The following is a 72,089-nucleotide window of genomic DNA, read 5'->3' as shown; positions in this document are numbered from 1 at the left end:
CAGTATGCATGATATATAATATGTCTAATATGTAATATACAGACTATTGCATGACTTTCTTGAGTGCTTGGAATCAGAATGTGAATGACAGATGAATTCAATCTACAGAAAAAGAACACTCTCTGCCACAATAATCCTTCAACAGTGTTTTCAGCCCTCTGAATGAATATGCCCGTGCGATTTTCAGAGTCAAATCAATGGTCTTTGTAACAGTATGTCATGTGTGATAGCCTTGAGGGTGATCTTCTTGAAAAAAATTAGAGAACTCAAAAGAGACAAAGAGGAAAAGAGACAGGAAAGAAAAACCTGTAACATTTCAGCTGTTTAACTAATTTGGGAGGAAAATAAACAAAAGTGTTTCAAGAGCCAAGTTGAACATTTGGTGTCCATGAAGAAATGAAAACACTCTGAATTGAGATCGTAGATACAAGACAAACGATGTTACTTACCAAATGGAAAATTGGGACTGTGAGTTGTCATATTGCATGTTTTGTGAGTGCTCTCACTTGATGAACTCACAGACCATATGTTTAATAAAAGTATTTATGTCAAGTGATTCCATAAACACAGAGTATATAAAGAACCGTGCTTGAGGAGACAGTGTCTGCACAGTAACAGATACCTGATTGGAAAGTTTAAATGATAATCAATGTTGATGTTTTAGAACATCTGGACTGCTGGTCCTTTGCATCCATTCAACACGTATTTATTAGATCCTGACTATGCTCCAGGCACTGTTTTGGGAGCTAGAAAAACAGAAACAAACTAAGCAAAGTTTTTGCCCTCCTGGAGCCAAGTATAATTTTGGACAAACTGTAAAATGTCTGACTGAAGATGTCTAGAAAGAAGTACTAACCATCACTTCTTTCTATGAAAATAAAAAAAATAAAAGCACCTGGGTAGTCAGATTTTGTGCTTTCTTTTAGTTCATATTCTGATTTTATGCTAGGAGGCAAAAATATCTCATATTTCTAATATCTATTCCTACCTAGATTATGCAAGGCCTGAGAAAAGACACAGTATATGAGAATCCACTACACAATGTGTTCCTGGGTTCACAGCTCTTTCCCCGATATGCCTGGTATAGAGTACAGGCCCAATGAGTATTTGTTGAGTGAACGAATTGCTCTAGAAAAGTAAGGTGAGGGCGCCTGGGTGGCTCAGTCGGTTAAGCGGCTGCCTTCGGCTCAGGTCATGATCCCAGGGTCCTGGAATCGAGTCCCGCACCGGCCTTCCCGCTCCGTGGGAGGCCTCCTTCTCCCTCTCCCACTCCCCCTGCTTGTGTTCCCTCTCTCGCTGCCTTTCACTCTCTGTCAAATAAATAAATAAAAATCTTAAAAAAAAAAAAAGAAAAGTAAGGTGAGTACTGCTTATCGTATTTCCAACTCTCCAATAAGAAGTCCTATCTACCTGAAGGTAGCAATATAGCTAGATTTCAGGGGGCGGGGTGGGAGGGGCTCCTGGGTCAGAAATTGTCCTAAATCCCGCCCCTCCCTCCTCCTCTCTCGGCCTCCAGCAGTCTCTTGCTCTCTGTCTCCTTGGTTACATTGTCTTAGTCTTTTGAGGTCTTTTAACAGGTTGCCTGATGTGGTATTTTACATTCATTTTCTTTTTCAGAAAACAAAAAAGGCTGGCTTTTGAAAAGAATGAGAAATTAACACTATTTGGGGCTCATTCGTGTTTCTTCCCAACAGTTTGATAGAATTTGCCTCAGAACACTCAGATCTTTGATTGTTCTCAGGAAAGCCTGTCCTGGGGCCTCATACTGGGAACAAAGAGATGATCACACCCCCTGATGGATAGATAGTCTCCCCCCCCCGAAAAAAAATTGATGCATGTGAAGGAAAATAAGAGCTGTAACTTCCTTTCAGGCGTCTTCATTCTCTCCGGGGAAATAACGCTGACGAATTCATAGTGTTGCGATCCTGAAACAAATCAGGAAAAGGTCATCCCAGAACGTCACTACAATAAACAGTAAATGGTCTTCAAGTCTGGCTGGCAAGCAATGATCCGGTCTGTGATGTACAGTAGTTTAGAACTTAGGAACTGCCATGATGGGTTTCTTTTATTCTGTAGCTATTTCATGATGTATAATGACTGTCAGCTCCATCTTGATGGAGAGAACCCACTACAGTTCACATTTCCCATCCTGTGAGGTCTGAAGCATCCCGAAACTGCCCTAAGGAGATTAACCTGTGGGGGATTGATAAGTCCATGGTGAAATACAGATTTCTAGAATGCTATAGACATAAAAAACAATAGATAGTGTTGTTAACTTAGTAGGAGATTCTGGATTGTTTGAGTTGATTTATCAGCAGTTTAGGCAATAATATCAAACAGACAATTTTTAAGAAATAATTTATAATTTGTTTTATGAATGTGGCCAATAGACTTCTAGATCTTAAAAGACCTTGGAGTCAGCTACCTCATAATACCCATGAGAAAACTCAGGTGTGGGTTTTGGGGTAAATGATTTGGCCAAGGTGACTAAACTAATTAGAAGCTAAGCCATGGAAGAAAATAGAAGTCTTTTGACTTTTCTTGGAAAGTCAGGTATCCCGATTTTAGGTTTGGCTTTATAATATGAATATTCCTTATTGGAATTATAAATATTTATTCTACTTTATTAAAATGAACGTGTGCATTATTTAATATAGAAGAAAACGTAACAAAAATGCTAACATTTTCTGAAAGAAAACATTCTCATTGAATAGCAGTAAAGTCCTGCAATACTGCATGGAGACACTGAAGCCTCATGACTATTAAAACCGGAAGGAATATAATTTGCATTTCCAGCTCTCACTGTCTCCAGAATAGTGTTCTCCTGAACACTGAACACCTGAAAAGTTGCCGTAGAAGGACAGCTCATGGCTTTGTGATCTGTTGGGGTAACTAGTCTGAAGTCTGTGCACATGCCCTCTCTAGCATGGTTCTGGATCGGGCCGGCTGCAAGGGTACTCCCCATGAGAGCTGGAAGGAGCAAGGAGACAGGGGCCGTTTTGAAGCGTGCACACATCATCCTCCAATTGTTCAATCAAGCACTAATCTAAGTTCTGCCACTGAGGGATTATGCAGACATAATTAAAGTCCCAAGTCAGTTGATTTTGAGTTAATCAAAAAGGGCCATCATCGATGCTGGGTCTGACTGAGACAAGGAGAAGCCCTTTCAAGAGGGAGCTGGCCCTTCTTGAAGCTCAGAGACTCCCAGCTTCAGCTCAAGCTCAAGTTCATGGATTTCCAGCTGGCTCCTGACCTTCTCTTTACCCCTGCCCGTCTGACGGGCATGGGGCTTGCCTGACCAGCCCCTGCAATTGTGAAAACCAATTCTCTTTGTACATACACACAGATCCCAGTCTCTGCCTCTCTGGCTGAACCCTGAGCCAGGGAGGCAGTTCCCATAATGTATGTCTTAATCACAATACTCTTGCTCCCTTCTCCATTTAAGGTTCTAGTCACTCAAATACTTTTTTGCTTTCTTCTTTGCAATTTCTGGAGTAAATTAACACCTAACTGTCTCATGACCCTCAGTGTTCTAAACTGTACAATAGATAGCATAGCACTAAGTCTGAAAATCATGGGAACTTAGCCCATGAGTTGTCCCAAGCGTTCTCATAACTAATATTTCCTGGCAAATGGGATTTCTGGCCATTCTTTAAAGATTTTTTTTAAAAGGTTTTATTTATTTATTTGAGAGAGAGAGAGAATGAGAGATAGAGAGCACGAGAGGGAAGAGGGTCAGAGGGAGAAGCAGACTCCCTGCTGAGCAGGGAGCCCAACGTGGGACTCGATCCCAGGACTCCAGGATGATGACCTGAGCCGAAAGAAGTTGCTTAACCAACTGAGCCACTCAGGCGCCCTGGACGTTCTTTAAATAATCCCCCTCTAGGCAGTGGTCTCGCTTATAACATCTCCTCCTCTTCAATCTGCCATCCTTACCACTGCCAGTTGGGTTTTTCTTTTCTTTCTTTCTTTTTTTTTTTAACTAAAGATTTTAGATTCTGGAGACAGAGCACAAGCACATGAGCAGGGGTAGGGGCAGGGGAAGAGAGAGAATCCCAAGCAGACTCCCTGCTGAGCAAGGATCTCGGCACGGGGCTCCATCCCAGGACCCTGAGATCATGACCTGAGCCAAAGGTAGATGCTTAACCAACGGAGCCACCCAGGTGCCCCAGGTTTTTCTAACACGTACATTCGACCATGTCATTCCCTGGCGTGAAAAAGCATCACTGATTCCTCAGTACTCATTCAGTAACACTAAACCTCCTGACATTGGTATATACACTCACTCTGTGTTAACCTCTCTGCTTTCCCAGTTTCATCTACGTTCTGCCCCTCGTGCCCTCGTATTGCAGTCCTTACAATTCTCCAAGTGTGCCGTCCCAGGGCCCAGGACTTGATTCTCTGGAAGAAACCAACTGCTAAAAGACATATTTGTGGGCCAGACCACCATGAGTCAACACCCAAATAAACGATCTCCCGAGAAGTCTTTTACATAATCCACATAGAATTTAAACATGGTCTCTGAACATCAGCAACCGGATTCATGCACCACAACTTTCTGCCAACTTTTACCTCTCCGAAGGTTATCATATGTCATGTTCTACATGCAGAGATCATTCCTTACTGCAGCAACCCTCTGCCTTCCCACTTCTTCCCTTGTTGTCAGTGGGGTTACTTCTCTCTCATTTTCCCGACTTGTTACCCTGGGCTTCCCTTCAACCAAAATATTTCTCTGCCTTATCTCTAATCCTGAAGTTGCTCTCTCACACTGGTTCTTACCCCACATACGGTGCTTTGAACCCTTCCCTTGTTACCCCCTGACCCAGGTCATGATCCATTGTCCCCCACTGTAGACTCCTCAAGCTCCTCTGGACTCCTTTCATCCAGATGTTAGAGACTAAGAAGGATCTTTCTCATGTCCTCTTTAATGACATCATTCCTCACTCAAAAACTTACCGACAGCTACCACTGAATCATTCCACAGATTCAAGTTGCAAGTTTTCCACTGGTTTAAATTAGAGCCTTTCATCATGAGTTTAAGGCTCATTACCAAACGCCACTTCCACGAATAACATCCCTTTGCCTTGCTGCATAGACAAGATGTCTCTGTTGCAGCCAGTAAATTCCACTTACCCTCCCCGTCACTTGACACCTCTTCTTGCAATGCCTAGCCTTCTGCTCTCCTCCAAACTTCCCTCTGGCCTCCTGTCTGTCCTTTTCCTTCATTGAACACTTCTCATAAATCATCTTTCTTATAAAGCTTTCCCAGGGTACAACCATTTCAGCAATCTCCTCAGCCCTTGTGTAAATATGAACCATTTGCAGACATCAGAAATTGGCCCTGCTCAATTTCAGAAAACCGTGTATAACCAGTGCAAGTTTAGGGGAAATGGGCCAGAATTTCAGTTCCCATGCACCATCATGCAATCAAACATGTACGCCAAAATGACATTCCAGAACCTTGTTTTCTTTTTTTTAAGACGCAGGTACCAGCATAATAATAATGCATATCAGTAGATACAAGGCAAGTTGAGTACTTTAATTACATAATAAAAAATGTTTTTATGCACTTTACATTCCCCTACATAAGATAAGGACTCTATATGCTTTCCTTAAGTCGGTGTTCAACGCTCTCCTGTGTTCCGTCTGAGGTGAGGCCAGGTGTTGGGAGATTTACTTCATTAGGGGCCAAGGGGTACACATGGAGAGAGGAAGAAGAGGGAGAGATGGTGTTATTTTTTATTATTACCACCGTAGATTCAATCACAAGAAGAAGGACGTTTATTATTTCAATTAGTTTCTTTAAATCTGAGAAACCAGGAAATAAGCCTGCAGTCAAAAAACATAAATTCAATCATAGCACTTCAGTCAGGAAAAGCATCAGGCCTTGGGAGCCAAATAAGCTTAGCCCCAGTCTCTGCTCAAACATACCCCCCACAGAAGGACTGATCACATCTCCAATTTAAAGCCAAACTGAGCTGAGTCCCTTACTTAGCTCTTGGAGAGCAGAAGTGAAGAAGAATTATTGGTGACTGTGGAGAGTTTCAGCTGATAATAAAAACCGCTTCTCAGATATGAATCCCAGCAAGATGGCTGCAGAGGACCTTCGTTTTCCGACAAATTTTCTACTTGAAATAAGAGAGCAAAAATACATTTTGGTTTCTAATAAAATTGATTGATTTTCATAATAAAACCCCGAGTTTAGATTCTTCCACAATAATATGAGACTCTCAGGGTAACTGACTTCAATTTCCTATATGTTAATACTCCTCGGTACAATTGCCTGGGTCAGAGCGTCAGGAACAAGGCAACATGGAGAAGAAAGTGATGGCGAGAGTTTCCTGTGGTTTCCTGTCTTCATCAGTCTCCCCTGGCCCACAACCCCATAGCGCCCCTGTCGGCCTCCTGTCCACTGGCCAGCACATAGCTTGGCACACCATGCTCCTTCAGGCCTCCCGCTGCCCGCGGCAGGGGGACGGCTGTGCCGGGGCCCATCCCTGACCCCTGCTCTGCCGCCTTGTGGCTGTCAGTGAGGTGGTCACCCTGTTGCCCCTAACCACCTGGGTCATCCTTTACCTGCCCTTGGGATTGGTCACTGCCACCCTGACCTCAGGTCCCAGGAACTTCTTTCTTGATAAACTCATTATAAGCTCACAGATTTAAGTGTAGTTGATGTGCTTCAGCTTACTGCAAGTATTATTTTTATGGATAATCCAATGGAAGGCCCTGCATATTGGCTCCTGACTCCTTTTGACACAATCATAGTAGTTGTCAGGAGTGTTTTCAGGCGTGATCAGAAGTTAGAGGTTCACCTTGAGAATTTCTTGACCCAGACCAGGAGCCACATATTTGTCTGAGGAGCCCCAGCTCTGAGGAGATCACACTCTGTGCGTTAGGGATGCTCATTCCTCATGGGTTACTTGTTTCCAGGCCTCTTCAGGGAACAAAGCTAGAGGGTTAGAGACAGATGGATGACAGATGATAGGTAGGTAGATAGATAGGCAGGTAGATAGATGGATGTAGAGAAAGCAGCACGCATTTATACTCTTGTTTCCACTGCAAATTCTAGCTCATGACTGCATGGCTTTTCTTTGATTTTGTCAATCTTTTATCTACATCTCCTTTCATACTCTAAATCCTGGTTCTCAACGACACCTACATAATTACTCATTTGTTTTACCCCACAAAACACATACAACAGTCTCAGAATAACAATAGCAAGAATATAATTACTGGAAATATTTGAAGGTTTTTTTTTTTTTTTGCCAGTTCCTTTTGTTCTAAGGATATATCCTAGTTGGGATCTACAGTCAATTCCCATGTTTTAAAGTCACTTGAAAGATTTCCTCCCTGGGGCACCTGGGTGGCTCAGTCGGTTAAGCATCTGCCTTCAGCTCATGTCATGAACTCTGGGTCCTGGGATCAGGCCCTCCGTTGGGCTCCCTGCTCGGCGGGGAGTCTTTCTCCATCTCCCTCTGCCTGCCTCCCCTCTTGCTTGTGCTGTCTCTCTCTCTCTCTCTCAAACAAATAAATAAAATCTTAAAAAATATATATATTTCCTCTCTGAAGGGATGTGCCATCAACTCGATCCATAGTTAGGTTCAATTTTTCATTTTGTTCTTTTAGTGATTGTGTCTTCATATTTAGTTCATTAACGACCTATCCTGTAGATCTTCTCATAAAAGTATATAGGGATGTTATTTTTTATTTCTTTTTACATCTGTGTATTATATGGGTATGTTACCATAGCTGATACTCCCCTTTTGACTGACATGTAAGTTGTTTCTAATAAACAGACAGTACTCCAATGAATAGCCTTGTGCAGTGCATACATCTTTCTGTATTTGTCAATGCATCTTTGTGGTAGATTAGAAACTGGAATACTGAGTCAAAAATAGTCAACAGAATATCCTTTGACCTGAAAAATCACCGCAGGACTCCTATGCTTTAAAGGTAGCATGAGGCTACCTCCTCCCATTCTGGGTTTTCACTTTCAGTTTAGTATTCAATACATTACATGTGATATTCAATACTTATTATAAAAGCATCGTGTTAGATGATTTTGCCTAATAGTAGGCAAATGTAAGTGTTCTGAGCACATTTAAGGTCAGCTAGACTAAGCTATGATGTTCAGTATGTTCGGTATATTAAAAGCATTTTCGACTTAAGGATATTTTTGACTTACTCTGGGTTTATCAGAACGAACCCCATATTAAGTTGAGGAAGATCTGTATTAGGAAATGCCAATGAAGTAAAAAATCGGCCTTTAAAAAAGGGAATGCAGTCACAAAAAAAATAGATAAATAAAAAAATAAAAAAAACCTGTGTCTCTCTTATGCAACTGTCTTAAACAGGTATGCATACATATCCATTTTATAAGTGATAGATTTTAAATTCTCTTAAATTTCCTTTGTAACTTTTACCACTTTGAAAAAGCAGACCTTGACCAAAAACTATGCAACAAAGTCTTCTACCACAAATAGTGCACTGAATTCCCCATGAATCATTTCAGGATACTCCATTTAAAAGACATATTTCTACCACTGTAGGAACCCAGCTGTGTCAAGTGACTCCCCAGTGATATCTAGGACTAATCCTTGCCAGGTGATTATTTCCAGAAAAGAAATTTAAGTTAGAATATCAAGCGGGGAAAGAAATGTGTAAAGGAAAATGTCAAGACAGGCTGGCCTTCTCTGTGGAATGTACAGGGACTCTATAGAGAAATCATTGTGTTGCATCCTATTTAGACCCAGAAGCAGCCTGTAAATTCCCTAGGTACAAGATTGGCTGTTTAATTTGCCCAGCTGCCCCTTCTCTTTGCTCCCCCATCCCAGGCTCTTCATTGCATAGAGGTGTTCCCAGTTTCCCTCCTAAGGCCACAGAGGCGACACCTGAACTGAAATGGGACGGTGTGTCTTGTCTGTCATAGCCCACAGGGTAGAAAGTACCAGAGAAGGTGGTAGTTAGCTGAGATAGAACAGCTGAATCCACCTAAAAAGTCCTTAGGTGAGACTATTTTTTTTTTTTTAAGATTTTATTTTTAAGTTATCTCTACACTCAGCTTTGGGCTCAAACTCACGACCCCGAGATCAAGAATTGCATGCTCCTCTGACTGAGCCAGCCAGGAGTCCTAGAGGTATTTTTTTAATCAGTGCATTTGACACCCCCACCCCCAAAACACACATACACACGCACGCCGTTTTTGGTTAATGAATTCTGCCTTACACTGGAGTCTGGAAAGAATGAACAGAATGAGTGAAGTCAAAAGAAAGGTACTGCTTTTCATGAAACAATGGGAAATACCACCCAAGAGCAAAAAAGTCCCCATTTCTTGAAGAACTGTGAGCTATGTAACTTTGGATTCTTGATCCATGCTACTTTTTCTTCTTTCTAATACCTAAGCTTGTTAATCTTGTAGCACTGGATACCATGTAGTGAGACCATGCTAATATTCTTTCACACCTAAAGCTCCTCAAATTATCTCTAGAAAAGTCAAGTGTTGAGCAAAACAGTCCCTGAGAAAGTTCTGGTTATCCATTGTTCAGCCAAAATACCACACACAGAAAGTTGGCTCTTGAAGTTCATGAAGTAGAAAGGCACTGAAAAGGGTGCTCTGAAAAATCAGTACAATCTGGTCAGGGAATGGCATTTTCATAAAAAGGAAACTTACTGAATACATTTACGAATTTGCAAGAACAAAAAGAAAGAATTTGCAAGAATATTCTGAGCAGATCACCAAGGGTCTCTCAGGAATCCACACTCGCCCCTCCCCTGGGGCAGCTCCCCAGGAAGTGACCCTTGATGTGCATCTTGCAATTGGAGGGATAGTGATTTTGTAATCACCCTGACGGAATTCAAGGAGGGCTGTAGGACCCTCGCGCTTTGCGCGCAGGGAGGGTTGTTTGCAGTGCGCGGCAGGCAGGACGTGCCAGGGATGGGAGAAGCCTCCCACACGGTTCTGCACATTCCCACTGCCGCCCGCCCCTCCCTCCGCCTCCCTCTCTCGCCTCCCAAACAAATGACCTCGCTCAGATCCTGTTTGCGCTTTACTTACTTCCTGTGCGGAAGCAGTTTGCCCGTGAGCTTAGCCACAGAAGCCTTTGGAGTTTCCTAGCTGGCGTTTCCTCCTTCTAGTCCTTTTCTCTTCTGCATGTGTTTTCTCAGAGTGAGGCCTGCCGGGGCCCTGGCTCCCTGACTGAATTACAGGAAACTGGCCAGAGCATTCTTTTGCTGACTCTCTGTTCCTAGAGAGTCAGAAAGCCTGGGAATGGGTTTGGCAAGAAGGTCTCTGTACCCCCGACCTCAATGACTTCCAGTACCGACTTCCTTGCAGTTGCAAGTGCAAAACCTGCATCCTCTGCTCTCTGGGATGCTTCAGCTTCACCCACATCCCCTAGGCATCCTCCTTGGGCCTTGTTTCAGAAAAGGGGGCCCAAAAGTTGTTGGAGGAGAGAACTAGGGATCCTCCCCGGGCTTTCTCGTCCAGTTGCCCTTGCTTTAGCTGCGCTCTGTCAGTCTGTCCACTGGTGTGTGGTTGTCCTTCCTGCCAGCACCTTTGTTCATCCCAGGCGCCAGGTCCCCACTGGGATGGCTGAAAGAGTGCCCGGCTGTGCCCCTCCCTCTAACTGTCCTTTCTCTCAATGTCCTCTTCTTTCCTTCTCAAGGACAACTGGGTGTTGTTGCTGATTCCCTTGGAATGAAGTCAGTGGATGTTGTTTCTCCCTAAGAATGTTCTACTGTGCTACACAGACACAACTAGCAAGGCAGAAAGGCAGGAGGAATCCATGCGTGTACCCTGGTACTTAACGGCCCTCCAACCTTAGCTTTACCTAACCCTGCCAGTGCTATTTCCTCCCAGGCTTTTCACACGCATATGGCCTATCTCAGCTCTTTAACTTTTAAGTGAGCTTTGGGGGGAAAAAAAAAGCTTCAAAGGCTGAACTAAAAAAAAGAACGGGGCACTGAGCACGTAGCCTCCGATGGAAGGGAAAAGCAGAATGTCTGCCATTATGGGATGGATGCCTACAACTTTGTACTTGCCTGTTCCAAGCCTTAAGCAGCCTTCAATCTCGTTTTGCAAGGGTCATTAGGGACCCCCAATGCCTCCCAAACAACTCCTGTGGCCTTGTTAAGCATCTGAGAATTTAGACATCTCTCCAGAGTGAGTAAATGGGAATCCCCATCCCCCACTCTGTATGACATCCACGGATGACAGTACATTCAGTGTCCCTCATAGACTAATCCGGGCTTCTTGGAAGCACGGTGGCCTGATGAAGTCACACTGCTTATGAAGGCTTTAGGAGCAAGGATTTCAGCAAGCACGATGGAAATCTCACTGTCATCTTTTTTTGACCTTGCCTTGGACGTTACACAGCATCACTTCGGCTGTACTCGGTTAGACCAAACGGTCAGGAAAGCCTGCCCAGTTTCAGGGGGAGGCAACATGGATGCTCCTCCTGATGAGAAGAGTGTAAAAGGATTCGTGGACGTATTAAACAATATTGACTGACCACCTCTTTGTCGTGCAATTTTTGTTTTCACCCCAAACTTTTCCAGTTCTTTTGAGTGGTCTCATCTTCAAACTTCTACCTTCCACACCTCAAATAAAGGCTTTTTCCACACTGGAAATGTTAGCAGGTGAGGTAGCTAGGCTTCAAAGATGGCTGCCTGAGGAACCAAGCCAGTATTGTGCTCTCATGCAGTCCCTTCCAACACTGACTCTGGGCTGCCCCTGTGGAGGAAATGATCCTGTGTGATTTTCAGGGTTAGGTCACTAGAAGCCTTGCTGCTTCCACCAAGACTAAAAAATGAGTCTTTTGAAATGCTCATTCCGAGGAAAGTAAGTCACAGGATAAGGTATCTAAAGTGAGGCCACCATTCTTTGAGGAAGGGAGTCACATGGAGGAACCACAGGAAGAGAGCAAATGTGTGGCCAGCCCCCAGTGATTTTGGCCATTCTAGTCTAGGTGGCCAGACATGTAAACGAGGAAGCCATCTTAGATGTCTAGCCTGGCTGAACATTCAGATGACCCTAGCCCGGTTCCCTTCTGACTGCAATTGCATTTGAGACTCCAAGTAAAAACCACCCAGGTGGGCCTAGGCACCCGCAGAATCTTGGGTGATAATAATAAATTATTAAAGCCACTACATCTTGAGGTAGCAATAGACAACCAGAATACCAGGTTCTATCAATTCCACCTCAGAATGTCTCCCAAATCTGGTTCTCTTGGCAGACCTTCAACACCATTTACTTGTTAAGGCAAAGCTTGCTTTCTAGTTTCTGAGCAAGGACTCATGCCTTTAAGGGAGTTGGCTTACAGGTAAGATATGCTCACAAGCAACTATAAAATAAAGATTAGTACAGAAAAAAGGTGCCATGAGAACCCAAAAAAAGAGAGGGAAAGAATTATTGCAGCCTGGAGCTGGTGGGTGTGAGGAGGTAATATTGAATTGGATCTGGAATGCCATTTGTGGCTTTGTTTTGTAGAACTAGGGAGCAGAAAGGTGATGTGATCAAAAATACATCTCATGAAAATGAGTCTGAAAGTGATGTACAAAGTCAGTTGCATTTGGGGGACATGAGGCAGGGTTGGTCAGTGGAGGTGGGGAGACCAATAAAGAAACTATCATGAAAGGGCGCCTGGGTGGCTCAGTCCGTTAAGCGTCTGCCTTCGGCTCAGGTCATGATCCCAGGGTCCTGAGGTGGAGCCCCGAGTCGGGCTCCCTGCTCAGCGGGGAGTCTGCTTCTCCCTCTACCCCTCCCTCCTTGTGATCTCATTCTCTCTCTCTCTCACTGTCTCTCTCTCTCAAATAAATAAAATCTTAAAAATAAATAAAAGAAGTTAAAAAAAAAACTATCATGAAAATCCAGGGGAGAACAAAGAATCCTTAAGCCAAGGCTGTAGTAGTGAGAACAAGGTAAAGAGAATAGATTTAAGAGGCATTCCAAAGATTGATATGACCCTGAAACATTACTTGTTTCACATACATGTAATGATAAAATTAACACAAATTCCCCCATGCCTTGAATAAGTGAAAACAAATTAAATAATTCCACAGCTTTCGCTTCTGAAAGAAATGTGTGGTTTTTTTTTTTTCTTAAAGAAAGTATCTTTAAAAAATACTTTACGTTCTGGAAGAAAAAAGTATATTGAATCCATAAGTTAATGTATGTATGATCACAGATATTTCTTCTGAACATTTTTCGCTCAGTTCTAATATATTTACATTGATATACAATTTTTGTCACTTATTCATCCCTCTGAAACGTTAGTAGTGTAAGACACCTCCCCCTACCCGCCCCCTCCGAAAAATCAGGGCAATAGCTTTACTGATTTCAAAACCCACAGTGGCCCCTGTTGGGACAATGGCGTTGCTCCAAACATTTTTTAAAGTATGAGCTCCCTCTAGTGGTCAAAATAGTCTTTACACTTGATCAAATCTGCCCCATGCATTTATATTTAAATAATTTCTGTGAGTAAAGTTTAACTTCATCTGGAACTGAATTTGCACTTTAAAATTTTTCTTTGCTTTGTATTGAAGAGGATCCATAATATTCATGGTTAATCTCAACATCTACTATTATTGTGGTAATTTGTAATTATCAGTTTTCAATAGTGTGTTTATCGAGTTTCAGACCACACCAAAACACAATTATCACCTAATTAATGTAGAGCTCATTTACTCTAAATTTTCCAAGAAAGTGAGGTCATCATTTATCACTCTATACAATGTCCTCTCACAATGAGCTCAAGTTGCAACGATTCCTAAAATAAACATTTCCCATCTGAATCCCACCTGAATTCCTTCCGAAAGGGATCTCGCTCAGCAGATTCCACTGAAATCACCTCTCACACCAAGGAGGAGGGTCGGGCAAAGCCCCTGAGAAGAAGGCATTGGCAAGGCTGTGGGGAGAGAAAGGAAAGCCTGAGCAGCGACTCTTGACATGTAGTAGGTTTCACATTTTACATTTGCTATTTCATTTAAAGCCCTGGAGAGATATCATTCTATTTCTCTTGTATTCAACATATTATTTTCAAACTCTTACGAGTCGTAATAAGGCACCAAAGTAAAGGAGACGCCATCTCTGCCTTTCGAGGTGCTCAGAGCCCTGGAAGAACCCCAGGTGTGGCTCTCCATCCCAACTACGGGGTGGGGGGGAGGGGGAGCAACAGGGAAGACTTGCCTTTTTGGAGGAGGGTATCCTAAGTGCAATCCTGAAGGATGCTGAGGAGCTGGACAGGTAGAGGGACAGTAAGTCCAAAGGCCCGGAGTCAGGACCGGGCATTAGTTCAGGTTGGCCGACACGCAGGGAGTGGGTGAACGATTAATCTCCCATTTTCCACACGACCTATTTGACTCTGAGATGGTAATTAAGAATCCCGCCGAGACAAAAGTGGGGCCCCAGTGATTGCATCGCTGCCTGCTGTTCACCTCAACCTTTTTTACTGAGGGAAATGACAGCCCCAATCAAGGCGAATGCCAGGAGGAGTTAATGCCGCAGTAAGGAATTATGGCCCACCTCTGAAAATGCCTCCATTTTTGAAGCTAAAAATGGCCAGAGTTGTTTGTTTTCAGCAAAAGTAGACACCAGAAGGGGTTTGGTAGCCAGTTATGATGAAAATATACAGCTAGCTTTAGGAGTGCAAAGAGGGGGTGGCTTTTCCACTCGAAGGCTGTCCAACCTTGGGTCGGGACCGTAAGTTCAGCTACAGCTGCCTCGTTCTGGCACCGTGACCCCCGCAGCCGCGTCATCTAGTAGCCGGCTAAGACTTAAAGGGAGCACTGTGTAGTCAAAATTACCCTCGAAACATCCATAAAATGATCCATATAAACACAGATTTGTACATACCTCCAGTACCGTGAATCCTACAAACCCTGACATGTGAAGACGACTCAGCTATACTATGAGGAACACAAAATTAGAGCCTTGATGCACATGTGCGGGTATTCGATCTATTCCGCCTTTAAGATAGCTGTCAAATCCCAGTGAATGGGATAATCAGGGGAAAATTCTAAATATTCCTGCTTGCCTGCATAGCTTATTTCATTCTGTATTAACACAAATCCTCTTCAACTTTGTATATTACTTTATTCAGTGTTCTAATTCAATTCTTTCCATTTAGGACAGATGCACTGTTCCTGTTGTTAAGGATCAAACCAGAGGTTATAGAGGACTGTAACTTGCACATTAACTATCACATAATAGATGCTCAATAATGTTTGCTGGATTTAAGTCTGAATTTTGTTCCCTTAGGCCCATATTCACATATTCTTTATGAAGTTGTAGAAAAGAATTTGGCCACCTTCTTCCTGTCTTCCTGGTTGGCATTTCACAGATGGTTCCCCTGCATATCAATCAACTTCATAAACTAGGGCATTAATTGTCTAGCTTCCTGAGTGTAGTTGGACCTACTTGCCATTGCTAAAGTCAGCTTCAAGTTACATGGACATGTGTAGACTTTAATTATAGCTCCCTTTCTTTGAATTTAGAGGACAATTATTTAGTTATATATGTATATTGATCAATGTCAATAAGCATTATCCGACACTGTAAGAGAAAGGCAGGGAGTTTAACTCTCTAATCAAGCCTTTGCCCTGCCTTTTCTAAAGTAACTATAAATACCACGGTACATCAAAATTCTATCCAACAAACTTTCTGTGTCCCAAGCACTCCCAGAAGCACAACAGGGGACAAAGAAATTAATAATAGATGGTTCTCTAACCCTAAAGAGAATATGTCTTTCTTTTTCTCCTTTTCAAGCATAAAAGCAGTTATTTTTGGTAAGATGCACTCACCACAGTCTGCTTCTCTCTGCTCATTAAATTAAATTAATAATTGATCATAATTTTATGAATTATTGAATTAATTAATCAACATTTCTATAACAATTCTTTTTAATGTAATGACTAGATTAAGGATATTTTTTCAATATTCTAGCTTCATGATTGCTAACATTATTAATAAAAGTTAATATAATTTAATTTATCCAATGTTCTAGTTCATCTGTTCTAATTAAGAACATCTCACAGCTCACTAATAAGGAAATCAGTTTATAGACATTTTTATGTAAACACTTCTATCATCTCAAACATTGTTATCACTTTATCGGGGGAAAAATAAGAATCTATTTTTATTGAATAGAAAAGTATTAAAAATATTTTTTTTCTCTTTACACAAATCAGAAATAGAATGATAAACTATGGACTTTTAAATTTTTCTCCAACCAGATAGGTGTTTAATGATATGGTTGTAATTTGTAATTCTCAGGCTACTTATAGATTTTGATATCTTTCATATATTTATCAGCCATTTGATTTCTCCTTTTGTAAAGAGCCTATTCAGTTCTTCTGGCCGTTTTGCTTATCGATTTATACTAGTATTTAACATTCTGGATACCAGAATTTTTGTTATTTTTGTATGTATTCTAAATACTTTCTCCTTTCTGTTTCTGTCTGTTTAGTTTTTAAAGAAATAAACTTTTTTTTTTAATAAATTTAACATCTGAAAAAAGTACTTAGCTTTTGTTTTAAAAGGTATCTTTGCTGGGTATAGAATTCTAGCTGGACAGTTTTTCTTTCCATGTTTTAAAGATGCTGCTTCATTCTCTCCTGCCTTGCGTTGTTTCTAGCGAGATGTCTACTGTCATTCTCATTTTTGTTTCTCTGTAAATAATGTGCCTTCTTTCTGTAGCTGCTTTTAAGATTTTTATCTTTATCACTGGTTGTAATCAATCTGTTTATTATATTCCTTGGTGACCTTTTCCCCATGTTTCTTGGGCTAGAGGTTTATTGAACTTCTTGGATGGTTAGTTTTTGTCAAATTTAAAATTATTTTCATCATTATTTTATTAATTATTGTTTCTACTCTCACTCTTCTCCTTCAGAAACTAGAAATACCGGTCTATTAGACCACTTAATGCAGTCCTACAGTACAGTAAAATTCTCATTTTTTCCCCACTCTTCCTCTATATTTCGTTTCATTTTGAATAGTTTCTATTGCTTATCTGCAAGTTTACTAATGTTTTCATCTGCAGTGTTTAATTTGCTCTTACTCCCAGCCAGTATTTTTTCATCTAAGACATTGTATTTTTTCATCTCTAGAAGTTCTACTTGCATCTTTTCCATATCTTTGATGTCCTCACAGAACATGTTCAATCCTGTTTCTACCACCTTAGACATGTGGAACATAGTTATAATAATGGTTTTAATTCCTTGTTTACATATCTAATTTTCTCATCTGTATAGTTTATGGGTCTGTCTCCAATGATTAATTTTTCTTTTCATTTTGTGTCTATATTTTTTTATTTCATTTTTTTGCTTGCCAGACATTATGAACTATACCTTGTTAGAGACTAGATTTTTGTGTTCTGATAAACAATCTTAAGCTTTGTTCTGAGATGTATTTTGTGGAAAAAAACTTGATCTTTCAAGGCTTGTTTTTCAATTTAGTTAGATGACATTGAGCAACCATTAGTCTGGAGTTGATTTTGGCCCATTACTGAGGTGATGCCCTTCTGAGAACTTTACCTGATGCTGAATTGTGTGGTTTTCTTGTCTGGCTAAAAGAAACACAAACTTTCCGCCCTGTCTGAGCTCCAAGTATTATGCTCTCTGCTTCTTTTGGAAGGTTCTTTTCTCTTTGGAAGGTATTTTCTCACAAGCATACGCTGATAAGTGCTTAGCTGAAAACCTGGTGCAGATCTCTGAGGTTCTCTCTTTATACACATATATGTGTGTATATATGCTCTGTCCTGTGAACTCTAGTCATCTTACCTCCTGTCACTGCCAGCTCCATCTTTTCAACTCAGGGAGACTGCTGAACTCCGCTTGTGTTTTCCCTTCCCTGGGCTGTAGCCTAAAAACTCTCTCTAGGAAGTAAATAGGGGCAATTATGGTTATATTAATTTGCTAGGGTGCCTTAACAAAATACCACACATTGGGTGGTTTGAACAGCAGAAATTTATTTTCTCATAGTTCAGGGGGCTACAAGTCCAAATAGAGGTGCTGATAGGTTTCTCTTCAGGCATCTTTCCTTGGCTTACAGATGGCTGCCTTCTTGCTGCATCCTCACCTAGTCTTTTCTCTCTGTTGTGTGTGTATGCATGATCCTGGTGTCTCTCAGTTTGTCCCAATTTTCTCTTCTTATAAGGACAAGTCAGATTAAATTAGGGCCCACTTGCATTAATTGCAATAAAGGCCCTAACTTCAAATACAGTCACATTCAGAGACTCCTAGAGGTTCAGACTTCAACATATGAATTTGTGGGGGCAGGGGACACCATTTAGCCAGAGCAACATTTGTTTTCTGTCTCTCATGGATCACTCTTCTGTCTGATATCTGATATCTGAAAACTATTATTTCCTATGTTTCATCCAATTTTTAACTTGTTTCAGGAGAGAGGTTAAATCTGGTACCTGTCACGTCATCTTGGCTAGAAGTAAAATTCTGAAACTATTAATTTTATTTATTTTTTATTTCTTTAAGAAACTCTTAATTTTTTTTTAAAAGATTCTATTTATTTTTTTGAGAAGGAGAGAGAGAGAACAAGAGCAGAGGGAGAAGCAGGCTCCCCGCTGAACAGGGAGCCCGATGCGGGGCTTGATCCCAGGACGCTGGGATCATAAACTGAGCCTAAGGCAGACACTTAACTGACTGAACCACCCAGACGCCCCAAGAAACTATTAATTTTAAAGTAATAAAATTTGTTATTTTTTTTCTTGCTTACCCCAAGTTGTGAAGATATTCTTTTATATAATTTTCCAAAAGGTTTATATTGTGGCCTCCCCTGTTTAAGTCTTTAATCTACCTGGAATTGATTTTTGTTTATGGTGTGAAATTGGAGTCCAATTTCCCCCATAAGGATTTCTAATTGTGTCAGCATTATTTACCAAAAAGCCCATTCTATTTCCCCCCTAGCTATGAAGTATATTCTCATAATAAATAAAGTGTTTATAAATGTGAGAATCTGTTTCTGAGCCCTCTTCTCTGTTCCACTGGTATAATTTTTATTCTTGTACCAATCCTATATGCTCTTAATTACAACAAGCAAAAGTTTGATAATATCAATTGTTGATGAGGATGCACAGGGAAAGAAATACTCATAAATGCTATTGAGAATAGAATCAATACGATCACTGTTTTTGTCTCCTAGAGCTGCTGTAACAAATTACCACATCTGAGTGGCTTAAAACAACATTATTATCTCATAGTTCTGGAGGCTAGAAGTCCAACATCAAGGTGTCAGCAAGGCCAAGCTCCTCCTAAAGGCTCTAGAGGGGACTCCTTCTATGTCTTTGCTAATTTCTTGTGGTTGACAGCAGTGTAGCTGCATCACTCCAATTTCTGCCTGTCTTCACTTGGCTGACTTCCCTCTGGGTATGTCTGCTTGTCTCCCTGTCACTCTCTCCTTATAAGGACCCCAGTCAATGGATTTAGTATCCACCCTAATCCAGTATGACCTTATCTTAACTTGATTACATCTGCAAAGACCCAGTTTTCAAATAAGGTTACATTGACAGGTACCAGGGCTTAGCACTTCAACACAATTCACCCACAGAAGTTACTTTGAAAAATAATGTGACATTTATTAATATAGTTGAATACATATATATCTATGACTAGCAGCAATTCCATTCCTAAATATATATCCCAAAGACATGATCACTATGTGCACCAGACTATAAGAATATGTTTAGCGATATCATTTATACATTCCATAAAGGTGATAAGGATAAACACATTGTGGCTATTTGTGTAGTGGAATACTATAATGCAATGAAAATGAACAAACGACACATCTATTCACCAACTTGAATGAATCTTATAAACATACTACCAGGCAAAAAAAACTAGTCACAGATGAATACATATAGTGTAATCCTACCAAAATATTTCGGGCCTCAAGCTTCTACACGTAAATTAAAGAAACTCGTACAAGAATTTCGACAAGAAGATACAAGTATAAATTCTCTGCTAATTCAAGCTGTTTTGAGGAAAAAAAAGAGTTTTTCACTTTCCAAAGAGTTTGACAGGTTGGTTCATCCAAAGTAGAGCAGAGGTCAGCAAACTTTTTCTGTAAAAACCAGTCAGAACCCACAGTCATCGACATTACATAAGAGAATGAGCATGGCTTACTCCAATATAACTTCACTGGTGAGAACAGGCGGTGGGCTGCATGTGGTCCACAGACCGGAATTAGTTGCCTCCTGATCAAAAGCACAAATCACATTATGTTGCCAACAACCCATGGCACCCTTTGTGCTGCTGCTCAAAAACCTTTATTTTATGTATTTATATCCTTTTTGCCAAATTAAGTCCAATCTCCTTCCGTTCCATTCACAGCACTGCAGGATTTGGGGCCCCAACCTATGTCTCCAATCTCAGCTTTCTCCTCTACTCCTCAGGCACACAACTTGAATTTGAATCAAGTTGGGGTCTTAGGTATTCCCTCAGCATTGCCCCAAGATCCTGTTCCACGCTGACACTGTTCCCATCCAATGGACCATTCCCATAAAAACAATACCATGTCTACACTCCACTCTTCCTTCCAGAGTCAGCCCACATATGCCACCTCCTCAGTAACAACTTTTTAAATGATCAAGCCAACTTTCTCTTCTCGATTTCCATAATGCTTATTTCTCTCCTACCTGCTGTAAGGCTCTTTTGTCCCCCTCCTTTTTGTTGAAGTATAATTTACACATAATAAAATCCACCCATTTTAAGTGCACAGTTGATGAGTTTTGACTGCTACATACAACTGTATAATCACCATCACAATCAAGATATAAAACATGTCTATTATTCCCCAAAGTTTGTTTGTGCCTCTTTGAAGTCGACCCCCTCCTCCAAACTCTGGCCAATGGCAACCTCTGGTCTTCTTGTTATAGTTTTGCCTGTTCTAGAATTTCATGTAAGTGGACTCATAGAGTATGATGTCTTTTTATATGGCTTTTAATTCAGATAAAGTTTCTGAGGTTCATCCATGCTGTTTGTATCAGTATTTTGTTCCTTTTTAAAAAGTTATATCACAAAATGTGCTGGTAGACAGACATTTGAATTGCTTCTGTTTTTAATTCCTATGAATAGTGTTGCTATGGACATTTGCATACAGTTCTCTATGTAGACCTGTGTTTTCACTTTTCTTTGGTAAATACCTGAGTGGGATTGTTGGGTCATGTGAAAATGCCAAACTGTTTCCCACCATCACCACATGAGAGTTCCAGTTGCTCCACATCCTCATTAGCACTTGATCGTCAGTCTTTAATTTTAGCCATACTAGTGGATGTGGTGGTATCTCACTACGGTCTTCACTTGCACTTCTCTCATGACTAATTGTGTTGAGCTACTTTTCATGGTGTTTATTAGCTGTCTGTATAACTTCCTTCATGAAATGCCTAAGCGCTTTGCCCATTTTTTGAATTGGGTTGTTCGTCTTACTGAGTTGTAAGAGTTCTTTATAAATTCTGGATAAAAGTCCTCTGTCAGATATGCTTTGCAGATATTTTCTCCTACTCTGTGGCTTGCCTTTTTGATTCCTTAGCTGTTTTTCTCTATGAAAAAAAATTAAATGTAGTGAATTCCATCCTCCCTGTTATTTGCAAACTCCATAAGGGTAGGGATCCTGAGTTACACATCTTGAGTGCATAGCACATCATAGGTACCTGTAAATATGTGATAATAAGACTGGAAACTAATTATGTGGTGGGCACTATGATCAGTGTTTTTTATATGTTTCTTTGCATTTAATTGTCACACACCTGTAGGTGGACATTCTTTTCCTCATTTAGATGCTGAGGAAATGAAGGCACAGAGAGGTTTAGTAACTTCATCAGTTAAATGACTAGAAAGTGAGGGGGCTAGAATTCAAACCTGAGTCTGTTTGACTTTAAAGTCCATGTCCTTAGACACGTTATGATGCCCCCCTTCGTTGGATGACTAGGTAAATGAATGGATGAATGCTGCCTCATTTGTTCTTAAAGATTATGTGTGTGTGCACATGTGTATTACTATTTGCCTTCCTATGCACTAAAAGATCTGCAACAATACAAAGGAAAGAAAATAATCGTTAGCCATGATGACAAGGGAAAGTTGGGGAACCGAAGTAGGAAAGAAAGTTCACGTGTTTTATATCTTTTATTTTTGAACAAGGTGAATGTATTATGTACTACATCAAAGTATTAAGTAAAAAGAAAAATGAAGCCCCATATTTAGGACAATGGTATATATTAGAAATCAATAGAAAAATAGTTTACACATTTATTAAGGAAATGGTTATTAATGATTCTGCAAAAGAGAGAGAAAAAGAAATCATTGCATTTCTGGGTCTCCAGAGTAGAGGATTCCTCTTTCAACATTTTAAAATTCAAAGCCTCTGCATGTGACTATAGACACACACGCAAATCTAAGCCAGGGGCGAGAGGCCATGGCTTTAGAATTCCCTCTTCATTCACTGTATTAGTTCTAATGTCCAGTAGCCAAACCCATCGGCCTGTGTACTCTTGGCCCTCAACAGGGGAAGAGTCAATTACTATTGAAAGCTTTGGGTTACTGACATAGAATTTGTACCTGGAGTTGGTTGCTGCCCAGATTCACAAAAGGACAAATTATAATGAATTTTGAAAGACTCTTCTGCAGTAAATGAAAACACCAGTTATAACAGACCTTACTGGCCTTAATGAGAAGGTCTGAGATTGATTTAATTACTGGGCCAGGCAACACCTACCCCAGATGCTCTGTCAGTTTCACAACTTGTAAGCACCAATGTGGATTTGGTTGAGTGTGGACACGGCATCCATAAGACATGTCGAAGCTATTCATCACTCTGAAGCTATTCATCACTCTCTGAAGTTTCATTAAAGCTGTGACAGCAACCATACACTCCCACAGGACTGGCTGGCTATCTCGCGGTGCTCCAAGAAGGCAGCTTCTGCAGACCTGAGCGAGCAGGTGAAACAGTGGCCGTGTGTCTTTTGTCTTCTCTTTCCAGCTGCCTGGCGGCCTGGGTCACAGCATGCATCATCTGTGGATCCAAGTTAAGACTCTTATCCAGAAGGCTGGGTGCAAAGGTGGATGAGGCCACGGCCAGCACCAGTGACACTGTAGAATGAGCCAGGTGGAGAGGAGCGAAGGAAGAAGGGGAGAGTTAGGAGTAGGCGTAGGAAGAACGGTGGTGGGGGTATTTATGCTGAAGGGATGGATAGTGAAGTCATTAGTAATGATTCTGAGAGACAAACACACACAGAGAGAGAAGCCACTGCACACACCCCACCCAGGACAACCCAGGACCTACACTGCAGAGAGCACACTCTGTAAGCACAGTACATTTCGTCCATAGGAAGCTCTGCGCCAAAGTCCCAAAGTGATTCCTCAGGAGTCTTATCTAGTCATGAGTTTAGAAAGATCTAGACGTGGAAATGTGGCAATGGCTGTAAGGGGTATAATAAATGCCATTGGCAGGCCTGGGTTTTAACTCCCGGCAATGGTGGTCCTCTTCAAATAAGAAGCCCTGAGCAACATTATCCCCCCCTTAAGTGTTTATAGAATTATCTTGTTATAAAGTAATAATAGCTTGCATAATGCAGAAAAGAACAGTGACAGATAAATGCCCGTAAGGAGTGGGGTGCAGTAATTAAAAGTCCAGGATCTGGTAAAAGTCTCAGCTCGTCACTTTCTACCCTTAAAGTGATGGAAGCCAAGTAATCACTTTGCACTCCAATCTTCTCATCTCAAAAATAGAATAATAATGTTAATAATAGTATTTGCCTCGATAATGTTGGGGAGGAGAAACAAAGTAATTATATACTGTGTTTCGCATGATCCTGGGAAATAGGTAGCCTACAATAAACTCCAGCTGTCTTTATGATCAACATCATTGTTGCCATCATTATTATTAATATTATTATGGCTCTAGTTTATCTTCCACTTCCCATATTTAGTCTGTTAACAAATCACACAATACAAAATCTGAGGTCCACCTTGGCTCAGATTTTTGTCATCTGGATTGAAAATACATATGCTTGTTGGTCCCCAGCCTCATTGTCCTGCATCTCAGACTTTTGACCGGGTGTATATCCGGAGGTAAGTAGGGATATGGCAAATACACTTGTCATTTACATTATCTGACAGTGCGAGTATTTGCTTCCTAGGACCCTGACATTGAAAACGCATAACACTGCTAAAAGCATTAAATAAAATAAGAGTTGATACAGCTACGTTAAACTGTCTTCTAAATTTACTGATGGAGGTGAAGAAAATAAGTTGGCATGGATTTTGTACAATTTCTGGATCACACTAACCTAAAGGCAAACGGTGTATTGAGCTAAAAATATTGTTTCCTCCCATGAGGTTCACAATTTTGCAGAGAAAAATGCCTCTGTGAAGTACATTACTTGAGACAGTGAGTGACCTTGCATTCTGGAGGAGAAATTACACAAGAACATCACCACCACAATCTCCAGAAGTAAAGATTCTCTGGCACCGAGTTAAAATCAACATGGAGTCCCCAGAAGAACAGAACAGATGGCACCAGGAGTGCAGCCAGCCTCAGGAGAGTGGACAATAGAGGGTGTCCTTGCATGGTCAATGTGGACTTCCGATTGTGGCCTGGCCGACTGAGATGAGGTGACAGAAGGCAGGAAAGAAACCAGACCCACAATTGATGGATTGGCCAACGCTCCAGGGAGAAAATAACCATCTCAGAAACTTCGCAGAAAGTATTTGCCTCAGAGGCTCTTCCTTAGAAAGATGTTGAGAGTTGTTAAATGTGTCCTGATGTTAGGAAAATGAGAATTTTACTTTTTTCTTATACAGGAAAAAAAACGAAGAAGAAAAGCACTGCTCTTAAGAACAGTTTATTAATTATAATAGTAGAAAACCTGTTTCTTTCCAACCCTTACACTGAACTTCATCCTCTCATATGCAAACTTGTGGATTTAATGTTGGATTGGTATTTTAAGCCCTTGGGATCACCTGTACGCATCCTTGTGTGCTCCCTCTGTTCAACAGGAAGACATCTGAAGCCACATGTGTGTCTGCATCATTTCTGTAGTATGTAGGCTAGTGTCACACACTTTGTAGGCGACTCAACAGATATCGATGGAATTAACGTTTTAAAATGAAACCATCAGCTCTGCTGTTACCATCATCCTTATTTCAGTTCACTGACCTTTATACTGAGGCCAAATACATTATCGTCTTTACATTTTGTTAGAGCCATCTATGTAAAGTTGGCAGAAAAACCTACAACAAGCTAGAGTTAGTAACTGTCTCCACATGTATTTTATTTTTTTAACCCCAAATCTCAAAGCATTTTAGAAACACTATTGCATCTTTTATTTTTATTGGAAAAATAAAATAATCATAAAAAATGAATGCAATCTAAATAATAGCAAACAAAAAGTTAGTAAATTATGCTAATTGATAAAATGGTATACAATGTAGTCATTAAAATTATGATATAATTTTTATAATTTTATAATTTATAATCTTTTCTATATTAACAGAACACTACCCTTGGACAATTTTTTATTTATAAAAATAAAAGCAACTTAAAATATGTAAAATATAATACCTTTTTTGTAAAAATATGTATGATTGTATGTGTAAAAATATGTATTTGTATGTGTGTTTGTAAATAGGAAAGTGTTTAAAAGGTATTTAACTTTGGCTTTTTACCATGCATGGGGAAAGGGGCACATTACAACTGATTCTTGTTTTTATATTTTATATATTACCACATTTTCTGTTTTGATAACAATGGAGTTATCTCCATTCTGTGGAGTAATTCTGTGTATTACTTTACACACAGAAAAAAATATAGCCAGTTTAAAAGAATATGTAGCAAAAATCTTAAAGTATTTTTTAATTACTCAAAATCTCATCACCAATAATTGTTTAAAATTTTTTTTCATGCTAGTTGTAATGTTTTGTAACAAAGCACACCAAAATCCATTGCCTAAAAATGCAGATCTATTATTATTATTATAAGTGATGAATCTGTTTGACACTTGAGGATTGCCTGATCTAGGCTGAGTTTGGTTGATGTTATGGGCTGAATTGCAGCCCCTCAAAATTCATATGTTGAAGTCCTAACCCCTAGTACCTCAAAATGTGACTGTATTTGGAGAAAGGCTCTTTAAAGAAGTAATTAAGTTAAAATTAGGTCATTATGGTGGGCCTGATCCAGTATGATTGGTGTCCTTACAAGAAGAGGAAATTTGGACACAGACATGCCTAGAGAGAGAATGCTGCATGAACATTAAGATGGCCAACCTACAAGCCAAGAAGAGAAGCCTCAGAAGAAACCAAATCTGTCAACACATCTTGATCTCAGACTTCTAGACTCCAGAACTGTGAAAAAATAAATTTATCTTGTTCAAGCCCCATAGTTTGTGGCATTCAGTTATGGCCACTCTGGCAATAATATGATAATAATAATAACACTATATTATTATATATTGGCCAAGGCAATTCACATGACTAAGCCAAAGGTAGAGATGAAACACAATGTAAATTATAGTCAATAAGAAGTATGTCTACTGTAGGAGAGCATTGCAAAGTGGCACGGCACAGAGTATGGATATGGCAGTGGGAAAGGGGGGATGGAGGGAATTGGGTCAAATAATGTAATCTATCATATCTTAGATGTTCACATATGTTTATATGATCTTAAATTGCATACTATATCTATATATTTCCAATGTTATTTAATGTTTAATCTTATTCCACATTTTTAATAGGATTAATAATTTTAAATTTCATTGGATGTATAATATACCATATTAAGTCCACTCTTTTTATTAATTAGGACTATACAGGTACAGAATCAATTGTAGAGTAGGTTAGTGAGGAACTAGAATAAAGAAAAGCAAATTGAAAATTTGCTTGTAACAATTAGTCTATGGAATTAACACATAAGTTAACCAATATACAAGTTTAATTCAAATGGAAAGTTCATAATGACACAGTATAATGTTTTGTACATAGTGAGCATTCAGTATATATTTGCTGAGTAAATTCTTGTAAATTTATTTTGAATGTGAGAACTGTTGCTAAAACAGCACATTAAAAAAAATGTGAGAAATCTCATTTGTTAAACAAAGGAAAATGAAAAAAAATACATACAAAATACCGATGACAGTATTAATTGCAAAACATTACAGTTTGGTGTCCACCATCCACTTTCTGGCTAGAAATACGTGGAAGCATTTTATGGACTTGCTAAAACTTTGTATTCACTTGGATGGGAGATGGACTAAAATTTAGCAATCCTGATAGCAATTATTTTTAACTACGATATTATTTTGCCCTCCAAAAACAGTCCTACGTTTATGCAAAAGTAATGCAAGAACTTGTAAGAGAATTTTGTTTTCTGAAGACTAATAAGCCTTATTTTTTCTGAAAGGATCAAAGAAGGACAAAACTTTATTGAAGTTTCCTTTCTAAGAGAAAGTAAATCTTGGCTCCAAGTTCATTTTCCAAATCAGGAAGCAGAAAATGTTTTAGGAAAGTATTGAACTTGAGAAGTAGAAAAAAATTTTTTCACACTGGTTAATTATTTTTATAATTTGGTTCTAAAAACATTACCACTATATATATTCCTAAAAAAGATTTTAGTGTCTTATGTAATCAGTAATGCAGTCACTTAAAAAGCATGTGGAAATTGCAGAGCTGAATAGCAGACATATATTTATTACATTTGGTACATGCCCATACTCTTGGGATAGCATAATGTGTGTCCCTAGCACTCCTTTGTCTCCTCTTAGAAATCCCTTTAGAGCTCTGTTATGAATTATATTGTTTAAATATGTCCACACTCAGTTTCAGGAGAGTTATTCCCAAGTCACTTTCAAACTGAACACATGTGGCATCTGTTTTCTGTTTGTGAATACTGAATGCTTGGCACTTTAATTGGGATATTTTCCTTTGGAATGAAATAATTTCAAATATTCGTTTAATCAAAACATCAGTTTCCTTTTCCAGTTTCCATCATGGGCTGTTGGTAGGTTTCCCAGCCCTGATCTCCTGTTCGGTGGAGAGGGACCCCACCTCCTCTTGGTGTGTAGGAGGCCACAGAGGGAGGTTAGGCAATAGCCGGCCTGTTAGCTCATCCCTTTCATAGCCTGCCCCTCTCTACAGTCCACCTGCCTCATACTCCAATACTCTTGAGTTAGAACTGTCGCATCTTCTTCTGATAATTTATAATCTTTTTTTCTTCTTTAAAAGTTTTAATGGCAGCAGAAAAATTTTTCCCACAGGTGAAATTCTAGGAAGTCCCTGGAAACTCACAGCTCCCTCTCCTGCAGATTCAATCACAAGCTTTGGGGGCCCTTGATCTTTGGGATACATGCGTGTGAGAGAAATTAGCCCGGCAGCAGGGACCAAACAGAGCTAGGTGGATCGAAAGAGACTGGAGGGAAGGAAGGCAGACTGTTGCTGTTGTCCATGGGGAAAACGAGAAAGGTCACTGAAGTAGAACTGAAATGTGCTCCTTGAAACAAAGCTCAGTCACTTATGAGCCCGTTGACACAATCTCTCTACACCTCAGTTTCTCTACTTAGAAAACAGAGGTGAAATGAGCATTTATAATTGTTTTAAAACTAAATTATGAAGTTCTTTAAATGCCTAGTATTTAGTAGAAGCTCAGTGTTAATCTATGATTTTAAATGGACACATTTGAAAAAGATTGTGAAGGAAGAAACAAATAAGTGCTGGCGGATTGAATACAGGAAATGAAGAAGAAAGATATACAAATATGGGAAGGTATCTAGCCCATTAACACACATTTCTCTACTTTATTGACCACAAGACACTTTTTTTTTTCCCACCAGGAATCTCAGAGGACACTAGTTAGAGATGTGTGAACATGATATCTCTCTGGGTGATCACAAAGCACAGCTTTGCATTCCAGGCTCTGTGCAGGAGCTCCTGAAAATAAATTTGTCAACATTTAATCTAAAGTCTTCCCCAAACTGTTTGAGCATGGAACATTTTCTTGTTTTATCAACTGCTAATATGCCATGGAACTAGAGTCCACAGAACAGACTATGGGGGACACGAGTTTAAATGTGGATCCTGGGAGGTTCAGTCGGGTAAGCGGCTGCCTTCGGCTCAGGTCATGATCCTGGGGTTCTGGGATCGAGCCCCACATCCAGCTCCCTGCTCAGGGGGGAGAGCCTGCTTCTCCCTCTCCCTCTGCCTGCCACTCTGCCTATTTGTGTTCTCTCTCTACCTCTCTGTCAAATAAATAAATAAAATCTTTAAAAAAAATCTTTAAAAAAAATGTGGATCCTGGGCTTTGTTAGGGATTTTCAGCTTGTCCTGTATTACATTCAGATCGACCAACTGGAGGGCAGTCCCTGGAGATTGCTCCGCAGCTTCTCCAAAGGCAGGTCAGTAACCCATCCCCTCCCTTTGTTCTGTGGCAAGTCTTTATCAGGCTGGCTCAGCAACAGGTTCTGGGCTTTCCTAGGTGTTCTTTTGCAGTTCTTTAAGATTCTGGTTGAAAATAAAACACAGGGAATCTCAAAGTTTGCTTCTCTGTGGGGATTTTTTTTTTTACCTCTAGCTTTTCCTCCATTACCTGAAAGCTAGAAAATGTTAACAATATTTCTGTGATAGTGAAATTAATCACAGTTTGCAGTCAGTGAGTTGTTTTAAGAAATTATTTTATCAAACTAATATATATTTTCATTGTAGATAAGTTCAAAAATAGAAATAAACAGAAGAAATTAAAAATCACATTAATCCCATCATACAGAAACAATCACTGTTAATATTTGGACTTTTGTCCTTCCAGATTCTGTACATGTGTATTTATCACTCAAACAAAAATGTAGCGAAGTTATATATTTGTTATGTAACCTGCTTCCCCTTCACTAATTAACATCTCTAAATATATTTCCATGTCAAGAATACAGATTTACATCATCATTTTTATGGAATAATAAATATTCCAGTAAATTAATAAACTATAATTCCTTACAGAAATTGATAAGAATGACTATTTAGATTGTTATTATAAACAACACTAAAATGAACATCTTGGGACTAATTTTGTTATGTTTGCCAACAATATTTTTTTAACTCAGGCTTAAAACCACTTGTAAAAATTTACAGTTTCATACATTCTTCCTATTTACAAGCACCATCTCTCTTGGAGAGCATGACACAAGAAGATTGGTTAGTCTTCACACTTCTTTTTTTTTTTTAATATTTTTTAATTTTTAATTTTTTAAGAGATTTTATTTATTTGACAGAGAGAGACACAGCCAGAGAGGGAACACAAGCAGGGGGAATGGGCGAGGGAGAAGCAGGCTTCCCGCGGAGCAGGGAGCCCGACGCGGGGCTCGATCCCAGGACCCCGGGATCATGACCTGAGCCGAAGGCAGACGCTCAACGACTGAGCCACCCAGGTGCCCCTAGTCTTCACACTTCTGATCAGAGAAGGAAAAAGGATGAGACTTCTCCTTCTCCTGAGCTGTGTTTTCCAGGTATATTTAAGGCACCCTGGGGCCAGTATCTTAGGGGAGGATGAAATATAATGGCCAAACCGTTGTCATCAAAAACCCTGCAGCCTGCTTTCAAAGTACCTTCATATCCTCACTCACTAACCCTTGTCTTCCATTCCCATGTACAGTTTTAGTTGTTTATTTTTGTGCCTGGAAAGTGTTTGGAGACAAGGTTATTTTAACCTATAACAAGATGTGCAAATTTCCAAATCATGATATATTTAATTTTTAAAAGTATATTCTAGCAATAATGAATCTCAACATTGGTATACTATTGAAAAATTAAGCAAACCCAGAAACCACAGAATAACTTCAACTGCCAAATTTTGTTCTGATCTATAGAGTAGAATTTAAGTATTAATAATAAGTAACATAAAAATGAGGCCCCTGGGTGGCTCAGTCAGTTAAGAGTCTACCTTCAGCTCAGGTCGTGATCTCAGGGTCCTGGGATGGAGGCCTGCATGGGGCTCCCCGCTCGGCAAGGAGTCTGCTTCTCCCTCTCCCTCTGCTTCTCCCCCTCCCCCAACTCATGCTCTCTCTCTCTCTCTCTCTCTCTCAGATAAATAAAACATTTGTTGTTTTTTTAAAAAAGCAAAGAATTTACCTGTTCTGAATATTTTGTATAAATGCAGTCATAAAACAGGTGACTTTTTGTGTCTGGCTTCTTTAATTTAGTGTAATGTTTTCAAAGTTTGTCTGTGCTATATCATGTATCAGTATTTCATTCCCTTTTATGGCTGAGTAATATGTCATACGTACATACGAGATGTTGGTCAATAGTTTTTTTCTTGTGGTGTCTTTGTCTGGCTTTGGTATCAGGAAAAGACTGGCCTCATCAAATGAGTTAGGAAGTGCTCCTTCCTCGTCTCTATTTTTGGAAGAGTTTGAAGATTGGTGTTAATCCTTTAAGTGACTGATAGAATTCACCAGTGAAACCATCTGGTCCTGGACTTTTCTTTGTTGGGAGGTTTTTATTAAAGAATCAATCCCTTTACTTGTTATTGGACTGTTGAGGCTTTTCTATTTCTTTTCGAGTCAGCTTTGGTAATTTGTGTATTTCTAGGAATTTCTCCATTTCATCTAGGTTATCAAATTGTTGGCACACAATTCTTCATTCTCTTATATGCCTTTATTTCTGTAAGCTTGGTAGTATTGTCTCCACTTCCACTGCTGATTTTAGTTATTTATGTATCCTCTCTTTTTCTTAGCCTAGCTAAAACTTTGTCAGTTTTATTAATCTCTCCAAATAATTCCCAAATTTGATGACATATATGAATCCACAAACCTGTGAAGCTCAATGAACTCAAGAATAAAGAGTTCACGGGGCACCTGGCTGGCTCAATCAGTGAAATATGGGACTCTTGATCTCGGTGTTATGGGTTCGAGACCCACGTTGAGTGTAGAGATTACTTAAAAATAAAAACTTAAAAAAAAATTATGAGTTCACAAAGAGACCTACATTCAGTAGGGTCTCACAGTTTGGTGTGAAGGTTTTCATTTTCTCAATGTGTCACCTCACCTCCTGTGTCTCTAAGCCCAGAACCAATCTGGTTCAGTTTCTGCAGAGGACAAACCTCTACCAATTGGGGTGGGGGAGGGTGCCTGCCAGGCTTCTCAGGGTAGAGAAAGGTATCTAGGGATCTAATGGTTCCTCCTAAACACATCAACCAATCTTCCCATTTTCACCTCTAATCAGCACTGCAGCTTTCATGATGCCTCCCATTCTAAGCCTTTCTGAAGTTCTGGCAGGGAACTGACTGTTTCCTGGCTTTCACCCTTGCAAGAGTAGGTTTCAGTTACCACTTGTCTATAGCTTTCCAAAATGATCATTTCTCTTCTCTGTTATCATATCCTCTTACATTCTCCTTCTGGATTTATTTTTGTTCCTTTTTAGTATACTAGTAGAGCTTTGGGAAGGACCAGAGATAGAGTCATATCTCATTTAATCTTTATGTCTACCTGAAATTGATATTATCCCCATTTTATAGAGGAGGAAACTGAGGCTTAGAGAATTTAGAAAACTTGTCCAAAGTCACAAAGACAGTAAATGGTGGCTCCCAGTTTCAGTGGCCTTTATACTCCCTTATATAGTTTCACGAAGCAAAAATAGACACAATCTGCTCCAGTGTCATCTGGCTTCAGCAAGTGTCTAAAACAAGTGTTTTAGAGTTCCCTATGTTCTCTAAGTAAAGTTCAACAAGTTTATCCTCCTAGTGCTCATACCTCAAGACTAGACAGGTTCAATTTTTTAACCTCCACTCATACTCAATACTCCTAGACACAGGAATCCTGTTAGGCATTTACCAGCAACGGTTCAAAAGACAGTAAAGAGGAAACCAACTGATGGTGATATGACTGAGAGAGATGCTAGTTGTGCAGGAAAAAAAACCCCAAAACACAAAAAACAATGGTTGTACTTCTAAAGAATGGAGGGCAAGGCAAAAGCGACTCAAGTCTAGCCAACCTGAGTCCACAGAGAATGGTTGATGATTTACTACTCCGTTGCACACAACAGCTAACACCAGAGAGTCCTTTGGAAAGAGGAACAGGCCAGTTATCAATTTATTTGCCTCTCGGCTCCAAACACATCTTTCACTGCCTGCACTGCCGTGTGAGAGTTCAATCTTTTTTATTTTATTTATTATTATTATTTTTTTTGAGTTCAATCTTTTTTAAATGTTTCTCTTTTGCCAGCTGGCACAATACTAAGCTCTGTCAGTAGAGGGCGCTAGAGGATGACATGGCTTCTCTGGTTCTGGTGCGCTCTTCTTAGCAGGTCTTTGCGGGTCCACGGCTCCTCTAGCATGCAGTGCCTGGAGCATGGGCAGCTCCTGCTCTGGGCTCCTGCATCACCAGTCAGCTGTCTAGCCCTTGACCTCTGTAGTGTGTGGTGATCAGCAGCGTCCAGCTGCTGGTAGTTCCACCTGTACCTAGCCAGGCAGCTCAGGGAGTTTCATGGCCCAGTCCCTTCCACAAGACACCTTTCTATGAGTAGCTTCCGCTAGCACCCTACAGGGAGGATTTCTGGCAAGTTTCGAGGGCGGATTTCCAGTAAGCCCCACCTATGCAGTACCCCAGTGACGCCTCTGCCATCCAGTGAGCCATCAGTGTGCCCTCTTCAGAGCCTTGGCTAAGGCAGGTGGCTCTTTGGGTATGCTCAGCGCTAGGGGTAGTGGCTACTCCTTACATCTGTTATTCCTGTATTTTAAAAAATATATATTCTCTTCATTTTTTTACTAGGCAATCCTTCATTACTCTAATCCCTTTATAATTAATGGTAAAGGATGGTAGAAGGGTCATTAAGAAAGCCCAATGCTTTACCATAAGATTTATGTTAATTTGATTTTCAAACAGATTTTGAAAGGGTATTCACCACTGAAGGGAATAGCACAGAAATTTTACCTAAGCCTATTGCATGTAAATATTAAACTATACAAATAAATGTACCTGAAAATAATACCTTCTTCTTTTACTTCACCAAAAAGAAGTTTTATTTGCATTTGATTGATAGGGAGGATAATAGCTAATAATGGTTTGGACTGTGGATTATAGAGAAAGTTTTTTCCTGGAAAATACTGTATGTTCTCTTCAGGCAGATCTTACGGAGATGAGAAATCCAGCCCATTTAGAAGAGGCTGACTTCTGAAATACTGAGATAAGTGCTCCCATTCTTGCAGGGGCTGTTGCCCACCACTGGAGCAGACAAGGGTGCCCTCGAGCATCTCAGTCTCACTCGCAATCTAGTCAAAGACAACAAAGTTCGAACTTTCCTGCTATCCTGCAGAATAATGAGATTTTTGAAGTCTTTCCCACTTAAAACATAGCATAAGTGCAATTAAAAAAGGCAAAGGAGAAATTCTTGTCTCTTCAAATCAAATTCAGCTTATTGGTTGCCAGGCCATCGTGATCTTCTGTTGGTATCTGTTAAGCAGAAGGAATTTTGATAACTTAGGAATGCCTGTCTATACTTGCCTAGACATTAGCCTATTAAGTATAGACCACATGACTGGAGGTCACCCTTGAAATGTTGATTTTTGAAGAAACAAAAAAAGGTAACTAGTTGAATGATGCATGAGAGAAGTTGGAAGCTTCTGATTTATCAATAGAACCCAAAATTCACAACCCAAAGGACTTAGAGTTTCAATCATAACTCTTGAACCCTAACACACACTACTTGTTACAAGGTGAGCCTGCCAAAAAATTTTTACCTATTCAGAGTTCTAGTAATAACACAATCTAAGCAAGGAATCTGCTCTCCCTTATAATTTATTCTACCAGAATTTATTAATAATCCTAATCATAACTCTGTAAAGTACCAAAGATCAAAGAGATTGGGTACATAGTTTAGAGACTGAAGTTGTAGAACAAGAATCCAATGCTCTCGCCCTGCATATTACCTTCACTGTACTAAGCTATATTTCCTAGAAATAAATTTCAATTCTCCTATATTAAATGATTAAACCCCCAGGAAAAAGTAGAAAATTCTTCTTCTTCTAATACTCATTTCTATTCTACTTTTTACGAGAGAAGGCATGATTTACTACCAGATACATTCTCTTGTGTGTTACGGATATAAAGCTCAGGAATTAGTGTTATAATTATAAAAGAAAAGCCCAAATGAGTACACCAAATTGTAGCTTAGTTCAAATAGTATTGAATCCAATACTGCATCCAAAAGAACCAGTTAGTGTATGTTACTCTGCTTGTTAAATGGACCAAGTGACTACAGGAGAAAAAGCACAAATAGAACAGCATTTAAACAATAGAATATATGCCATCTTGTGGTGAGGTGAGGAAATGCAGCAATTGTTCAGCAGTTCTAAATACTGTAACTCTCCTGAGCATTATTTCTTCACATTAACATCGCTACTCATGTGAATAGCCAATAACAATGTAAGTCCTATTTTTTCTATAACCCATTCACAACAGTTTTGCTTGACAGATTATCATCAAGTAAATTGTAGGGGCATTAATATCCTCCTAAATTTGCCAAATCTTGCTAGCTTCCTTGCGAAAATCAGTTCTCAAAAGATTGCTTCTTTATCCACCAAGACCTAGGAGTTTTAGTAGGCATCAGACTGCACCAAAAGGCTCAAAGGCAACCCATGTGATGTTTAAAGAACACCTGAGGGGCACCTGGGTGGCTCAGTCGGTTAAGCATCTGCCTTCGGCTCAGGTCATGATCCCAGGGTCCTGGATCGAGCCCCATGTTGGGCTCCCTGCTCAGTGGGGAGTCTGCTTCTCCCTTTCCCTCAGCCTCTCCCCCTCCTCTCTCTGCCTCTCTCTCTCTCTGAAATAAATAAAATCTTAAAAAAAAAAATAAAGAATACCTGAAGATCCAAGACTTTCCCCCTGAATCACTTTGGCCTCATCTACCAACCTTTACCTGACATGGTAACAATAGCAGCTGACACTTACGGATTCCTATATTTCTTTTCTTTAAGTACTCTCTACACCCAACGTGGGGCTCGAACTCACAACGCCGAGACCAAATCATATGCTCTATGGACTGAGCCAGCCAGGCTTAACAGCAGCAGCTTACACTTACTGAGCATTAACTATGTATCAACTCAATCCTTCCAATAACCCTATGAGGTAAGGACGACTATCATCTTCCTCATTTAAATTAAAAAGGAATGGAGGCACAGAGGTTAGTAACTTACACAGGATTATGGTGAAGAAAAAGAGATCTTACACTACTGAAATGTACTACTTGTGATAGCACACGAATCAAAGTTTTTATTTAAACCTTGAAAACCCATGTCATTTCTATCACCATATAAATAAGAAATGTTATGTCATTTATATCACCATATAAATAAGAAATGTTATGAATCCCAGAGAACAGAGAAGCTTCAGAAAGATTTTTACTGAAGGCACTGGAACCGGAAGATGCAGGTAAATTACTTCAATATAAGAACTTCAAAAACTCTCCTCTATTGACAGAATGCTAGTAGCTTTGGTAGAAGGACCAAGATTAGTTATTATGTAACTACCTTATAGTACGGATGCTGACTTGGAGAAAGCATTCACCTATGTCGCGAGGAAATGTGAAAAATTAAGAACAAAGCAACATCTTCATTAAATTAAAGGACCACTGTTTTGCTTTGTTTTTTTTTTCCCGAGTTGAGGTCTTAATTTCAAAGTGCATTTTTAAAAAATGAAATGCTAGTGAGAGTTGATAGCTACTCTACCCTGATCAGGAACATGATTCTTCCAGATGGTTTTTATAATCTCAGCTTAGGCTCAATGTCTTAGGCTCAATGGCTTTTAGCCACATGACACGACTTTCTTCTCCTGAGAAGAAATGAAACTAAGATAGTCTCTATTGTCCCAGCAACTGAACTGCATGAATCTGCGTCATTTCAAAAGATAATTTTGAGACATGGAAAAGGAAGTTGTAAGGTTGTGTAAAATTTCTATCCCTTGGACTAGAAATCATCTGGTTTTTTTTTTTTTTTAAGATTTTATTTATTTATTTGAGAGAGAGAGACACAGTGAAAGAGGGAACACAAGCAGGGGGAATGGGAGAGGGAGAAGCAGACTCCCCGCTGAGCAGGGAGCCTGATTCGGGGCTGGATCCCAGGACCCAGGGATCATGACCTGAGCCAAAGGCAGATGCTTAACGACTGAGCCACCCAGGTGCCCCTGCTTGTGTTTTTTAATTGGGGTAATGTTCACATGGTCCAACATTCGAATCTCCATGAAAGCAGCCAACGCCCCAATGCTGCATTTCATTATCTTTCCTAGATGTTATTTGTATAATCAATTTTGCCTTTCTTTTTACACACAAATAAAGGTAGTATATGTCACGTATTCCACCTCTTCCTTCTTTCCCTTAATGGTAGATGTTGAGATTTTTCCATATATAGCATGTACTTCTCATACTTGCTATGGCTCTATTCTTTCAGAACTATCATTCAACTCCTCCTCTACATAACATTTAAGTCATTTTAATCTTTTATTTCAAACAATGTTGCATAATGAAGATTTCTGAAAGTCATTTGCACAAGTGTGTTAAATTTCTCAAAATGAAATTTTGAATCACATTATTTGCAATTTTTAAAAAAGATTTGAGTGTGCACGAGCAAGTGCAGGGGGAAGGGCAGAGGGAGATGGAGAGAGCATCCTAAGCAGGCTCCCCACAGAGCGCAGGGCTCGATCTCACAACCCTGACATCATGACCTGAGCCAAATCCTAGTCAGTCACTTAACCGACTGCCACCCAGGCTCTCCAGGTTTTTATTCGTAATTTTGATATAGGATGTTAAATTAAGTCATCATAGGTTACAGTGACTCACACGCTCTATTACAATGTATGACAATTTCCTCATCCTCTTGCCAACACTTGTTTTTCAAGTTTATGATAGGTTTAAAAAATGGTCCAAAAATTAAAAATCACCTTCATAGACTTTAATTTGCATTTCCTAAGTGGTTCAAGATCTTTTTGTATTTAATAACTGTATTTCTTTCCTAATGTTCTTATCCTTCATGCACTTTTTCAGTCCTTCTCTACTAGCTTTAGATATTAGGCTTTTGAACTGCTGCCAAGTTGTAATTCTTTCTGCACACTGCCGTGTTGTTTTCAACTTAAGTGTTTTGTTAGCCTCAATTTTTTTTTTTAGTCAAATATATCAATTATTTTGTCTATAGTTTGGAGTCAGACTTTATCTACTCCAATTACTTTTTTAAGTCTGTTGAACAGTTTCTAGTACTTACGGTCTCACTTTCCCTTTGCAATTTAAATTCGATTCTTCTGGTGGAAGGTATAAAACTTCCCGTATGACTACCGATTATCCCAGCACTCCTTAAGGAATAACCCTCTTTCTTCCCTCACCAATCTGAAATATTTATCCATTATTTCCAAACATATATTGATATTTATGTTACACTGATCTTTCTCATTATATACCAGAACTATAGCTTCTGTATAATTTTATTCCTAGAAATTTTTGTTATTGCTCTTTTGTAAACAGGGTCCTTGTTCTTTGAGCAGTTGTGTGGAGGTCGTACTAGGTCACTTAGGCTGAATGTGCTTGTTTCATAATTCTCTTGAAGCTTCAGTTAATACATAATGCTTGTATTTGTAAATAGGAAAACAAAACGTAAATGTGCCCAAGGAGATTCATTATGGTATTGAAACAGATGTTTGGTGTGTCCTTTAGACACATGGAACAGTAATGCATCGCAGTTAAGATGAATTACACTTGGTCAACAGAGATAAATTACAGTTTAAGAACCAAGTTACACAAGTGTATGTATGTGATACTTTTTGTTTCACAAACACTAAATACATTTCCTTAGTCCCTGAAGGACTGAGTTAATACCTAATGTCATAAAGGCTTAGATCCTGACGGATTTGCTGCAAGAGTAAAAACATGGATAAAATATCCATGAACTTCAGAGTAATGGTTATTTCTGAAAAGTGGGAAAGGGGAGTTAAATGGCAAAGTGTATAAAGAAGTCTTCAAACTGGTATATTTAAAGGAAAAAAAAAAACACTTGAACCAAATATGGTAAAAGTGAAAAAAAGTCTATTAAATCTGAGTGGGTACATGGCCGTTCATTACCTAAATCCGGGTGCTTCTGTGAATGTCTGAAATATTTCTCAACACAGGGTCTTATAGAGAAACATCTTCCACATCATCATCTGGAATTTTAGGATTTTCATCTCAAAACAATCACTGCAGGTCTAGCAAAAAAGTAATTTATTCGCTCATTTCGACAAGTTCCTAAAACGTTTTATTTTTTCTGTTGCTTATCGTAAAGTAAGTATAAATTACCCACTTGTCTGCTTTCTACCACTAGAATGCAAGCTGTGGGTGCAGGCATTTTCCCATTACTTTCAGTTGTATACGCAAGGCATTAAAATGAACAGATACTCAATAAATTGAAAAATAAACTAATTCTTTTAAGTGTTTACTTCCTTGGTTTGGAAACTTGTGTGCAATAGTGGAACCTGGATGCTATGTAAAATGCAGTAAAAGGACCAGGTTTTGTCTAAATAGGTTTTATTTTAGACAGACTTAATATGAATATAGGAAAATTCTGATCAAACACAACCACATGATTCCTTTTCTACTTGGTACATGGTGGGGTTAGCAACAAAGTCACATATTGCTCAGTATGGAAGACAGTTTCCTTCTCAGACTATGATTTCTTCTTTCAATTCAGAATTTTCATTTCCAATTTTTGGGAATCTTTGGTTCAGCTCAAATATAATTCCTGTATTTCAATTGCACAGCTTATATTATTAATGTAGAGATAAATTATTATAACGAGATGCCAATCTTTACGGGTAGTGACTGGCCAAACTATAAAAAACAAGATCGTAGAACTGCAATTGCATTAAGAAATAAGTACTGTAAAATACTCTTTCCTGAACAGTAAATGATGTCCTTGAAGTTGTAATCAGTTATCTTTCACTCCTAGTATATTCTAATTGTACAGAAAGTCATGTTATTAGCCCTCGAAAAAGGATTTAATGTCGTAATAAACAGACAAAAGACAATCCAAGTACAATTTTTTAATAAAGATAATTACAAAAGATGGAAAAATCAGCTCAGAAAGGCCAATTACTTCTTTAATAGATCAGTTTTTGACATAATAACTCACATCAATTTTAAATACTATCACATAAAGCATGGTGGAGAAAAGAAATTTTGCTTCATAATTAGAAAACTCACAATAAAACTTGCCAAGAAAAACAAAAACAAAAAAAGCCATTTTGAAAATAAATACAGTCCATGCCAAAGTAGTATAAAATGAAGCCAGAAGTCTTCAAAAAGAAAAAATTTTTCTTCCCAATATTTTCTCTCTTTTATGGTTTCTGAAATTGGTGAGACATTCAAATTCAAGGGTTGCTGAGCTGTTCTGATTTGGCTCTGTTAAAAGAGGCAACATAAAATATTAAGGTCCTGTAGGGTCATGCCCAGAAACACACGATAATGCCTTGTTTTTGGAGTACTAACTCCCTTACTCTTTCCAGTGATTTTACAATCTATTCCAAGTTATCCTATAAATGCTAGCACAAAATTGTATGTGGTCAAGTATTTATATGTTGAGATAAAAACTTCAATAATGATTTTGCTCAACAGAACTGCATCATGAATTGCGTTATGCTAGCCCACTGTTTAAATTTATCCATCTCCTAACACTAAAAAAATTCACATATATAGAAATTAAGAGAACCATGAAAAGATCACATAAAGTTAAAAGCAAAAGGTCTCAGATACATTACATACAAGAGTTCAAACTGATTTATGTTCAGTTATACAGTATTAGTTCAAGTCTTTATCATTTTTTAAGGCAAGCTACATAAGTAACAGATGAACAGCCAACACATAAACTGATGGTTAAGATGGCATATATTCCCTTATGCACCAATATGGACTAAAATTTAGAGCACCTCATACAACTTACTGATGCTCTCAAGCAAGTTCAGTCCAGCACTTCTCAAAAGAATACACACATACACACCCAAAGTAAATGTATTTATTATTTTTATAGTATATAAAAATTACTAGATAAAGAATATAATTTACCCTTTGGTATCTGTTTTTTCACCACTACTGTCCTTGGATTTATCTTCTTCCTTAACATCTAAAAACAAAAATTGGGAAGAGATTAAAGCCTATTTTAAAATACAAAATATATACATTTTAAAATATACTTAAAATATAAAAAGCTGTCATATACAATATTACTATTCATGAATTCAGTAACTATAGAAGCTTTGCTAAATATGACAGACGTTCAAGGGGGCAATGTAACAACAGAGGTCCTGCCCTTCTGAAGTTTTGTTTCCCTTATACTACAATATTACAGCTGGGATATGTGCTGTGGAGAAGTTCAGCCTACACACATGAGCACAGCACTGAGGGAGGTTGGGGAAGGCTACCACAGCGAAGCGACATTTGAGAGGAGTCCCAAGAATGAACAGCTTTTGGGTAGGAAAAGGGATGAAGTATCCTGAACAGAAGGAAAACTTAAAAGGAGCTTTGAGGCAAGACAGAATTTTTTTTTAAAGATTTTATTTATTTATTCATGAGAGACAGAGAGAGAGGGAGGCAGAGGGAGAAGCAGGCTCCCAGCAGAGCAGGGAGCCCGATGCAGGACTCGATCCCAGCATCCTGGGATCACGACCTAAGCCAGAGACAGACGGTTAACCAAGACTGAGCCATCCAGGCGCCCCAGGCAAGACAGAGCTAACAGTTTAGAAGGAAAAACCGAAAGACCACTGGGACTGAAGTATTGTGAGAAGACAGGAGAATTACATTAAGATAAGCCCAGGGGCACAGTAGAGACTAAATCCTACTGCTTATACCACTCACTTTTAACCCACACTGTGTAAGTCTTAAAATTTTACCATTCTAATAAAAATCAATAAAATAGTAACATTAACACTACAAACTCAAGATTACTAAAACAAATTAGCCCAAATGTGCTGAATTTCTTTAAAGAAACATATGAACTGAAGTTGTGAAGCCATGACCTGACAATAAAGGTATCTGATTATAAACACTGTTATTAAGCATTCTACATAGACATTTCAAGGGACTGATCTCACTTACAATACAAAAAATGTGTGTGACAATAAGGATACTATGATTTTTTTTCAACTTCTGGCTTAATTTTGGATATGTAAACTTAGTAATTCAAAGTGCCAAAACAGAACTGGGAAAGGGAGGAAGAAAAAAGAAATGGCCCCAAATTTAGGTTCTGATTTACAGATTTAAAAAAAAAAGTTTTCTATGGTAGTATTTCTTTACGTGTAAGACAAAAGATTTTAAACAAAGAAGAGCCACCACAAAATAATTTTTTTTTAATTATCATTATCAGCAGCCAAAGTTTTGAGGAGCTAAATACTAAGAGATTAATCCACTACAAGGTCATTAAGCCAGATCAAAGGGTACTCTCATTTTTAGCTAGAATAGCAATGACAGACAAGTAGCACCCCAGTGAAGGTGCTTTCCCATTTGGGGGAGGGGGGGAAGCACAAAAAAGCTGAAGATTTTTAAAATGAGAAGAAACTCCAAGAATGCCAAGAATATTGGACTGATGGTGAAAGAAATGAAAAATACTAGAAAAGCCCTACAGCTAAAGCTAAGCCCTCCTTACCGCAGACATAAGTGGAATACCTGGATGTCAATCAGTATGTAAGGGCAGACTGGAGCCTTCCCTGTGATACATTCAAAAGTTAAAATTATAAAATGGTAGAGAATGGTAGCCTACAGTGGAGTGAATCACGAGTAAAAGAACAGACGTGGAAGTGTCAGATATGCTGGGGAACCCTAACCTCTCTAGTAAAAAAGAGAAAACTTCCATGTGACTGATACAAGGAAAAGGATGCTGGCCAAGTCTGTCTATCGTCTGGCAGTTTTCCACACGCTACAGGCTCAAAATTAACAGCCAACTAAAACTCATCTTCATCACCATTACCTGTATACAGGTATCAGGTAGCCACTCAATCAAGAAACACACTAGGTGTTAAGAATATAGATATTCAAGATACTGTGTTCCCTAGCCACGAGGAGCTCAATCTAGCATGGAGGCACATAAAATCCTGCAACGAGGCATTATAATTTATGTTAAATAAAATGACCAAGGTATGTATAAGTGCTCTGGGAACGCAGATAAAAGGTAACAGATTCTAGTAGTAAATTACTGCCTAAAGTATCATTTTGTCATGAGACGAGCTAGCAGCATTTTTAAGTGATGGCATCAAAGTATTATACCTCCCCCTCCAACCCAGCTTCCAAATACCTTCCTATCTTTCCTCAGAGTTTTAAGGTTTTCATCAAACAATTTCTGAGCAAAGTCTACTCTCTCAGCTTTGTCACAATGGTGAAACTGGTCTAAGGATAACTCTTCTTTTGTGTCTTATTCCCATCAAATAAACTTCAGGTAGTTAAAAACTATCTTAGAATTTGAGCTCTGTTCACAGACGACAAATGGATCTATAACCACTTTGTCTTCTTACCCAATCTGTATCACAGTGTGACGTTTGCTATTTTACATCTATGTCAGCAAGAGAAGGTAAGGTTTTCTGTAAGAGCAAATGTGACAAGTAACATTAACAGAGCTTTAAATAAAAAATTCAGAAGGTAAGCACCACTTACCACACGGAAAAGTCACCTACCTAGCATTAACCATCCCTTTTAATACTTGTGCAACTGACTTCAGGATTTCATAAAAAACTGCAGGGAAGCTCATCTTAAAAACTTACAATTAAAACACATTTACCAAAAAATAAATCTTACCTGCTTTTTTGTCCTCTGTTTCCTTCTTGTCTTCCTCAATTCTAGCTTTCTTTGCTCCTTTCTTATGATCAGCCACATTTCTACGTCCTCCTTCGCCTTCGTCCTCAGAGTCTGAGAATTCTTCATCACAAGCTATCCGTTTGTCTGATGCTCGAACTGATTAAAGATTTTAATAAAAGTTCACAAAGGCAGTCACAGGTCTTATAATTGTTACACACTCATGTAAAATGTACCAACCAATTTCCACATCTAAAAGTACAGGGTAACAGATGTTAAGATTAGAACTGAATGCATGGTTTGTTCAATACTGAAAATTTAGATTTGATCTAGGAAGAAGTATAATTCAAAGAAACATGAAAAACATTTGGGGAATTCACCAAAAAAAATTTGGAGGGAAAAACTATTTTTTACTAACAGGAGGTAGGGATAATGTCTTTACCTAAGGAGTGACCATTTATTTCAGAGCTAAAAGGAGATGTAGATAGACATTACAAATATCATTAATATCTAGTATGTTAGAAGGTCTACACCACAACAGATACCATTATACTACAACTCTAGCAATCAATATTAAATGGAATGAGAGGCTAGAGAATCAAACAGGTGTTTAATGTTACTGAACTCACTCTGCTTTGGATAAATGGTATTACTTTCCAATTCATTCCCAAATATACATTAAAATTTTTTTTTTTTTTTTTTGAGAGCATGCATGCACACATGCATGTGGGGGTGGGTGGAGAGAGAGGGAGAGAGAATCCCAAGCAGGCTCCACACCCACTGCGGGGCCCAACACGGGGCTCGATCTCCTGACACTGACATCATGACCTGAGCCAAAAATCAAAGAGTCAGATGCTTAACTGACTGAGCCACCCGGGTGCTCCTATATAGAGAGTCACATGAACTAAAAAACACTGACACTCAAATCAGGCTTTAAGGCGTAAGAAAGTTAAATCTAGGGGCACCTGGGTGGCTCAAGTCGTGATCCCAATCCTTGGGACTGAACCCCGCCTCAGGCTGCCTGCTCTGCGGGGGGCCTGCTTTTCCTTCTCCCTACCGCTCCCCTTGTTTGTGCTCTCTCTGTTAAATAAAATCTTAAAAAAGAAAAAAGGTAAATCTATGTAAGATTAAAAATGGGAAAAAACGGACAATAATAATAGTGTCCTCATGAAACATAACCCATAGTGAAGTTCTTGGACCACTAAAACCTTTAATCTGTAGTGATATCTTTAACAAATCAGAAGAATGTAACAGAATACACATCAAGGCATTATCTCACTAGAAATTCTCTTGTCTGGATCTTCTCCATCTTCATCTCCGCTGTCTTCATGAACAGCATCTTCTGGAATAGCTTGCATCTGGACGCCAGGTGCATGAGGTAACATGCGTAAATTTTCAAATAAACGCTGTCTAAATTACACATGCAAATTTATTAGAAAAAATTCATTTCAAGTTCCTCTTAAATTTAAGAGGAAACATTAAGCAAAAATTTCATCTTTTATCTGATTTAACCTATGAGTTGAAATAATAACATAAAAGCAGGATACTTCACAGACTATCATTAACCCATCTAATCCTCAAAATTTAGAACGTACGTTCTATTTTATTCCCCCATTTCAATGATGAGAAAATATAACCTAAAGGCAAATTAACCTGCCAAATGTCACAAAACTAGTGTGTGGCAGAAAGAGAGAGGACACAAACTTGGGTCTGTGTACTACAATAGCTCTCTAAACACTTTGTTCTTGGAGATAAAGCTTTTCCAAAATGTTTCGAAAAGGAAAATTTCATGTAAGGCAAGAATGTATACAATTTACAGTGCCCTTTGAAACTTAAAAATCCGTAAGTAATAGAAAGTGGAAATATTTTTGAGCTATGAAGCCCATACATATTATCTCAGAAAAAAATAAAGAAATCAGTAATCTTAAGGTTTCAAATGAGACAAAGGAAACATCTGCTATATAAAAATAAAGATGAAATGTTTATCAAATCAATTCAATGATCTCTTACTTTATCTTTTCCATATATTCTGGAGTGTTCTGGTTTGTCATGTTTGAAGGACTAATATGCAGTTTGAAGTCCGGGCCAAAATACTCAAAGTAATCATTATATGGCAATTCTATTAAAAACAATGAAATAAAGTGACATATTAAAAGCTCAGTTTTCACATAAACCCATGCACAAAATCCAGATCCAAGCTGTGAAATATTCCCCAGGAAAACTTTTAAAAGTGTCTGCTCTCCTATTTACATGGCTTGGAATCTACTGTAATCATCCCTCTGTCATCTAGGTAGATGACCAAGAAAAGGGGCAATCAAGTTTGTATGGTTCAACCTAATAAAAGCAGAACAGATTATACCATTAATTCTAATGCTAACTGGTACAGAAGCAATCATAACATTAAATAAAAGACTTGACAGTTCCATCCAATAAAGATATCAACACCTACCATTGGGAATCTCACAATCAAGGGCAACTGCAGTCTCGTATGTCCAACATCGAGCAACATTACGAATTGTGTATCCACCTCCCCCGAGCATCAGTAATGGTAAATTGAAAGTTTTTACAACTTCTACACATTTAGCATGACCTGAGACAAGAAAAAAATTTGGGTAACAACAAATCTAAATATTTTAAGTTTGAAAAATAAGTTTTAAAAAGATAATAAATGCAAACAAAAAGTTTTATTCAACCAAAACGGCTTTTCTAAGTATTTAAAGAATATGTAAAAATTTCAAGAAATTTCTAATCTAAAATTTTTTAAATACCTTTCACACAATGATATATAAAACACAGTAAGATATAATTGGCTATTTTAACAAGTGTTCCCAATAGAAAAGTGAATTATACAACTAAATTAAGATTAAAAATATGAACAGAACACTTATTTTTATTAACATAGGAAGACATTATGTGGTATGAAGATCCTATGTTCATGTGACATTACATGGGGAAAAAAGGTTACAACATGCACAATCTAAATTTTAACACTTTTCCATATAAACATATGCAGATAAATTATGAAAAGCTATACAACAAAGTTTAACTGTAGGTTATCTTCAGGTAGCAGCACTATCGGTAATTTTCTTAACTTATCTAAGATTATAAAATTACTATCTATTACCATAAGAAATACTTCAACAACTATCTATGTGTAGAAATTTGAATAGAAAGTAAACTTAATATAAAAACGAAATATTTCCTTTGGATAAATGTGACTTTTTAATAATTAATTGTAAGTTAGTTACCAGTATTAATAATATATCAATCATTCAGGCATACAAATCAGTCTTTAAAGAAAAAAAAAAAAACCTTCAATTACAGAAGAAATCCATGCTTACTGAAGAATATTTGGAAAAATCAAAAAAAGTACAAAGAAAAACTATTTAAAACTCCATCATCCAAAGATAGTTTTTGAAGTATTTCCTTCCAATTCCTTCTGAGTTGGTAAGATTTAAATTTTTTTTCTCATGTAATTGTGTATTTGTGAGCATTTCCATTGAGTATTCAACTGTTGCACTATAAAATTCATAACCTAATTTCTATTACTGCTACTAAAACATGGGCTTCTTATAATAGATAAAAACCACTTTGCTATTTTTAAAGACAAACAAAAAGTTAGCTTTTATAGACTTCTGAGTAAAGACAGCTAAACAAAAATACTTTCCTTTTTCTCAAAAAATGAGTATAAGAATTTTTTAAAGGCTAAAACTGAAATCTATAAAAAATGAAGAATGGCAGAGAACATACAGTAACAACATAAATGAAGGGAGAAAAAAGATGGACTTCTAAGAAGTCCACCTTTAAACGACCTGAGAAATCTAAATCGAAGCTGGCAGTGGAGAAAACAGAATCAAGTTTAAGATCTGGGATTATAAATATCCTTAATACTTTATACAATGGAAATTCTAACAGTTGAAACATAGATTATTACAAAAGTAAAACACTGCAGTTTATGATTATGAATGCTACTACTTTTAAGTATGAAAGCATCAAAGCATTTTCAAAGTGCTAGGACATGAAAACAGACAGTTAATACCCATTTTGTACATTAGGAAGATCATGTTCATTTTGAGGCCAACAGATGGTTTTCAACACACTAAGTTCAACGATAAGAAACTGCTATTTGACCACCGTTGACCTACCAAGAAAAGGGGCAATCAAGTTTGTATGCTTCAACCTAATAAAAGCAGAACAGATTATACCATTAATTCTAATGCTAACTGGTACAGAAGCAATCATAACATTAAATAAAAGACTTTAGTATCTGGATTTAGTTATTTAATTCCATTTAAGCCAAGTCATTTTAGAAAAGTTCTATTTGAGAATTCACATCTTATGAGGCAATTCAATCCAAGAACATCCATTTGTTAGCTGAAAATTCAAAAGGAAAACTACAAAATCATGTACAATATTCATCATTACTGATCCCCATATAACAAATTTTAAGAACTTATTAAAATTTCTACACTTGATCAAATTTAAATTTTTGATCCCCCAAAACATCTTTTCTCAGAAAGCTATTGAGAATGTGCTCCACCAAAATGACACAAAAATTAAGAGCAAGACAGAGGAAAGAGCAATGGGGGAGGGAGGGCCTATAAAAAAAAGAGAAGCAAAGAGCTCTTTTTCTACCAAGTCTATAGGGGATACTCATCCAAATAGTAAGAGGTCAGAAGGCTATTCTTCGAGAAAGTAAAAATGATGGAATACTTGATGCACCTGAACATCTGAAGCTATTTAGATACTGGTGGTTTAATAATGATTAAAGAGAAAGCCAAGTAATGAAAAAATCAGGCAAGAAAAACAAGTTATACAATAAAGAACAATTTGATAAGCCTTTAAAAAGTGCTTTAATGTTGATGACTTTGTAAACACTGAATGCCACACCAAAATTCTAGTATAATTACCATATTTAAACTGTAAAAAGGAAGATACTGGAAGGGTGTATGCATGTGTTGGGGACAAAGTGGTGAAAAAGAGCTAAATCCCTTTTCTTCCATGATAGTAAGTGAATATACAAAGCTAAAATTGAAAGTAACAAAGTTTGGGGCACCTGGCTGGCTCAGTTGAAGGAGCATGCAACTCATTTTTTTTTTTTTTTTAAGATTTTATTTATTTTAGAGAAAGAGAGAGAACATGAACAGGGGGAGGAGTACAGGGAGAGAGAGAGTCTCAAGGAAGACTCCCTGCTGAGCGCAGAGCCCAATGCAGGGCTCGATCCCATGACCCTGGGGGATCATGACCTGAAATAAAATTAAGAATCAGATGCTCAACCTCCTGAGCCACCCAGGCGCCCTGAGGAACATGCAACTCTTGATCCTAGGGTTTTGAGTTCGAACCCCATGTTGGGTGCAGAGATTACTTTAAAATAAAATAACATAACATAAAATAAAAAATAAAAATAAAAATAAAATAAAGTTAGTTTGCATGGTACTTGGAGAACGATGAACACCAAAAGGAGCAACCAAAAAACACTGAAAATGGCTGCCTTGGTTAAGACTGCAAGAAGCTTTATAAAACTACTCATGTATGAATGTATCAACAAAATAAAAAACAACCTAATTTACTGAAACAGCATTAATTATAGTTATAAAAATTAATTCCAAATGCATACATACATTCGACAAAAACCAATGAAAAATACAAAACGTGTTAATATAGTAGGCAAAAAATTATGATAATTTTTATGGGAAGTTCTTGGAAAGAAAAAAAAAAAAAAACATGTTCCTGGGACTATCACCCATTAAATTGCTTACCTTTGACTGTCAGATTGAAGCAACCAAGCCTATCACCAGATAGTGAGTCTGCTCCACACTGTAGCACCACAGCACTAGGTTGATACATCTCCATCACCTTTGAGATAATCTATGTGCAAGATAACAAATGTTAATATCTGTAAAATTACTTTAAAATTCCATTTTGATTTTGAAAATAATAATACTTACAGGCTTAAATATCTGCCCATAAGACTCATCATCTATACCATCTCTCATTGGAAAATTGACGGCATAGTATTTGCCTTTTCCTGCACCAATATCCTAAAACACACAATTAAACAGTTCTTAGAAAATATTTCATAGTAAAAATGCTTGACATGTTTATTAAAGTATTTTTTTACAAGATTAAAAAACTAGGTAATAATATCCAATTCTGAATTCATCTTTTAGGTGAAGAAAGGAAGTAATACAGAATAGGTGTAAATTCCAATATTAATGGATTGTTTTATTAAGCTGAATAGAACCAATTCCAATTAATCTGTAATGGTTATTTTGGGGAGAAAAGAAATTTAACAATTAGAGGCAATATTACATTAGACCAAGAAATTAATCATGAACAGAATATGTAAGACAATGTTATGAGTAAAACTACAGAAAATAAATACTCTAAGCCAAAGAATCGTGGAGGACAACTGTCTCTATAATGCAGAATCGCTCTTGTGGATCACATTCTGGTATAAGTTTATTTATGATGAAAGAAAAGCTCCTACTTCCTCAAGTTTTGACAACTGCAGACTACAGCACCAAAATCTACTCTTTAATTGGGCTTGAAATAAATTTTGTTTCTATTTGTTAAATAAATTCCACTCTGGGTATTAGTACTTCCCAAAGAAGCAAGAGAAACTGAGAGCTGGGTTCAGCAATATATACACACTTATAAAATACACACACACACACACACACTACATATACTATTTGTATATATATTATGCATGCGCAGATCCATGTGTGTAAAATGTACCTGAGTGCACACACACACATCTAATTCCTAAAAGAAATGGTATAGCACAAAAATTGTTACAAAATAGTTCTTTACCTGCAACACCAAAGAATTGGCGGTAACAGATTCTTATGTCTTTTTTTTTTTTTTTTTTAAGATTTTATTTATTTGACAGAGACACAGCGAGAGGGAACACAAGCAGGGGGAGTGGCAGGTAGAGGGAGAAGCAGGCTTCCCGCCGAGCAGGGAGCCCGATGTGGGACTCGATCCCAGGACCCTGGGTTCATGACCTGAGCCGAAGGAAGATGCTTAACAACTGAGCCACCCAGGAGCCCAATTCTTATGTCTTTTAAATTATGTCTCAATATACATGAATCTTTAGGATTACTAATGCTTTTGTACAAGTCTTCCTTTATCTCTCTGATTCATTTTAAAAAAGCATAGTTTATTTTTCAATATTAGAGTTATCATGACCCAACTTCCAAGGAAGAAAAAGTAAGTGGAATTACGTATCTCCCCCAACAACTTTTCTTGGAAGAAATCTAAATGTTTATATATAACTAAATACAAACCATTCAGATGTGGATAAACTAAAGCACTGTGAATCCTTAAAATTCTGCACTAAAAACTAAACTGCTGGAACATACTCTGACACTAAGAGTTCAGAACACAGAAAGCTGTCAGCACGTCTCACTCTAGCCGAAAGCTGGCACCTCAGCTGCTGCCCCTGTTGCACCAAGCTTTATCCCTCCTGTATCTTACTCCTCAACTGCTCCTTTAGCATACCCTTTTTTCCCCTACTTAGACTCCTGATCTAATAAATGCAAGCAGTTTTAACAATGACCTAAGCTCAAAGTAGCTTTCTTTTCTAATTTAGAATAAATTGGTAGGTAGAAAGGGAATGTTTATTAAATTAACATCGAAGATACACACAAGTTTCATGAAATTCTAAATATAACTCCATGTATGACTGACTTTGATTTCCTTACAAAATTTTGGGGACACCTTTATAATAACCAAAGGGAAAATATTATGATGACATTTCATATAGTAAGTGTAAAGTTTAGTGAGTAAAAGAGAAATTGAAAGTCATTCTAAAACCTTTAAAAAACACCCATTCTCAATACTTTCTAACAACTTCAAACAATCATAAGAATACTGTCAGAAATGATCACAGAGGCCAGTTTCACCATTTCTGAGATTAACTAGGATTATATTGAAAAGAGACTTTCTTTAAGCTTAAAACTGGGAAGGCTTTGCTGAATTTTCACTGAGTACAATGGCTGCAGACCAAGGAATTCTACCGGTTTAGAGCAATGGTTCTCTAACATTAGTGTGCAGAACCAGTTTCGGAGGCCTGACAGTATGTTCCCGGGAGCTGCTGATACTGCTAGTTTAAGGGTCATACTCTAAGAATCACTGTATTTAAGTTAAGACCAAGGGGAAAAGGCACTGAAGGAGCTAATAGTCATGGAACTGAATATATACATTTGCAATTTTAAAAGCCACATAATTTAAACTCAAATAAATTAAACAATTGACCTTCTGTCCATTTTTAAGTAAAGATTTCACATCACAACTCTTACTGAAAGAGCACCATCTTGTGGTCAAATAAAAAAACGCACGTATTTGAAAAATAAGGCCACTCTTCAAACTTTTGGTTGCTAAGTAGCTGTAACTACATACCACAGATATGAAAAATAACCTTAATAAAATAACTTAGAATACTGAATGCCATGATAAGAGAAATTTCCCATATAATCCAGGCTGAATTAAAAAAGGCTATTTAAATTTCTGAATAAATTTCAACATGTACATAGTCTGGTTCAAGAAAAACTAGTGAAGCAAAAAAACTTCAGGAACTCTGTACAAACAAGATTTGACCAGTGATTTTCACATTCATACAATAAAAAAGCACTAAATGGAAGAAGATAACAGAAATATAAAACAAATAAATGCACTTAATGTAATAGGCAGGCAGGATAAGCTATGGTATTCTCTCTCCAAATGATATAGACTACAAATTTCAGAAGCCTACGGAAAAAGAGATTAAAATTAGGCCTATTAAATCAAGATTCATCATAAAAGGAGAGCAGTACAAGAACCTAAAAGATTTAGTTATTTTCTTCCACCAATCTTTACAATCAACAGCAATGTTGGCTACTATCAAATAGGTTTTGAAGATGCAAATAAACTTCTTCGTGCTTCAGGAATGTTCAAAAATAATTATTCAACCAAAGAAAATGGCTGAGCAAAAAAAAAAGTCCTCTCAGTTATCACTAAATTTTTGCTTACAGTCAACAAAAGTGAACTCTAGCAAATGTTTTATAGCATGTAAAATGACTCAATTCTGCATACAAATTTCAAATGAATAACTCAAGAACAATATTAGTTTAGATATGATTATTAGCATCATATCAGTTCTCCTAATATTTATATCATAATTCTTATTCAGACAGAAATTCAGTCTTACCCTCAAGTCTCCTGTTCCAGGAAAGTATTCCCCATATTTATGGAATGATACAGTCATCACACGATCTGTCGTATAAAAAGCTTCTTCGACACCATCACCATGATGGATATCAATATCAATATATAAGACTCTCTGATGATACCTGAAAACAAAGCCATCAATTAACTTTTTAAAATGTTTTAAAAGATGAGAAGACCCACCATAGGTTCAGAAAATCTATTTTTGAACTCTTGCATTTCACAATGTTTAATCCCCTTTCTTACTTTATTTCCAGCCTAAGAGACCATTCAAACATCTAAAGTCACAAGTTTGAGCCTTAGATCTTTAAGTCCTCCCTTTAGCCCCAATCTAGGTAAGAAAACGTATTTACTCTTCCTGTGAAATCTGTCCCGTTCTACGTGTTTTAAAAACATACTACATGTTTCTATATATTAACAACTGAAGATTATACAGTACTTACAGGATTACTTTAAAACATCTCTCTAGTAAATTTTCAATATTATAAAACAGTGGTTGGCAATTTATGGTGCAGAGCCCAAATCTGATCAATGGAGTCTTTTTGTAAAGCCTTGAGGTAAGAATAGTTTTTACGTTTTTAAATCACTGAAAAGTAAAATTAAAACAAGAATATTTCATATGTGACAAGGGAAATGTAAATTTCAACGTCCATAAAAATAAAGTGTTACGGAAACATGGCCATGCTTATTTGTTTATAAATTAGCTATGGCTTGTTTTGTGCTTTCAACTGCAAAGTAGAGTAGTTGTGACAGAAACCACATCTGCTACTCTTATCCCTTCCTCGTGCTGCCTGGAGCACTACAAAAATGCTGTGATGCAGTTATAGCTTGCATGCGTTTTAAGAGCCATGTGTATCACCATACTGTGACATCTTATTACCATATCAAAACAAGAGAAAAGGTAATGAACTTTGAATGTCACACTTATGACATGGTGAACTGAGGATTATTGTTATTAAATTAAATGGCAGAGTTTTCTGTGTTTATTATGTAAAGATACCACCACTATGTTAAAAGAAAATAATATAAACTGACATTATCAAACTAAAAACTCATTAGAATATTCTCAACTCACAGGAAAGCACCATTCAGCAAAGTTAGGGAAAAAAAAAAAAAAGCAGAAGGTCTCATCATAGTAGACTTTCTTCACAAAAATAATAAAAAAGCTGTTAGCCAAATAAGTTTCTGAGTGGTTCTTAAGTGGCTTATCAATAGTCAATTAATTAAATCATGATTGATCATGCCAGTTAAAGATATATGTCTAGACAAATTAAGTTAAAACGTGTTTAAGGCTAAGCATGTGGGCAAGAACCACTTCTCAGAGACGAAAACACAAGAACCAAAATCAACAGTGAATTAAAAACCAAGGCAAATAATTTCAAGTGGTTTTCCTTGGCTCTCAATGAGTTAACTGAAACAGTTTAGTTGTTTATCTGAGGAGTCAAAACCAAATTTTAAATGATGGAAAAATAAGCCTCTATAAACAGTATGCACAGAATAACTACAGGCAAGAACATTTCTGATACCAAGAAAAAACGAAGTCACTGTACTCTGAAGTGGAAATCTGCTAAGACATGTTACAACTGATAATGGTTAAAAACAAAACAAAACAAAAAAACCTGGTAAATTTCCAAATTCCTAAGTCCCTCTATAGATCTCTCTCAAACTGCAGTCAAGGATAACCTTAAAACTAACTCCTTTAGTAAGTTAGACATAATTATACCCGTTAGTAGAGAACAAAGGCCATTCCATGTGGAAACTAGGCAATTGGCTAGACTCATTCAAGGGACAAATTTCCTTTAACAGAAGGTTTCAAATTTTGCCTTCAAAAGTTAAAACTTACAAAATGTTAGAACATAAACTTCCAGGGTCCTGTCATCTTTCATTAGTTGAAACTATAACTCAAATCTAAATCTCCAAACTACTTCTAGTCTTTTTAAAAAGGGTATTTAATGGGAGTTTTAAACATGTATATGCACTTCTCATTCTTATTAATCCAAGGAATGGGAAAATGTCCTGTATTTCTACAACCGTTTGTGATAAATCCATAGAAGACTCACCACTGAACTATTTTTAAGCTACTGTTTCTTTGATATTTTTTTAAAGGTTATAGATTTATATTGTTTTAATTAAAACTTTTTCATAAGAAAAATATCAACATAAATTAACTTACTTTAGTAATTCAAGGATGGCAAGTACAATATCATTAACGTAACAGAATCCTGATGCTTCTGATTTCTTGGCATGATGTAATCCTCCAGCCCAGTTAACAGCCATATCAGTTTGTTGTCGGTTTAACTTCACAGCCCCAGCTAAAAGACAAGACAGGGTAGTCTTCGAAAGTGTTTAAAATAAAAAAATTAATACAACTACACAAAAGCCCTATAGGAAAGAGTATGCCATGTGTAAGTAAAGGAGTTTAAAATTACAAAAAGGTAAGGATCATTGTCTGGGACACTGACAACAGTTTTTCCTTAGATAAATATTATCCTATAGATGTGATCTGATTAATTAAGAGTATTTATGGAAAGTGGTAGCTAGAAGAGAGAGGGGAGAAATTCCTAAGTGAAAATACAACTGAAGTAAGAAACAAAAAGTTTGTTTCTTTTTGTTGAAAAGCTATAACTCTTTTCTCAAGTCATTATGCTCATAAAGCATGGGGTTTATTTATTTTTTAAAGAAAGAAGGTAACTACTTTTATTATTTTTTTAAAAGTAAGCTCTAAGCCCAATGTGGGACACCTGACCTCATCACATGCTCTACCAACTGAGCCCGTCAGGTGCCCCAAACATGTGGATTTTTAAAGACAATTGTACTACTATAAACATACAGACTACTTTTTGTTATCAAAATCCAATACCACTAAAAACATTTGCTTTAAACAAATAACCCAAAAGTTACACACCAGGTTTAAATCAATTTTTAGATCTGAATCAAGACACTTACCAACTGAGCCACCAGTTGAAAGCTGACAAAACTCAAAGAGTCCATCAAACACTGGACAATCCTCTCCAACATTAACTGTGAAAGATGGATTTCAGTTAGAATCCATTCTATGAATTAATGAAAGGTTTTCTTTCAAAAACTATTTCTTACAAATACTTTTTTATTTGATGCAATCATAGAACACACATTATAGAAGAAATCTACACTTTGCTATTTAAAAATATAATTTATCATTTTATCCAAGGTAATTAAAAATGTTATATATGAAACACCACCACCAAATCTTACCAGGATTATTTATAGAATAATCTCTGCTCTATTACTAAAAAAATAGCCATCAAAATATAAAAGGCATTTCATTTAATTAAAACATGCACTTAAATTTCAGGCATTTCTCCTTTCACATACTATAAATTAATCAGGATTCTAAAAAATTTAAGCAACTTTAATTACTTTATGATTTACTTTCTCTAAAACTTCTTAAATGCACAGAACATCCATTAACTTTGAAATGTATTTTAGTGAGTACTAAAAAGATAAAGCAGCTAGTTGCCTACCCAATCTTAAAGGATGGTAGGAATTAACTAGGTTCATTAACAGCCAAGACACACAAGGAAGGGGTATATAAAGCACAAGGAAACGACACATACAGATACAGACACATTGCAATATATTTAGTTCCTTAGTACTAACAGGATAAAAGGGACATATTATGTACACGACTCATTCTCAGCCTCTTCCCACCCCCCAAATTATTACCATAGCTTTGTATACCCATAATTTATTAGCACTACACTGAATGGATTTGTTTCTTACCGCTCAGATATAATCATAATCTTAATATAATTCAGTATAACGTATTAAATCAATCCTGTTAATTCATTTGCCCTATCTACCCATAACTTTTAATCTAAGCCTGAATCTCCATCAAAAAAACAGGGTAATATATTCTATTTACATTATAGCATTTTATTGAGTAAATGAAATAATCTATAGTAGAAATGTATACAAAATTCTATAAATGTTATGTCTAGCAACTACACTAATTTAGTTTTACTGAAATTGGGTTCTTTTTTAAAAAATCATCACTGAAGACTACAGAAGTCTACAGAACAGTAACACTGATGAGAATGAACTTCAGTACCAAGCTTTAAAAAAAAACTGTTCCAATCATTTTATGAGGACATTTTGCATTCCTTTTTCAAGCCAACCAACTGCTAACAATAAAATACTTTTTATCTATATAAAAGAGAAAACTATATAGAAGAAAATCAAAAGCTTCAGTAACAAAGGGAAGAAACAGATTATATATTACAATCCACATTAACTAAAGCACACAAATAGAAGATAAGAAATATAGATACCAGGCTAAGGCCAACCAAAGTATAATCACTTAAAAAAAAAAAAAAAAAGCAGGGGAGTAAGGTCTCCCCACCAATATCCAATATCCCAAAGTTAACAAGGGACCAAAACAAAGAGTAGAGGAACATCCAAACAGCTCTTTGGCAGTCTGGCAGACCAATAGGCTTCAGGTAGATTTTTTTTTTTTTTAAAGATTTTATTTATTTGACAGAGACACAGCAAGAGAGGGAACACAAGCAGGGGGAGTGGGAGAGAGAGAAGCAGGCTTCTCGCTGAGCAGGGAGCCCGATGCAGAGCGAGATCCCAGGACCCCGGGATCATGACGCGAGCCGAAGGCAGACGCTTAACAACTGAGCCACCCAGGCGCCCCTAGATTTTGTTTTTTAAAGATTTTATTTCTTTATTTGAGAGAGAGTTGGGGCGGGGGGAGAGGGAGAGAGAAAATCTCAAGTTGACTCTGTGCTGAGTGCGGAGCCTACCTCGGGGCTTGATCTCAAGATCCTGAGATCAGGACCTAAGCTGAAATCAGGCATCAGACGCTTTACCAACTGAGCCACCCAGGAGCCCCTGTTTTTACTTATTTATTTATTTTAATTTAAAATAGCTTTCTGGGTTGCCTGGGTGGCTCAGTTGGTTAAGTGTCTGCCTTCAGCTCAGGTCATGATCCCAGGACCCTGAGATCAAGCCCTGCATCAGGCTTCCTGCTCAGCAGGGAGTCTGCTTCTCCTTCTTCCTCTGCCTGCTGCTTCCCCTGCTTGTGCTCTCTCTCTTCTCCGTCAAATAAATAAAATCTTTAAAATTTTTTTTAAATAAAGTAGCTTTGTTAATATTTTTACATTGACTTTTCAAACCAATAATTATTTTAAAAAAGTATTTTAGATCAGGCAGTATACCTAGATTTGGGTAACTCTAATGATAAGCTTCTAAGAATACTCGTTTATACTTATCAATAGTAATATATACTTTTAACATAGAAACGTACATCTCTGCATCTGCTTACTATACTCAGACATGTTATCTGGTCTTATTGAACGTAGAAATTTGATGTACTCATCACTGTGGTATTTTGTCATTTCTTCAGCAGTGGCTTTATGGGGCCTCTGTGAAGAAAAACAAATGTCAGAATTGTGGAACTACAACTGGTTATATCAGAGTCATCAAACACAAAGTATACAATTTCCCCTAATAGTCCTCTCAAAAGAACTAGGTCTGCCAGAACAAAAGAAATTCCAAAGCTAATCCAAATTTATACATGTGTGTTTTAGAAAACAGTAATCAATTCCAAAGCTAATTCCTACTCCTTTAAAAGCATTAGACAGGTATGACCCCAACTATATATTAATTCCCAATTACATGTTAATTACTCCTTTTATTTTAGTGGAAATGGGTCAATGCTTATAAAGTTGAATCTGTGTTCAGAAACTCTACTTTCTCTCATTTTCCATCATAAACCTGTTCTATAACCAGTGAGAATGAGACTCATTTTCAGTTATAAGTCTTTGTTCATGATCTCTCTTCCTTTCCTTTGCCTATCCTTTGCCTTGTTCCCAAGAGCTGAATTTCATTCACACACTTCTCCCAAAAGGCTTCCAGGAAGACCTATCCAACTCCTCTTCTGTAAATGTTTATATTTGAAAGAAAGTAACTCATAGACACCCAATATTTGCTAACTGCTTCAAGTCTTTCTTTTCTCCTCAAACAGGCAAGAATTGTTGTGTCTTGCATTTGTTTATATATACTTCCATCAGTGCAAAAACATTTAAGGCGGTTGTATCCTAAATGTTAGCTGTACTGTGCATGTCCACTAACACATTGTTCCATACGCCAATAAATATTTGTAGAATTTTGTATATAGTTCTTTTGTAATAGTCCCAGGTCAACCACCACTGTAACAATGATATTTAGTACGCTACACTGAGTTGTTCTCCGGAATGTAAAAAGGTAGGGTATGAGAAACTTAAGAAATGGTTGAGGAAGAGGGACAAGAGAGGTCATAGCTCCCACACTCTCAGTTTTCTCTGAACAATAAAAAAAGAGGATTTTCTGTTTTCTTCCAGGCCTTTTCATCTGCTAAATGCACTTCAAAGGGAATAATCATTTCAAAGCAGATTAAGGAAAAAAAAAAAAAAATCACTGCTATTTATCAAAAGGCATACTCACATATATTTCCATTTTTCTATATAAGCCATAATTTAGCAGCAAGTTATGGGTCATGCGGATTCTATGAGGTTTCATGGGATGACCCTGTCCATAATAATAATTTCCAATATCACCTAAAATAGAAAAAAGACAAACTGAATATAGACAAGAAAGTCTTCACAATCTAAGTTTATGTATGTTCATCATTAGAAGGCACTTACCACCTAAACAAGATTTAAAACCTTAAATAATGATTTTAGATTTTTCAACTTTCAAACTGTATTAGAAAACCAAGATACTGTGTACACGTTTACATGGTGATAACTCCATTTACCAAAGTTTTGGATTAGCCCTAATAAAATACTCCATACTCACAAAAGTTTTACTTACTTAAATTGATAATTATTTTCCATATTTACAGGCAAATTCAGATGCCTAAATTCTGAGTTTCACTGTTATTATTTAAAAATTTTACAGCAAATATTGCTTCTTGAATATTTACTGGCATCCCAGAAATTCTTTATAGTTGGAATTATGGGGGTTAAAACGTTCTACACATCCATCACAGTCTATAAGAGAAAATTTTTGGTAAATGAAACTTAGATCCTAAATAGAGTTTTGCTCTGGTAAGACATACTCATGACATTTTTTAAGATAGTAAGGATATTTTGTCTCATTCTTCATGATTAGAAGTTGTAACTGCCAGCCTAACTTTCTATGACATCTTATATTACCAGGGTCTTAAACCAAATTTTCATCTACTGTGAAATCAACACTTTTAGGTAAAGACCCAGTGTTTTTATAATAAAGTAAAATTAAGAAAACCCCTAGAAATATACTATTTTTTTAAATGTAACAAACACTTTTTGCAACAGCCTGTATTAAATTAGGAATTACTTTTAGTATCAATTCTAGTCTTTAAATAAGTAATTCCAAAATTTTATTAGGACAGTCAAGCTAATTTTAACAGCTTGAAGTTAATCATTTCAACACAGGTTTATATAAAAGTGAGAAATTAAGAATTCCATCTCCCCACCTTCAGGATCAAAAAATATCTTTCAAAATCCTGCCTAAATACACATTTTTTTTGTTTAAGAGAAACTGAGAACTCAAAAACTTGTGTTTCTCTCTCTTTCATATATTTGATAATTGTCTAAGATGAACATTCCTACTTCATAACAGGCCTATTTTATAACCTCCCTATTTCTAAATACCACTACTGCTTGATTTTGTTGGTATACCACTAATTTACTTAATTCTTCATTTCTAACACAAAATCTCTTCTGAAAACAATTAATATATACACAGTCATTTTAAGGGAAAACCACCTTTCTTAAAACAACAAGGCTAAGACAATACAGACAAGTAGCTAAGCAGAGCTATGGGGGTGTGCAATTCCTCTGCATTTATCACAATTCAGAGGCAATGCGTGAAGTAAACTACCTTTATAAGGATCGGCTGTAAAGCTCATCTCTACATGGCTGGCACTACAGAGTTCCTTGAAAGCAGCCTGGTCTCAAATTCTTTAAGGTATGGAAGGCCCACTAGAATTACAAGGCATCTTGTACCCAAGTTAATGCAAGGGAGGTATTTCTAAGTTATTACCACTACCAGAAGAAATCACGAGAGTTGGAATAAAGAAACTAGTCCTTACAGAACTTCCAAATGCCTCTGTGTAAGATTTACTAACATGAAATGTCTCTAACATCTATCACATTTTAAGATCAAATATTCTAGTTACAGACCTACTGAGAATCCAGTGGGAAGTCACAAATAATACAACAGGAAAGATGTCAATCTACAGAAGGGAGACTACAGTTACAATTTCTCAGCAAGCCTGTTTTTAAAAAAGAAATGACGATAGCAGTAATTAACATTTTTTTTCCTGAGGAAAGAAACTGTTTAACATGCATTTGCAATAAATTTACATATATTTTGCTGGACGTACAAATACTTATCAGCAATTCCCATGTATCACTCAGATAGGTCTTTTTCTTTTTTATTATGTTATGTTAATCACCATACATCATTAGTTTTTGATGTAGTGTTCCATGATTCATTGTTTGCGTATAACACCCAGCGTTCCATTCAGAATGTGCCCTCTTTAATACCCATCACCAGGCTAACCCATCCCCCCTCCCCCCTCCCCTCTAGAACCCTCAGTTTGTTTCTCAGAGTCCATAGTCTCTCATGGTTCGTCTCCCCCACCGATTCCCCCCCTTCATTTCTCCCTTCCTACTTTTTTTTTAAACATATAATGTATAGTAATTAACATTTATTGAGTGTTCACTAGGAGGTACTATTCTAAGCACTTCACATGTATTATCTGTTAATCTTCTCAATTAACCCTATGATGTAGGTACTATTACTACTGTTCCTATAGTCAAGAAAGGTGAGATGCAGCTGAATCAGGCGACACTGCCAAAGTAACCCAATTAGCAAGCCAGAGGAGCTAGATTCAAACACGCAGAGCAATGCAGATAATCTTAAGCAGTAGCTACCCAGAAAGCAATGGCATTTTCAGTCACTAGAAAAAAACAGTAGGGGAAAGCCTGGAAAGAAAAGGATATATGTAATACAAATATTTTAATACGGTGCTTAGGATCTTTAATTTAGAGAAAATGAACGTAAGAAACTACCTAACCAATTCATCAAAGTAACACTTCTTTTTTAAACCAATTGGGTCCTCAAATTTTGTATGAATACATATAGCTTTTAACAAGTTTCTCTGCTACAATTTAGGGGTCCCATCAAAAATATGTTCACTTCCTAAATGACACAAGGGGAGCTAAGCCAAAGATAAGTGCCATTTTTATAAAAGAAACATTGCCCAACACTTTCTGGCTTAATCCCGTATCTCAAAATTCTCTACAAGGTTGCTTTGTAGCCATCCACTTTTTATTAAACATAAAATGTCTTTTCTTAGTTTAAGAACCTACAAATTCCATTCATGATTTAAATGGTTAGTAACATAGCTTGGGCATTTTAAATGTTATCTTGAGTTTTATCAAAATACACAAAAATGCATTACAAATGAAGCAAACATCCAGAAAAATTAGTGCAAGGTGGTTCCTTGAATACAACAAACTTTGTCAATGTGAAGAAATTACCATAAAGAATTAGTTATCTGCAAAATTTTAGAAATTGCTCACTCTTCAAAAGAAGCTATCAGAATGAAATGGCTACTAAGGTCTACACTCTCTTATCCAAAGTACTTGGGACTGGATGTATTTCAGATTTTTGTTTTTCAGGTTTTATAAATGTAGTATGTTACATCTGCTGTATATTATGTGATACCCTGGGGTCTGCACAGCATTCTATAATCAAACATTAATATTTTTTGCAGCAAAAATGTGTGAATATTCACAGTAAGCATAATAAAGATTATAAATATTAATTCAGATTAAGCTTTTGATTCCAAATGAGTTACAGATTTTTCTTCCCATTTTCACATAACTTTGAATTTTAAGATTATAAAATGTACCTTTACCCCTAAAGATAAGCACGCTATAAAAATTATCCAGAAAAACAAAAAAACCAAAGGAAGCAAGAAAAAGCCATAGTATTATTTTCACCTTCCACACACTACTGACTTAATCCACTACTAGCTTAAACACTCTGGCCACTGCCTTCCATAATACCACTGTCCTGGACTGTATTCCTACCCCACAGCCACTCTGCACCAACCTTTAAATATCAGGAGTTTCTCATGTTCATTCATTCATTTAACAAATTAAGAGCCTACCGTGTGCTACGCACTATTCTAGGTGCTTGGATAAGTCAGTGAACAAGAGTGATGTCCTAAAAATCCTCTCAGCAATAAATCACCTAACTGTTCAATCTAGAAAATTAGGAGTCGTCCATCCTTCATTCTGTACCACCATCAACCAGTTCCAGCTCCATTTCTAATCCATCAACAAGTTCTACTTGTTGTACTCCCAAAACCTCTCTTAAATGTGTCCATTTCTGTCAGCCACAACCACTATATTTTATGTGGACCAACATGCATTCAATTCTTGCTTTCAGTATTCATTCATCACTCTTCACCATCCTTTCTTCACCTGAGTTCTATTTAAAAATCCTTCACTGCTTTTCTACTCCCTGAACCAAGTTCAAATCTCTTACTACAAAGTTTTTGTGGTCTGGCCCTTTACTACCTAGCCTGGCATCACATTATTCCCCCATGTCTTCCTTTTTGTTTAGTGTGCCAAATCCTAACTACGTGGCCTTTGCAGTTTGCAGTATCTTACAGGAAAACTTTTTTTTCTTTAAGATTTTATTTATTTATTTGACAGAGAGACAGAGAGCACAAGTAGGCAGAGAGGCAGGCAGAGGGAGAGGGAGAAGCAGGTTCTCATTGAGCAGGAAGCCCGACGCGGGGCTCGATCCCAGCACCCCGGGATCATGACCTGAGTCGAAGGCAGCCGCTTAACCAACTGAGCCACCCAGGCGCCACTACAGGAAAACTCTTTTAAGGCTGGCCCATTCTCTTCCTTCAGGCCTTCCTTGTCTTGAGTACGCTACAAACGTCCCCACTCTTACGATCTAGCATACGGTTTATTTCGTTCTTCGGACTTAATCTTTTGTCCACCTGGCACACAGTAGGGACTTTAAGCCCATTTGATATTTCTACACCCAAAGTTGCTTTCATGAACAAGTATAAACCAACCGTTATTAGAGAGGAATGAGACTTATTAACCAGTACAAACATCCTTAAACTTTTTTTTTTTTTTAAAGATTTCATTTATTTGAGAGATAGAGCAAGAAAGCATGAGCAGGGGGTAGGGGAGAGGGAGAAGCAGGCTCTCTGCTGAGCAGGGAGCCCAATGTGGGGCTCGATTCCAGGACCCATGACCTGAGCCGCAAGGCAGACAACCAGCTGAGCCACCCAGGCGCCCTTTTATACTTTAATTTCTAAATCTGATCTGTTTCAATGCTATCATCATTCCCTAAGAGATTACCAGTTCCAACCATTTCCTTAAGTATTTGTCAACTGAGTAATTTACATGTTTTTGTTAGGAAAAAGAAAAAATTACTTAATACGTTTTCTTTTGGTATCCGTGGAAAGAGTTCCACTCTTGTGTCACCAAAAGAAAGAAGAAAAATCGTGTTAGGTGCGAGGTACTGACCTCTTCTTGGACCTTAAAACAAGTCAGTGTGATAAAGGATAAGGAGTGTATCAAACAGGGATACTAATCTATTTTCATCTGTAAAACAGACAAAATGCCACTGATCCTACCTGTCTGTAACTCAGAGTGGTTGTAAGCAGCAGAGAATGTTATATGAAAGTGCTCTATCCATAAAAATAAGGCACTAATCATTTATTCACCAAAAATTAAAAAAACCTTTAATTTTTATTTAGATGGTAGAGATTAGACATAAGCGAAACAGATTCTGTCCTCATGAAGCTTATATTCTAGTGAGGAGGAGAAAATTTAGGTGCTAGAAATAGGATAACAGTACAAGTGATAAGGAGAAAAGCAGTAAGGAGGATTAAGGCAATAGGAAAAAAGGCTGATGAGGTGAAATCTGAAGGAAATGAATAATAAAGAATAGCTGGGGAAGAGTATAAGAAAAGCTGTCTTATTGGAGCATTACACCCTACTATGTTTAAACAATGATGTGCAATTAAGACTACTGGTATTCATGGTGGCACCTCGGTGACTCAGTCAGTTAAGGGTCAACTCTTGATTTCGGCTCAGGTCATGATCTCAGGGTCGTGTGATCGAGCCCTGCATCAGGCTCTGTGCTCACTGCGGAGTCTGCTTGTCCCTCTCCCTCTGCTCCTTCCGCCCCACTCGCTGGCTCTCTCTCTCAAATAAATAAATAAAATCTTGAAAAAAAAAAAGACTACTGATATTTATGAACTGCTGCTATAATTCATTCAGCACTCTGATTTGCTGATTACCTATTTTGGAAGAAATGATTACCTATTTTATGGATAATATTTATATTACAGCTAAGAACCCATGCAATTTATTACAGGCTATCTACCAAAAACACTTTGGCACCACTGTTGCAAATAAAGGTCTAAGAATATCTGTCAATTAGTTGGCTGCCAAATAAATTCTTATAATCTCCTAAACTACGAGTATACTGGGAGGCATGATCTTTGTAACTTTTATATTCTATCTTTGTATAGTGTTAAGTGCTTTTAGTTGAACCACTTGTCTCCAAACATTTTGATGCACTCTATCAAAAGAGGAAAAAACAGAGCATAGAGCAGTATCTATACAATTATGTAAATTGTTTATATACAACCCTATTATATTGTATACATTGTAAAACAGGCACCAAATGTGATTGGCCTAAAGCCTAATTCAAAACAAAGTACACTTAATATTTCTAAAGTATTATAAATTCTTTCTTTTTTTATTAAAGATTTTATTTATTTATTTGAGACAGAGAGAATGAGAGAAAGAGAGAGAGAGAGAGCACATGAGAGGGGGGAGGGTCAGAGAGAGAAGCAGACTCCGTGCCGAGCAGGGAGCTGGATGCGGGACTCATCCAGGGACTCCAGGATCATGACCTGAGCCGAAGGCAGTCGCCCAACCAACTGAGCCACCCAGGCGCCCCAAATTATTTTTTTTAATAAAGATTTTATTTATTTATTTACATGAGAGAGACAGCACGTGCGCACAGAAGCAAGGTAAAGGGCAGAGGGAGAGAGCATCTCCAGCAGACTCTGTGCTAAGCACGAAGCCCAATGTAGGGCTCCATCTCAAGACCCTGAGATCATGACCTGGGCTGAAATCAAGTCTTAACACTTAAATGACTGCTCCACCCAGGCGCCCCCTAGGTAAAGTATTACAATTTTGAGTATTGTAATACCAGACTAACACAGTTGGTTTGCTAATTACATTTAAGTACAGAAACCACATCATTTCAAAGTCAGAAGGGATCTCAGCCACTAGGTCTATCATTTTACAGAGTATCGATAATCGTGCAATACATACAAGATGACCAAGATTTAGAATTAAGTTTTTGAAAACTTTGGACTATGGGTCAATATCTATAGTAAGAAAAGTGAACTTCTCTTACTTTCCTCAAAGATTTAAGGATACCTCCCTCATCCATCAGTGCCTGAGGGTTTAGCTGAAACCAGCATTCCAGTCATCTAAAGGGTTTAATACTGAACACTGTAAAGCATACGGAAAAAAATACATGTCTTTAGAAATTCCTTTCATTTGCTAGATACTCTCTGTTGTCAAGAGTGTGCCTAATGGTCCCACTAAGCCTAAAGGTAGGTTTCCTATGATTATAGAATCCACTACTTCATTCCTGTATTCATCTTTCTTTCTACTTTATCAAGTTAAAACAAGGTAACTTAGGCTAGCAGATTTTTAATTCCAATCCAATCCATACTGTATACCTTCAAATCTCCCAATTCTTTGGTGCAGCAGCTGCTTTACTTGTATCTTCTTTTCTCCCCCCAAAAGAAAAAAATACCGCTACCCTTTTAAGCTGACAAAATAGGGTTTTTTTAAATAATGAAAAAGTAAGCTTTTGGAATTGTTGAAAGTTTAGTATACTAATAATTAGCACACACTAATAATTAGCACGATGATACCCAACCCGTTTAATAATTTCTACAAAAGTTTTATTAGCCCCCCCAAACCCAAAGAATATTTCCAAATGAAAGCAAATAAAAATTCCATTCTGAAAATGAGGCATGAGCCTTAGACAAAAGGCATATAACCTAATGAGAGATTTCCAAATGATCAGTTATACACTGTGTTGGCCTTAAGTAAAGCAGTTGAATGGTCTATAGTAAAGTATTAAGCAACAATCATGGGACTTGACTATTCCCACTCCACCTACCAAGCCGCGTCCTGCCCTGGACTTGACTATTCCCCCTCCACCTACCAAGTCCGCGTCCTGCCCTGGACATCCCACTCCTCAGCAAAGGCTCCTTATAAAAGGGCCCAGAAACAGCTGTTCATAAAACTGCTACTTAAGGGTATCTCCCAGTTCTACAATTCAAGTCTGGTGACACGAAGTTACAAGCTGCTTACTTCTTCAGAGCCTATCACTGTCAATAGCAACTAAGAGCTGTAGGAAGAGCCTTAGCACCAGTTTCCCCAACTTTTTAAACCTTTTACCCCAACTCCTGACAAGAACAAATCTTTAAACCTTAGGAACAATATCATTTTAAAAATTAACTCACAAACACGGTTATTTATTTTCCAATTTAATCAGGGAATGCAGGGCTTGGGTTTTACCACTGTCTCAAAATATGCATGAAAACTTAAAGAATGATTTTAACAAATACAATCCATAAATGTACTCCTACCTTTACTCCTCCAGGATGCCATAATTTCGATTTGTATTACACATATATGTAGTGCTCTCAAAAAATGTTTTTAAAATACAGCTGTTAACTATTTAGTACTAGCCAAATACCAAACAACTTAGATTTCTTATTTATGATTTTAAGTTTTTCCACACATGACACAGGTGGTCATTTTATATACTCAAGCATTAAAAGATTCATTTTTGCTAATTGAAGTAATATGGTATGGTCATTTTCAAATTAAAATCAGATTTATTCTGATTCTAGACCTCTTGGGTCTTTCCACCTCTTTAAGATTTTGTAATATACACATAATACAACATATGCAGGAAACAACTTCCAAGATTTGTATTGCTTCAGACCGATCAAGGACTTACTTGCAGGTCATTGAGTCTAGCTTCTTTGTAAAATTTTCGAAATCCTTTTCTGGAGAGTAACCCAGTAGAAATATTTACCAAATGAACGTCTTTGTGAAATCTGCAAAACAGGTTACTACTCCATCTCCACAGGAAACAGGATTCAAGAGATTTAATGTTACTGCTCAAATTTCAAATCAGAGAACCCCTAGAATCATCTGACTTTCATAATTTACTGCACCGCAAGCTCAAGCTTACCTGATTATTTAGTACTTCTGCATTACTCCTCCAAGTTTTGCTACACCAAAACTCCCAACACCTAGAAACAGCTTTCGCAAGCAAGATGCCAATGCTCTCCTAAACCTCCCAAGCAGGGTGTATTTCCTGATCGAACAAAGAGCAACAAAGAAGTGGGTGGTAACCGCCTCTCACGGAGACAAGCCAGAACCCATCTAGTCTGATCTACAACAGAAGCAGTAACACCTCCACGTTTCCCTAACACCGTCACATTTCCCGCTAAGACTAACTACCTCAAACTCGAAAACCCCAATTTTTATCGAGGAAGTGAAGCCTTTTCATTTAAATCCTGAGAAAGTGGCGCTCAAACAACCCGGCGAACAAAGGAGAGGGATGGAGCCCAGGCGAAACAGCAGAGTCAGTGTGTCCCAAGGAGGACGTGAGTCCCCACCCTTAGTAACTCCTTGCCAGCCCCGACCCGGTCGAGGGGTCCGGGCTAAAGCTTGGAGACGGAGAAAGGAGCAGATGCAGCGGGCCAGCCCGAGACAGAGAGGAAGGGAGAGGCGGAGCGGGAGCGGGCGGTGACGGAGGGCGGGGGAGAGACGGGGCCTGGGGGCGGGGCTCTAGCGGGCGCCGGGCTTTGTGTGAAGTCCGGGCCGGGGTAGATTATTTCGACCCGGGGGGAGGGGTCAGTGCCGGAGCAGAGGACCCCCACACCTCCGCCCCCGCAAGTGGCGAGCAGGAGAAGAGAGAGGGCAAGCCATCCCCTTAGCCGCCTCCACTTAGATGGGGTAGGCCGGCATCGTCCCACAGGCGGCTGCCTTCGGGACGGCGGACCCTACTGCCAGAGGAAGAGCGGCAGGAGAGAAAAGGGGGCGTCCACCTGCCCCCCCCGGGGGGCCGCTCGCAGCGGAGGGGCTCCCCCTGACGGCGTCGGGTCGGGAATGGGTTAAGATGCGCCCAGACGTCGGTCCCTCCTCCTTCCCACCCCTCCGCACCCGCGCCCGCTCGCGTCGGCGGCTGTGGGACCCGGCGCGGCTCAGGGCCTGGTTCCCCAGCCCTGCCCACCCACCCACCCTCCTGCCAGCCGGGCCTCTCACCATCGTAATAGTAGCAGACTTTCTTCTTGCCGCCTCCTTGACTGTACGCCATGGGCTCCCCGGCCACCGCCGCCTCCGGGCTCCGGCTCCTCCTCCTGCTGAAGCTGCTGCTGGTGCCGCCGCGGCTCGGCGGGGAGAGAAAAGGGCTGGGGCGAAGGTGGGGGTGGCAGTCCCGCAAGGAACGGCTGGCCGGAGGGAGGAGAGGAAGGGACGCCGGGAGGACTCGGTACCGCCCGGCCGAGGGGCCGAGAGCGCGGAGCGGGGGGTGGCAGCGGCGCCAACTCGCGACACTGGGGAGGGGGAGGGGGCAACCAAACCACCTCCGGAGGCCGAGGGGAGGTGGGACGTGTCCACTGTGGCCTTCACGGGGGAGAAAGGGGTCCGACTAGAAAAAGAGGTCTCTTCAGTCTTGAGATAAGAGGCCTTCTGCTGATAACCAACTTGCAGAGGGCGACGCCAAATGCAGTCGTGAAACGAAAAAAAAAGTCACGCTGTCGCTCCGCAAGTAGATAAAAGGAATGCGGAGCCGGGTGAGCGCTCCCCCCTTCGGATCTTCGCGTAGTGGTTGCGCCTATCCGGAGTCTGCGCAGTCGTGTCTTCCCAACCGTAGCCTTGGCCGCCTAGACCCCCTCCGCGTCGTCCCACGCCGCTCCCCTCCCCCACTGTCGCGAAGCTCCCGCCCGAGCGGACCACGTGCCGCGAACCGGGCGGGGAGAGACCACTCTTGCACCCCTTCCGGCCTCCTTGAACACGCCACGCTGCAGCCCGGGGTCCCTGGGCCGGGTCGCTTCAGGTTCCTAGTTTGTTCATTTGTTCTTTCATTTTTTTTGCTGATATTGCCCCGAGGTTCTGAGCTGTTAAGGGGAGCTATTACGGACAATAAATTGTAGAGTCCACTGCCTGGGTTTGAATGAGTATTTGTAGAACACATTTGCGTTGGGACGTAAAGCACAGTTCTAAGCATTTGCATTTATAGTATTTTCATTGATACCTATATATAATAGATCCTGTTAAGTCATTTAAAACTCTCCAAAACTGTGGGATGTATTTCTATTCCTTCCTTATAAATGGGGGCAGATTAAGGAACTTGGTCCTTTCAACTGTTGAGGATCTGGGGTTTGAATTCATTCAGTCTTTCCTACAAATCCACACACCCTTACTCCATTTTACTGCTGCTGCTGGCTGGACACTGCAAGATAGAAGCTGAAAGCACTTTCAGAACTCATGGAAGTTATATATACCTTTGTCTGATCAGCAAGTCAACAAACATTTATCAGGCATCTACTCTAAGCCAACCACACTGCACGTAAAGGGTGGAGGGACTCACAGTTTGCAATATAGTACTCTTTTCCCCAAATAGCCGGATACACACTCTTCCATACTCCATCAAAAAAAAAAAAAAAAAAAAAAAGAAAGAAAGAAAAAAGGTCTTAATGAAGCAGGAGCCATTTGGAGCCACTACCAAAAATATCTTCTTTATTTTGCTCTTTGACTTCAAAATCCCCAAGTTGTGTATATTTACAGCAGCAGTTTTCCTGGATCTCACCCCAAGAAGTTTAAGAAAGTCCAAAGTAACCCCTTCCCCCTCTCCCGCCAAGTCTTTATTTTTTAACAAGAACCCCATGTAACTGATGCAGTTGGTACAGGAGCAGCAGTGTGAGAAACATTGGCTTAAAGTTAATAACGAGGTATTGACTTTCACAGTTTTACTCTATCAAGTCCCAAATCAACTTGGTAGATTCTGAGAAGAAACTAATATTCTTCTCAGAACCAACATAGTGAAGTCTGAAATGAGACTTTATTTACTTCAGGAAAATTTCCCTGTCTCTGCCTACCTTACTGCCCCCAGGTCTGTTTCCTTGTCCTTCCCGTGGTCTGTCCTTGGGACTAGTAGCGCTCTAGCTCAACACCATGTTAAGGTTGCTAACAAGTCCTCTGAACTTCTCATTACAATAGAGTTTAACAAGAGGAGGGACTATGTCTTGGATATAATTGTATCTCTATGCCTATGACACGGGGCAAGTCACTTAAACTTTTCTTGGTCTGAATTGCTTTATCTGTAAAATGAGGCAGTATTAATTTGAAGAATAATTCCTCGTATGAATATCGAGTGGCTCAAATAAAATATGGAATCGTTTATAAGCAATGAAGAACTATGTAAACTTAAGGATTTACTATGATTACTATTACAATACTAGTAATAATAATTATTGTTTGCATCCATAATAGCTAACTTTGAACACATGGGAAGAGCCTGGGCATGTATTTTGGTTATTGTTGAATTTATTAGTTATTATTTAATAATTTTAAACTAATAGAACCAATTATTTTACCCTTAGAAACTGGCATTAGAGAAGGATATCTTATTGGTGATAGGAGCAGGCCAAGAGAATTACATGCCTAAACATCTATAATGACCTTTAGATGATCAGAGCTAACATACAATCAGTTATTAAAACCTATTGACAAGCTCTAATTTCATTCGCCATATTCAAACTCATCTCTACAAAACCTTTTACCATTAGAAAAAAAGAGTTTTAGACAATATACTGAAGGAAAGTTGAGAACATGGTTAATTCATAGAATGCATAATTGAGGGTTGTCTATTTTTTTTTAAAGATTTTATTTATTTGAGAGAGAGAGAATGAGAGAGAGAGAGAGAGCACGAGAGGGAAGAGG

General features: G+C 38.2%; 1 protein-coding gene across 3 annotated transcripts; it reads right to left on the bottom strand.

Moving 5' to 3' along the window:
* Positions 1-40,051: 40,051 nt before the first annotated feature.
* Positions 40,052-69,720, bottom strand: HDAC2 (histone deacetylase 2). 3 transcript variants are annotated; one of them, XM_028104210.2, is made up of 15 exons: positions 69,411-69,574; positions 68,332-68,457; positions 59,446-59,558; positions 58,268-58,385; positions 55,924-55,998; positions 55,151-55,289; positions 52,961-53,102; positions 49,716-49,808; positions 49,527-49,635; positions 46,217-46,357; positions 45,778-45,886; positions 45,047-45,177; positions 43,771-43,926; positions 41,053-41,110; positions 40,056-40,392 (listed from the first exon to the last, which is right to left on the bottom strand). In XM_028104210.2, exons 3-15 carry the CDS (start codon positions 59,518-59,520, stop codon positions 40,362-40,364), a joined length of 1,377 nt encoding a protein of 458 aa, XP_027960011.1. In that variant the 5' UTR covers positions 59,521-59,558; positions 68,332-68,457; positions 69,411-69,574; the 3' UTR covers positions 40,056-40,361. The 3 variants fall into 3 exon arrangements, with proteins under 3 accessions (XP_027960014.1, XP_027960011.1, XP_027960012.1); XM_028104213.2 differs by lacking the exon at positions 68,332-68,457 and having other exon boundaries at positions 40,052-40,392; positions 69,411-69,720; XM_028104211.2 differs by lacking the exons at positions 68,332-68,457; positions 69,411-69,574 and adding an exon at positions 61,170-61,230.
* Positions 69,721-72,089: the final 2,369 nt, after the last annotated feature.

The sequence above is a fragment of the Eumetopias jubatus genome, unplaced genomic scaffold (assembly GCF_037043125.1).
Source record: "Eumetopias jubatus isolate StellerSeaLion01/CBP00866 unplaced genomic scaffold, mEumJub1_p1.0 scaffold_6, whole genome shotgun sequence".
Classification (NCBI taxonomy): domain Eukaryota; kingdom Metazoa; phylum Chordata; class Mammalia; order Carnivora; family Otariidae; genus Eumetopias; species Eumetopias jubatus.
This window is presented reverse-complemented; position numbering and strand designations above follow the sequence as displayed.

Bases quoted from the DNA above. Each gene is read 5' to 3' on its own strand.
- HDAC2 (XM_028104213.2), bottom strand. From the start codon at position 69,462: ATGGCGTACAGTCAAGGAGGCGGCAAGAAGAAAGTCTGCTACTATTAC. The intron at 55,290-55,923 runs GTAAGTGTCTTG...CTTGTCTTTTAG, and splicing joins TTCAACTGGTGGCTCAGTTG to CTGGGGCTGTGAAGTTAAAC. The intron at 41,111-43,770 runs GTAAGATTTATT...TTTTGTTTTTAG, and splicing joins AACAGAGGACAAAAAAGCAG to ATGTTAAGGAAGAAGATAAA.